This window comes from Dasypus novemcinctus, chromosome 18 (assembly GCF_030445035.2).
Source record: "Dasypus novemcinctus isolate mDasNov1 chromosome 18, mDasNov1.1.hap2, whole genome shotgun sequence".
Classification (NCBI taxonomy): domain Eukaryota; kingdom Metazoa; phylum Chordata; class Mammalia; order Cingulata; family Dasypodidae; genus Dasypus; species Dasypus novemcinctus.
The window spans coordinates 60008969-60080607 of NC_080690.1; the positions used below are offsets into that span (position 1 = coordinate 60008969).

Sequence of the window (71639 nt, forward strand, 5' to 3'; positions counted from 1 at the left end):
AAGCAAAAAGCTGCAAGGGGTGGGGGTAAAAAAAATTCTTCAGCTGAACATGTTTAAAGAAATCCTGGAAAATTTTTCTTATTAAAACATTTTGGTTTTAACTCATCAGCTACCTGATGTCTAACACAGAGCATGTCACCCTCGGGTCAATGTGAATGCACATCCAGCAGGATTGGCTTTCAAAAGTCATTCCGCAAAAGGCAACGGAAAGCTGTGAAAAGTGCAATGTCTGGCCAAGCCACGAGGCTTGTCCTGGACTGGAAGCCCTGAGCCCCAACCCCGGTTCTGCCCTGGGCTGGAGGCTGACACGGAGGCCAGCCTAGGAGGGCGGAGGGCAGAAGAGGAACGGACGTGACCTGACTGCATCACACAGACATCCAGGGGGCTGGGGTGGAGTTAGTTCCCGAGAAACTGATCTGATTCTCCTACTAAACTAAGGAAACAAGAATAACAGAATTTTCCCGTTTCTTAACTTCTCATGTATCTGGGTTTAGAGTTGGGTGGCAGTCAACTTACTTTGTTTTCTATTAGAGAAGTTGAAGGTTTACAGAAAAATCATGCATAAGTACACGGAGCTCACATTCCACCCTATTATTAACTCCTTGCTTAGAGTTGTGTGTTACAATCCGCAAGAGAGTCCACTTTTAAGTAAACACAATGCGTTTTGTGACGGTGGTATTTAAAAAAGAATGAAAGCTAAACTTGCCTGAGACATTTGTGACCAAGATTCCCTAGCAGTGACTTGTGACTCCTTTCCCCAGGAGATTCACTCCTTCTACTCGTTGTCATTTACTGGCCTGTGGCTTGAGCTCAACTCATCACTTTCACACCAGACCGTATTACAGGAGTTGCAAAGAGGCAAGCTGAACTGGACGTTTGCAGCTTTAGCCCGACAGGTCCCGTGTCCCAGCATTCCTGTGATTGGCAGGAGGCTGAGAAGGGCCCGCTCTGCAGGCAGAGGAATCAGCCTCTGAAGGCACTCCGCAGCTTTTCCAGCAAGAGTGCACCTCTCCAGGGGTCCTCGAGGGGACCCAGTACCGTGAAGGGCACGAGCAAGCCCACCCGCCTCCTAGCTGAACCCCCTAGCCTACAGTTTTGCGCTGCTGGGACGTGCGTCCGCCTGTCGATGGCCGTCTGGACATCCGTGGCGTCCTCTTCTCTGGGTTGGATACGCTGCCCGGGCTGCAGAGCGGGGCCCACCGTCGGGGCAGTCCCTGTTGCCGCCCACCTTGTGAGGGCGCTTGGACCGGGTCCTCCAGGCGGTGGAGGACAGGGAGGAGCCGCGACGGGCCCGAGCCGGAGGCAGGCGCGCAGCTGGAGACCTGCCTGGGGGCTCCGCCTCTTCCAGGCGTTTCCTTTGCCGGCGAACGTGTTCCCAGCTGGACTCACCAAGTTGGAAAACATTCTCAGGAGGCTGGAGCTGGAAATTAGCCGCAACAGAAAGATGGATTTTGCCAAGACAAACCCAAACAGCCACCACCACAAAACCCACCCGCGTGCAGACCCGCCTCGGGCCGCTGTGGGGTGCGTCCGCGTCCTTGTGGGTGAGCCGGGTGGCTCCGCCTCGCGGGAGGACGTGGGCTCCCGCCGCCGCCCGCCCCCGGCCCCCGGCCCCCCGGCCGCCCGGCCCCCCGGCCCCCCGGCCCCCCGGCCCCCCGGCCGCCCGGCCCCCCGGCCCCCCGGCCGCCCGGCCCCCCGGCCCCCCGGCCCCCCGGCCCCCCGGCCCCCGGTCCCCGGCCCCCCGGTCCCCGGCCCCCCGGCCGCCCGGCCCCCCCGGCCCCCGGCCCCCCCGGCCCCCCGGCCGCCCGGCCCCCCGGCGCGCCGGCCCCCCGGTCCCCCGGCCCCCCGGTCCCCCGGCCCCCCTGGCCCCCATGGCCCCCCGGCCCCCCCGGCCCCCCCGGACCCCCGGTCCCCCGGCCCCCCGGCCACCCGGTCCCCCGGACCCCCGGCTCCTCGGCCCCCCGGCCCCCCGGCCCCCCGGCGCGCCGCGCGGCAGCAACGAGTCTCCGAACCCGCCCCTTTTTGAAACAAAACCACACGTGTTGTTGACACAGATACGTCCTGGCTTGTCCCCCCTCAAATTATTGAAAAAGCGACAGAACAGCTGAAGAATCTAGTTCTTGGCAAATGGCAGGGAGCAGGCCGGGCGACAACTGGGCGTGGCTTAGCACTATTTTTGGATGTGAAATAAAGGGAAAGTGCAAACACCTGGACTTGTGTCTGACTCTCCACGCCCTGAAATTTCTTCCCGATGAGCAGTGAGATGAACAAAATCAGCAGAGCTGGCACAGAATCTTCCCTAATTTGGGAATGTCCTGAGAAAATTAATTATATATTTAAAATAACTTCTGCTACTGAAAACAACACCAAACAAAGCCCCCTGTAGTCACACAGCATTCGGACCTCCTGCCTCTGCTACCAGTCACTTCACTTCTCTGTGCCTTAATTTCCTCATCTGTAAATAGGAATAATAACTGAACCTGCCTCATTAAATTGCATGTATTAAATAACTGCGAAGCGTTTTTGCAACAGAGCCTGGTTTATAGTAGGTGCCAATATTAAGCTATATCATGCTATAATGGGGGGCCCCATTTCACAGAGGGGGACACTGAAGCCGGGAAAGGAATAGAGCCTTGCCCAGCATCGCATAGAAATTAAGTCTCTTTTCTGGGTTTTGAGATCCAGACCCAAGGTTTAACCCAGGAAAGGCTCTCAGAGGTTGGGGAGCACAGAGGGTCATGCCCTGTCCTGCTCAAAATCCTTCTGGGAATCCCAATAAGGTCTGCACTTGAATCATGGTATTGTAACACCATCAAATTTTGACCATAGTAAGAAGTTTTCACTCGGAAAGCTGAGCAGAAGGTACATAGGAATCCTCTGTACTGATTTTCCATCTTCTTGGAAATGTTACAAAACGTCAAAATGCTACTCTTCTACCTATTATAAATCTATTTTTTATATTGATGACATATCTTTATATATATTATTAAATCTATTATATCTATTTTATATTTTGATTTACCTTTTTGTTTTGTTTTTGATTTATCTTTATATGTAATATATCCACACATTTATATTTCCGCCCCTTAGATAACTTCCTTGTCTGTTTGCTCGTTGTTAGAGCTTGATCGTTGTTTTCTTCTTAGGAGGCATGGAATGGAACCTGGGACCTCCCATGTGGGAGGTGGGCGTTCAACTGCTTGAGCCGCACGTCCCTACACATTTATATTTAAATGAAAAGATTATGGGTGTGTGCTGGTTACAAAAACTCTTCCACGGTTTCCCATGGCCTCGGGATGGCGTTTGTGTGCCCTTGATGGCCAAGGAGGCCCTTGGTGACACGGCCACTGCGCCCTGCCCAGCTCTTGGTCTGCTGGCTCACTATGCTCCGGCTCTGCCCAACTCTTTCAGCCCCTTGAACCAGCCAGGCTTTTCCTCTGCCTCCAGCCAGCCTCCACTTTACCTAACTAATCCTTATTCTTTCACTCTCCCATTCACGCCACAAATACCTGCTGAGCACCTACGCTGTGCCAGGCCTTATTCTAGAAGCTGGAGCTACAGCACTGGACAAAACAGAAGAGTCCGGCCCTTGCCCACCGCGCCGTTTGATGGAGTCCTTCTCAGGGGAGTCAAGGCAGGACTCTGCAGCCTGAGAGTTGAGTTTGAATCCCAGCTCTGCGCGTTCCTAGCTGTGCACAAGGGGACGGTACTCAGCACTACATTGCTGTTGTTGTTACTATTATTACAATTTTTCAGATCGCTCAACTGTCCCCTCCTCTGGAAGCCCTCTCGATCGCTGCAGATTGAGTCTGGCACCTCCTCTGGGCACGCACAGCCCCGGGGCTTGGCCCCTCACATCCCCCGCTCCTCTGCCAGCGCCCGCCCCTCCAACCTGAGCCCGAGGCACCTTTTCCCATCCGTGCGCTGACCACTCCAGGCTGGCACTGGTTGGTGAAGGGTGTGTCTCTGTCACTAGACAAGGAGCTGGGTGAGGGCAGGGACCCCCGGGGATTACCTGATTTCCCCCGTCCCAGCATCACCCTGCACGCCCAGGGCGCTGGAACCCCCGCGCCGAGTGAACGCGGTGTAACAGTGCCCCCTTGTGGTCGCGTGCCCTTAGAACCCCGGTTCGCGGGACGCGCTCCCCGCCCCGGGAGAGGGTTACCTGGGTGCCCCCCTGGCCGCCCATGAACAACCAGGCGCGGGCTCCAGCCCCGTCCCAGGTCCGGACCCCAACCCAGTCCGGACCCCAACCCCGGTCCGGACCCCAACTCCGGTCCGGGCCCAGACTCCGGTCCGCACCCCGGCCCCGGCCCGCACCCCGACCCGGGTTCGGACACCGATCCCGGTCCGGGCCCCGACCCCGACCCCGGTCCGGACACCTACCCCGGTTCGCACCCCGGCCCCGGTCCGGACACCGGTCCCGGTGCGGACTCCGACCCTGGCCCCGATCGCGGCCCCGGCCAGGACTCCGGCCCCGACCCCCGCCCAGGCCCCGACCTCGACCCGGATCCCGGCCCCGACCTCGACCTCGATCCCGGCCCCGGCCCTCGCCCAGGCCCCGACCTCGACCCCGACACCGACCCCGACCCCGGTCCGGGCACCGGCCCTGACCCCTGCCCAGCCCCGGACCCCGACCCCGTCCCCGGCCCCGGCCCCGGCCCCGACCCCCGCCCAGCCCCCGACCTCGACCCGGATCCCAGCCCCGGCCCCGACCCCGACCCCGACCCCGACCCCGACCCCGACCCCGACCCCGGCCCCGACCCCGACCCCGGCCCCGGCCCCAGCCCTGCCCCCGACCCCCGCCCCGACCCCCGCCCCGACCCCGACCCCCGCCCCGCCCCGGGTCTGGACGCAGGCTCGGGTCCCGGCCCGCAGCCCAACCCCAGCCCCGGGCGCCGCCCGGATCCCCGCAGCGGAGTCCGCCCCCGAGTCCTTCCCGATCCCGGTCCCGCCTTGGGATCCGCCCCCAGAGCAGACGCCCGAGCCGCCCCGGCCGCCCGCCGAGCATCCCGTGCGGGCGCCGAGCGCGAAGCAGCTCCCGTCGGTCACCGCTGTATCTAGGACCACCCAGGGGTCCCTCTCCAACGTCACCCCGATTCAGGGGTCCACCTCTGGGACCACCGCCGGGGTGGACTCACTGACCGACTCCACTCCCGCGCCTGTCCCGGCACCCACCCTGGGCACCGGCCCACCGCCCATCTGCCTACCGAACCCTGTCGACACGCACACCTCCGCCAGCGAGAACTTCCAAACGGACGACAAAATCGTGATCCGAGTGATCTACTGGTGAGGGGCCGCCCCCACCCCGCCCGCCTCGCTCCCCACGGGGAAAGGGCTGGACGGGGCAGGTGCTGGAGCTCAGGGTACGGGAGGGAGTCCCACAGAACCCCAAAGTCCCAATTCCCAGGATGGAAACTTGGCTCTCCTTACCATTCTCTTTGCGGCCAGAGAGATCTGGTTCAAATCCCTGTCCTGCTGCAGCCAGCAAGGCGATTCCTTGCTATGAGCTTCATTAACTTTTTCTTTTTTTTTTTTTAATTTTCAACTTTTAATTTTGAAACTTTCAAACTTACAGGACAGTTTCAAAAATAATACCCTATCAGAAAACACTAACATACCCCCAGCCGCCCAGATACCCAGATCCACCATTTTTGGCATTTTGCCACATTTCTCATATATTCTATCAATCTATCCATCTATTTATCAGTCCATTTTCTGAACACTGGAGTATTTGTTGTATATAGCATACTCTGAACACTTAATATGTCCTCTTTTTTTAAATTTTTTTAAAGATTTATTTCTTGCCGCCTCTCAATGGTTTTTGCACTGGCTATCTTGCTTTCTGTGTCCATTCGCTGTGTGTTCTGTGTCTGCTTGTCTTCTCTTTAGGAGGGTCTGGGAACCGATCCTGGGACTTTCCAGAGTGGGAGAGAAGCACTCAGTCTCTTGCACCACCTCAGCTCCCTGGTCTGCCGTGTCTCTTACTGTCTCTCTTCTGTTGCATCATCTTGCTGTGTCAGCTCTCTGTGTTGGCTGGCACTCCCGTGCAGGGCCACCTTGGTGCATGGGGCCAACTTGCCTTCACCAGGAGGCCTTGGGTATGGAACCCCGGACTTCCTGTACGGTAGATGGGAGCCCATTGCTTGAGCCACATCTGCTTCCCCAAATGACATCCTTTTAAAATTCTGTTTTATTGAGATATATCCACACACCATACAATCCATCAAAAGTATACAATCAGTAACTCTCAGTATAACTGAGTTGTGCATTTATCACCACAACCAATGTGTGAACATTTTCGTTGCTCCTAAAAGAAAAACCCCATACTTCCCTTTTTAAAAAAAAGATTTATTTATTCTCCCCCTTCATTGTTTTTGTGCTAAATGTCTGCTCTCTGTGTCCATTCACTGTGTGTTCTTCTGTGTCTGCTTGTTTTCTCTTTAGGCAGCACCAGGAACCAATCCTGGGACCTTCCTGAGTGGGAGAGAGGTGCTCAATCTCTTGTGCCACCTCAGCTCCCTGGTCTACTGTGTCTCTTATTGTCTCTCCTCTGTGTCTCTTTTTTTTTTTTTTTTTTTAAAGATTTATTTATTTATTTAATTTCCCCCCCTCCCCTGGTTGTCTGTTCTTGGTGTCTATTTGCTGCGTCTTGTTTCTTTGTCCGCTTCTGTTGTCGTCAGCGGCACGGGAAGTGTGGGCAGCGCCATTCCTGGGCAGGCTGCTCTTTCTTTTCACGCCGGGCGGCTTTCCTCACGGGCGCACTCCTTGCGCGTGGGGCTCCCCCACGCGGGGGACACCCTTGCGTGGCACGGCACTCCTTGCGTGCATCAGCGCTGCGCATGGCCAGCTCCACACGGGTCAAGGAGGCCCGGGGTTTGAACCGCGGACCTCCCATATGGTAGACGGATGCCCTAACCACTAGGCCAAAGTCCGTTTCCCTCTGTGTCTCTTTTTGTTGCATCATCTTGCTGCACCAGCTCTCTGCGAGGACCAGCACTCTGGGCGGGCCAGCACTCCTGTGCAGGTCAGCACTCCACTCGGGCCAGCTTGCCTTCACCAGGAGGCCCTGGGGATCGAACCCTGGACCTCCTATATGGTGGACAGGAGCCCAATCGCTCGAGCCACATCCGCTTCCCCCCATACCCCGTACACTTCCCTACTATTGACATAGCACTGGAAAGTTACCTTTGTTACAATTGATGAAAGAATATTAAAATATTATCATTAACTATAGTCCATTGTTTGCATTAGGTATATATTTCCCCCATATACCATCCTATTATTAACACCTTGTAATTAGCTATTTTAAAAATATTTATGTTTTATATAAATGGAGTCAAACAATATGTAGTATTTTGTGTCTGATTTCTTTCACTCAGCATAATTTTTTTTTACAATTTATGGAAGAATATTAATATATTACTATTTTTTTTTAAAGATTTATTTATTTAATTTCCCCCCTCCCCTGGTTGTCTGTTCTTGGTGTCTATTTGCTGCGTCTTGTTTCTTTGTCCGCTTCTGTTGTGTCAGCGGCACGGGAAGTGTGGGCGGCGCCATTCCTGGGCAGGCTGCTCTTTCTTTTCACGCTGGGCGGCTTTTCCTCACGGGCGCACTCCTTGCGCGTGGGGCTCCCCTACGCGGGGGACACCCTTGCGTGGCACGGCACTCCTTGCGCGCATCAGCGCTGCGCATGGCCAGCTCCACACGGGTCAAGGAGGCCCGGGGTTTGAACCGCAGACCTCCCATGTGGTAGACGGACGCCCTAACCACTGGGCCAAAGTCCGTTTCCCAACATATTACTATTCACTACAGTCCATAGTTGGTGTTAGGTGTATTTTTGCCCATATACCACCCTATTATTAACACCTTATAATAGTAACGTACATTTGTTCTAATTCATGGAAGAACATTCTTATGTTTGTACTATTGACCACATTCATCGTCCTCAACAGAGTTCACTGTTTTACAGTCCCATGTTTCATCCTCTAGCTTTCCTTCTAGCGACAAACATGACCCTTGACTTTCCCTTTCAACCACAGTCACACCCACATATCAGTGCTGTTAATTACACTCTCTGTAATTTCTATCATCATCTCTATCCATTTCCAAATATTTACAGTCAGCCTTATTGCAAATTCTGCACAAATTAACTATCAGCTCTCCATTCTTTACCATCCTTTTATCTTCTGGGGCCCTATAGTCTAGATATTAACTCATTAATTTTTGTTTATATTAGTGAGATCATACAATATTTGTCCTTTTGTGTCTGACTTATTTCACTCAACATAATGTGTTCAAAGTTTATCCATGCTGTTGCATGCATCAAGAATTCATTTCTTCTTACACCTGAATAATATTCAATCATATGTATAGACCACATTTTGTTTATTCATTGGTTGATGAGTCAGCTTGGATTATTTCCATTTTTTGGAAATTGCAAATAATGCCTCTGTGAACATTGGTGTGCAAATATCTGTTTGCATCCCTGCTTTCATTTCTTCTGGGTATATTCTTAGGAGTGGGATTGCCGGATCACATGGCAGTTCTATATTTAGCTTCCCGAGGAACCGCCAAAGTCTTTCACAGTGGCTGTACCATTCTACATTCCCACCAACAGTAAATAAGTGTTCTTATTTCTCCACATCCTCTCCAACACTTTTAGTTTTCTGATTTTTAATATATAGTGGCCATTCTAGTAGGTGTAAAATGATATCTCATTGTAATTTTGATTTGCATTTCCCTAATAGCGAGGGATGTTAAACTTCTTTTCATGTGCTTTTTAGCCATTTGTATTTCTTCTTTGGAAAAATGCCTGTTGAAGTGTTTTGCCCATTCTTAAATTGGGTTGTTTGTCTTTTTATCGTTGAGTTGTAGGAGCTCTGGATATTAAATGCTTATCAGATATGTGGTTTCCAAGTGTTTTCTCCCATTGAGAAGGCTGCCTTTTCACCTTCTCAACAAAGTTCTTTGAAACACAGAAGTATTCAGTTTTGAGGAGGTCCCATTTATCTATTTTTTCTTTTGTTATTCGTGCTTTGGTAAGGTCTAAGAAACCATCTCCTACCACAAGATCTTTCTTTCTTTCTCCTTCCTTCCTTCCTTCCTTCCTTCCTTCCTTCCTTCCTTCCTTCCTTCCTTCCTTCCTTCCTTCCTTCCTTCCTTCCTTCCTTCCTTCCTTCCTTCCTTCCTTCCTTCCTTCCTTCCTTCCTTCCTTCCTTCCTTCCTTCCTTCCTTCCTTCCTTCCTTCCTTCCTTCCTTCCTTCCTTCCTTCCTTCCTTCCTTCCTTCCTTCCTTCCTTCCTTCCTTCCTTCCTTCCTTCCTTCCTTCCTTCCTTCCTTCCTTCCTCTCTCCCCATCCCCCCCCACCCCAGTTGTCTGCTCTTTTGTGTCTTTTCACTGTGTGTTCTTCCATGTCTGCTTCCATTGTTGTATTATTGTCAGTGGCACCAGAAATCTATGTTTATTCTTGTTGCGTCATCTTGCTGCATCATCTCTCCGTGTGCGGCCGCCACTCCTGGGCAGGCTGAACTTTCTTTTGCACTGGGCGGCTCTCCTTACGGGTGCACTCCTTGCTCATGAGGCTCCCCTACGAGGGGGACACCCCTGTATGGCACGGCACTCCTTGCGCAACATCAGCACTGTGTGTGGGCCAGCTCCACACGGGTCAAGGAGGCCTGGGTTTGAACCGCGGATCTCCCATGTGGTAGGACACCCTCTCTGTTGGGCCAAGTCTGCTTCCCATTATCACAAGATCTTGAAGACACTTACCGACATTTTCTTCATGAGGTTTATGGTTCTGACTCTTATATATAGGTCTTTGATCCATTTTAGTTAATTTTTGTGTACTGTGGGAGACAGGTATTCTCTTTTAATCTTTTGGATATGAATATTCAGTTCTCCCAGCACCATTTGTTGAAGAGACTTCTCTCCCAGTTGGATGGTCTTGGCAGGCTTGTCAAAAATCAATTGATCATAGATGTGAGGGTCTATTTTTTTTGTTTGTTTTTTTTCATCTTATATTCTCTTTCTTTTCTTTTTTTAAAAAAATTTTTAATTCATTTTTAAAAAATATTACATTAAAAAAATATGAGGTCCCATTCAACCCCACCCCCCCCACCCCACCACTCCCCCCACAGCAACACTCTCTCCCATCATCATGACACATCCATTGCATTTAGTAAGTATATCTCTGGGCATCGCTGCACCTCATGGTCAATGGTCCACATCATAGCCCATACTCTCCCACGTTCCATCCAGTGGGCCCTGGGAGGATCTACAATGTCCGGTAATTGTCCCTGAAGCACCACCCAGGACAACTCCAAGTCCCGAAAACACCTCCACATCTCATCTCTTCCTCCCATTCCCCGCACCCAGCAGCCACCATGGCCACTTTTCCCACACCAATGCCACATTTTCTCTGTGGACCTTGGATTGGTTGTGTCCATTGCACATCTATGTCAAGAGGAGGCCCACATTCCACATGGATACTGGATGCAATCCTCCTGCTTTCAGTTGTAGGCACTCTAGGCTCCATGGTGTGGTGGTTGACATTCTTCAACTCCATGTTAGCTGAGTGGGGTAAGTCCAATAAATCAGAGTGTAGGAGTTGAAGTCTCTTGAGGCTCAGGGCCTGGCTATGATATTGTCAGTCCAGAGATTCAAATCCCCTAGATATATCTTAAACCCCAGCACCAACTACAATTCCAGTAAAGTAGCATGAAAGCCTTGTGAAAAGAGATCCCATCTGTGTCCAGCTCCATCGCGCAGAAACACCAGCTCCAAAGAAGGGCCAACTGACATGGCAGTGAACCCCATCTGCCATGACCATAGAACCTGTGGGTCTCTTTAGCCCTCAAAGGAACCAATACCTGGGGTTGTATCTACTTTATCTGTCTCTGAGACTCTGCTCAGGTGTGCATAAGGGCAATCCTGACAACCTCCAGACTCTTTTTTAGAGACTCATAGCCATATAAACTCATTTCTCCTTTCCATTTCCCCCTTACATTAGGTCAAACAGCATTTTAAACTCCTGTTATTATATGTAGACAGGGATATTCTGCTGGTCCATGTTGAACCTTTAATTCAAGGTCATTTTCTAGTTGCATCATCAGCTGGTACTTGGTAGTGATCCCTCGGTGCCAGGGAGGCTCATCCCCAGGTGTCATGTCCCACGCTGGGGGGAATGCATTGCATTTACATGCTGAGTTTGGCTTCGAGGCTGGCCACATTTGAGTAACATGAAGGCTGTCAGGAGGAAACTCCTAGGCACAGTGCTGCTCTAAGCCTTGTTCTTATTTCAGGTGTATAGGCTCACAAGCATAGTCACTAGTATCAGGGGCTCACTGTTGGACCCTCATTCCTTCCTGGTCCTTAGTGTTGCACCTGGGGGACTGCCACTGCTCCCCTAGGGACCACGACAGAGCACCCCCAGCCAGGAACCCAGTACCCCCCCAGCTGTTGTTTTTAATTGTTTCCACTATGAGTATATCCAAACATTACTATGTACCCTGTACATATGCCCTGTATAACTCCCTGTCAACCATATATCATCTGTCAATAACATCCTATACCAGTATTCCTCTGCTGCCATTGTTGAACCACTCTGTGATCCAAAACTTCCTGAAAAGTGAAGCCCAATATAATGTCAGGATCCCTTAGTAGTAAAATGGAATATAGCGATGGGTTTAAAGGTTAAATATAGAATATGTATTGATTTGGAAAAATTCTACATCCTATCTTTTTCTTTTCTTTTTTCCTAATTATTGAGCTTCTCTTCACAAGAGCCCTAGATCACAGTAATTCATATATACAATATACAGTACTCCCACACATCCACCATAAAACCTTTTCCCTTCCACAGCGATATTCTTATAACTTATTCATATCATATTTACTTAAACTGATGTACAGACTCTGAGACAATAGCTTTCAAACAAGGTGACATCTGTGCTTACATTGTGGTCCATACTTTATGATATACAGTTTTCTAAATTTTTAGTTATCCTGTTTTACATTATGGTTTACATTATTAGCCTGTCATCCCCTATATGTTTTTGGTGTAATATTACATGTTTTATATCCATCCTTGTGTACTCTCGCGAAACTCCTCTCTTACCCCCACATTTACCTTGGTTCCATCCATTCAACATCCATTTTCCCCTCCCCTTGGGGCCCACAGCGACAGCCAATCTCCATTTCCCGAGGAGCCACGTCCAGAGATACTTGCAACAGTGTTCAGGGCTTGACTTGCTCAACTGCCCTAATGCCCTGGGAGCCATCCTTTCTCTCGAGAGATACAGTTCCCTCTTTTTTGATGGCATTAGTCCTCCCCAGGATGTGGGTCCACCCCCACTCTCACTACTTGGGTCTCTATCCAATGGTACAACCCACCCTGGCAAAATAAGCATTCAGACATTCCCCAGGAGTCCGTCCCGTGTCAGACCATCCCCTCTGAGCATCCTAAACAGGTAACCCTCTTAATTATATTTTAATATGGTTTTCTCAGCATTTTACTCTCAACCAACACCTGACACTCTCCTATGTTCGTATGTTGCCCCTCCCTCCCCCCAATTTTTTGGGCACTATTACCCATGTGAGGGTCTATTTTTAAACTCTCAATTTGATTCCATTGGTCAATATATCTATCTTTATGACATTACCATGCTGTTTTTACCACTGCAACTTTGTAATCTGCTTTAAAGTCAGGAAGTAAGAATCCTCTAACTTTGCTCTTCTTTTTTCAAGATGTATTTGACTATTTGGGACCCTCATAACTTTTCAAATAAATTTGCTAATTTACTTTTCCATTTCTTCAAAAACAGGCTGTTAGAATTTTTATTGGAATTGCATTGAATCCATAAATCATTTTGGGTAGAAATGACATCTTGATAATACTTAGTCTTCCAATCTATGAGCATGAAATGTCCTTCCATTTTTTTGGTCTTTGATTTCTTTTAGCAATGTTTTGTTGTTTTGTGAATACAGGTTCCTTGCAGCCTTGGTTAAGTTTATTCCTAGATATTTTTATTTTAGTTGCTATTATAAATGGAATTTTCCCCTCATTTCCTCATCAGATTGCTCATTACTAGTGTATAGAAACAGTATAAATTTTTGTATTTTCATCTTGTACCACACCACTTTGCTGTACTTGTTTATTAGTTTTAGCAGCTTTGTTGTAAATTTTTTGGGACTTTGTAGGTATAGGATCATGTTGTCTGCAAATAGTGAAAGTTTATGTTTTCCTTTCCAATTTGGATGCCTTCAATTTCTTTTTCTTGCCTTATTGCTCTAGCTAAGACTTCTAGCACAATGTTGAATAACAGTGGTGACAGTGAACATTCTTGTCTTAGTAGGAAGGCTTTCAGTCTTTCACCATTGAGTACAATGTTAGTTGTGGATTTTTCATGTATGCCCTTAGTGTGTTGAGAAAATTTCCATGTTCTCATATATTTTTGAAGTGTTTTTATCAAGAAAGGATGTTGGATTTTTTTCAAATGCCTTTTCTGCATCAATTGAGATGATCATGTGTTTTTTTCCTTAAGTCTGTTAATGTTGTGCATTATATTAGTTGATTTTCTTGTGTTGAACCACTCTTGCATATCTGGGCTAAAGTCCACCTGAACATGGTGTATAATTATTTTAATGTGCTGTTGGATTCAGTTTACAAGTATCTTGTTGAGAGGTTTTGCATCTATATTCATTGGAAAGATTGGTCTATAATTTTCTTCTTTTGCAGTATCTTTATCTGGCTTAGGTATTAGGATGGTTTTGGCCTCATAGAATGGTTAGCGTTCCCTCCTCTTCAATTTTTTTTGAGCAGGATTGATATTAATTCTTCTTGGAAAGATTGGTAGAATTACTTGTAGAGCTATCTGGTCTGGGGCTTTTCTTTGTTGGGAGGGTTTTAATGGCTGATTTAATTTCTTTACTTGGAATTGGTCTGTGGAGGTTTTCTGTGTTTCCTAGAGTCAGTGTAGGTTGTTTGTGTGTTTCTAGGAGTTTGTTCATTTCATCTAGGTTGTCTAATTTATTGGCATACAGTTGTTCATAGTATCCTCTTTTTTTTTTTTTAAGATTTATTTTAGTTATTTCTTCACTCCCCGCCCCCCCCCCCCCATTGTCTGCTCTCTGTGTCCATTCACTGTGTGTTCTTCTGTGTCTGCTTGTATTCTCATTAGGCAGCTCTGGGAACCGATCCTAGGATCTTCTGGAGTGGAAGAGAGGGCCATGACTCTCTTGCAGCATCTCATCTCCCTGTTTTGCCACGTCTTCTTATTTTCTCTTCTCTGTGTCCCTTGTTGCATCATCTTGCTGCACCAGCTCTCTGTGTCAGCTGGCACTCCATGTGGGCCAGCTTGCCCTCACCAGGAGTCCCTGGGCATTGAACCCTGGACCTCCTGCATGGTAGATGGGAGCCCAACTGGTTGAGTCACATTCTTTCCTCCATAGTATCCTCTTAAGATCCTTTTTATTTCTGTGGAGTCAGTAGTAATGTCCTCTCTCATTTCTGATTCTGTTTATTTGCATTTTCTCTCTTTTTTCTTTGTCAGTCTAGCTAAGGGTTTGTCAAATTTTGTTGATTTTTTCAAAAGAACCATCTTTTCATTTTGTTAATTCTATTGTTTTTTTTCCCCTCAATTTCAATAATCTATGTTCTAATCTTTGTTATTTCTTTCCTTTTACTTGCTTTGGGATTATGCTGTTATTTTTTTCCTAGTTCCTCAATGTGTGCAGTTAGGTTTTTGATTTTAGCTCTTTCTTCTTTTTTACTGTATGCATTTAGGGCTATAAATTTCCCTCTCAGCTCTGCCTTTTGAGGCAGCCCATAAGTTTTTATATGTTGTGTTCTTGTTTTCATTTGTCTCAAGATATTTATTTCCCTTGCAATTTCTTCTTTGACCCACTGATTTTTTAAATCTCTACATATGTAGCAGTTTGATATGTTTACGAATTCCAAAAATAGGTATTGAATTATGTTTGTAATCTGGGTGTGTCTGGGCATGATTGAGTTATGATCGGGGCTTTGATTGTGATTGGGCCACGTCACTAGGGCGTTGAGTCACCACCCTTTGGAGGTAAAAGGCATGGCAAAGGGCAGAGTTGAGGGCTTTTAATGTTGGCGTTTTGATGTTGGAGTTTGATGCAAGATTTAAGCTGGAGCCCCGGGAAGTAAGCTCCCAGAGGAAAGAGAAGCCAGCCCCAGGAAGAAAGGAACCTTGAACCCAGAGAAAAGCAAGCCCCAGGAACGTAGGAACCCAGGACGCCTGAACCTTCACAGACATCGGCAGCCATCTTGCTCCAGATAGACTTTGGTGAAGGAAGTAACTTATGCTTTCTGGCCTGGCATCTGTAAGTTCCTAACCCATATAAATACCCTTTATAAAAACCAACCAACTTCTGGTATTTTGCATGAGCACCCTTTTGGCTGACTAATACAGTATATTTGTGTATTTTCCAGCTCTCCACCTGTTATTGATTTCCAGCTTCATTCCATTATGGTCAGATAAAATGATTTGTATAATTTAAATCTTTTAAAATTTATTGGGACTTGTTTTGTGTCCCAACATGCGGTTTATCCTAGAGAATGATCCATGGGCACTTGAGAATAATGTATAACCTGCTGGGTTTGGATGCAATATTCTGTATATGTCTGTTAGGTCTAATTCCTTAGTCATGTTATTCAAGCTCTGTTTCCTTATTGATCAGAACTTGATGTTCCATTTATTGGTGAGTGTGGTATATTGCAGTCTCCACCTATTATCGTAGAGGTGTCTATTTCTCCCTTTAGTTTTGCCAGAGTGTGCCTTATGTGTTGTGGGGAACCTTAGTTGAGTGCATGTGACACAAAAAGATTATATTCTTAAATTAATCTATTCCTATGGGTTTGATACCATTTGACTGCATTAGGTTCACTTTAGATCACTTGATTTGATTGCTTTTGATTGGACTATGCCAGTGAGGCATGACTCAGGTTGAGTCTCCACCCTCTTACTGAGTCTTACATAAACGGAGAAAAAGAGAGTCACAGACACAGAGAAAAAGGAAGCTGACATATTTGACCCTGCTATGTGAGAGAGGACTCGAGGATCACTAGCAGCCAAAGCTTAAGCATTAAGCCTCCAAGAGACTGGGCTCATGGAGCAGCTCAACGTTGAGGAGATGAGCCCAGGCAGAGGAGACAAGCCCTGCCGTATGCCTGATAGCTCAGAGCTGACCTCAGGAAGAAAGTGGAGCAGCTGAGACTGAGAGAGGACGCCTGGTAAGGGACAAGCCCTCTGCCTGGTTCCCACAGCTGAGCTCCAGGAGACGGTAGATTCTAAGCATCTCTGTTGATGCCTTGATATGAACATTTCAGAGCCTCGAAACTGTAAGCTTTTTCCCTAATAAATATCCCATTATAAAAGCCAATTCATTTCTGGTACTTTGCATAGGCAGCCCTTTGGTAAACTAAGTGCATAAATATTTGTTATTTCTTCTTGATGCACTGACCCTTTTATTAATGACCATTTTATTAATATATAGTGTCCTTCTTTGTCTCTTTAACAGCTTTTGACTTAAAGTCTATATTTAGTCTGATAGTAATATATGATATTAGTACGTAGTATGGCTACCCCAGGTCTTTTTTTTTTTCCAAGGAGATACTAGGACCCTTGTACATGTGAAGCATGTGCTCACCATGAACCACATGTTCTAAACCACTGAGCTACACCTGCTCCCCTGATCTTTTTTGGTTACTATTTTCATTGAATATCTTCTTCTAACCTTTCACTTTCAGTTTATTTGTGTCTAAGGTGAATCTCTGATAAACAACATACAGTTGGATCATGCTTTTTTATCCATTCTGCCACTATATGTCTTTTGATTGGGGCATTTAATCCACTAAAATTCAATGTTATTACTGTACAGGCTGTACTTATTTCAGCCATTTTGTCCCATGGTTTGTCTTTTTTCCCCCTTGACTGCAACCTCCTTTTCTGTATAGTTGATCTTTTGGGATATATCTGACACCTTTTTCATTTCTGTTTCCATGTATTTTTAAAATACTGTCTTTGTGGTTAGTCTGAGATTTATATTACACAACCTACCTACATTTATAACCTACTAATTTGAAAAGATATCAACTTAGCTTCAATAGCTTACACATTCTCTACTCCTATATTACTCTATTTTCCTTCTTTGTGTTGTTTTTGTTCCACTTTATCACTTTATATTTTGCATGTCCATTATCAAGAAATATGCCTATTCCTTGTTCAATTATTTTCTGACTCTTATAAAAATTAAAGAATGGAGATGTGTATTGAGGATTCTATACTGTTGGGTTTTGCATTTACCCCTTTAGTTTACCTTTACTGATAATCTTCATTTCTTCACAGTACTCCAAGCCATTCTCTCTTATCTTTTCCTTTCAACCTGCAGAACTCCCTTTAGTAATTCTTGTAGGGCAGTTATTTTGTTGATGAACTCTCTCAGTTTTTGTTTCTCTTTCCTTTTTTTTTAAGATTTTTTTTTTTTAAAATTTTCCCCCTTCCCCTCCTCCTGCCCTGCTGTTTTTGCTGTTTGTATTGTCTTCTCTTCTCATTTTCTCTCCTCTAAGATTCACCAGGATTTGATCCTGGAGACTTCTGATTGGGAGAGTGGTTCCCTGTCAATTGTACCACCTCAGTTCCTGGTTTCTGCAGTGCTTCACCTTGACTCATCTCTCTTTTGATGTGTCATCATCTTGCTGCGTGACTCACTTGTGCGGGGCACTGGTTCACCACGTGGGGATTTGTGCAGGCACTGACGTGGGCACTGGTTTGCCACTGCACAAGCATGCTTTCTCTTCTTCTTTTTCACCAGGAGGTCCCAGGGATCGAACCCAGGTCCTCCCATATGGTAGGTGGAAGAGCTATTACTTGAGCCACATCTGCTTACCTCTCTTTCATTTTTAAAGGACAGTTTTGCCAGATAAAGAATTTTTGGCTGGCGGTTTTTCTCTTTCATACCACTGCTTTCTCAACTTCATGGTTTCAGATGCAAAATCTGCACTTAGTCTTACTGAGGATTACTTGTATGTGATGAATTGCTTTTCTCTTGATCCTTTGAGAATTCTCTGTTTATCTTTGGCATTTGACATTCTGATTAGTATATGTCTCAGAGTAGGTCTATTAGGATTTATTCTGTTATTACACATCTTGGACATATATATTTATATCTTTCATAAAAGCTAGGAAATTTTCAGCTATTATTTCCTAAGTTTTCTTTCTGCCCCTTTTCCCTTCGCTTCTTCTTCTGGGATACCCATGACACATGTTTGTGCATTTCAATCTATCACTCAAATCCTTGAGACACTGCTCAATTTTTTCTATTCTGTTCTCTATCTGTTCTTCTGGCTATAGGATTTTGATTGTCTTGTCATTTAGTTCACTGAGTCTTACTTCTGCTTGTTCAAATCTGCTTTTGGTAGCCTCTAGTGTATTTTTAAAAAAGATTTATTTATTTATTTATTTGTTTATTTATTTCTCCCCCCTCCTTCCATTGTCTGCTCTCTGTGTCCATTCACTGTGTGTTCTTCTGTATCTGCTTGTGTTCTCATTAGGTGGTTCCAGGAACCAATCCTGGGACCCTCTGGAGTGGGAGAGAGGTGATCATTCTCTTGCACCACCTCAGGTCCCTTGTCTGCTGTGTCTCTTATTGTCTCTCCTCTGTGTCTCTTTTTGTTGTGTAATCTTGCTCTGCCAGCTCTCACATGGGCCAGCACTCCTCTGCGGGGCAGAACTCTGCACAGGTCAGCACTCTATTTGGGCCAGTTCGCCACATAGGCCAGCTTGCCTTCATCAGGAGGCCCTGGGTATCAAACCCTGGACCTCCTATATGATAGATGGGAGCCCAATTGCTTGAGCCACATTTGCTTCCCACTAGTGTATTTTTTTAAATTTATTTTTTATTGTGTTTTTTAAAAAAGATAAATAGATCACACAAAACCACTAGTGTATTTTTTTAAAAGATTTATTTCCCCCCCGCCCCCACAGTTGTCTGCTCTCTGTGTCCATTTGCTGTGTGTTCCTCTGTGACCACTTCTATCCTTATCAGCGGCACGGGAATCTGTGTTTCTTTTTGTTGCATTTCTTTTTGTTGCATTTCTTTTTGTTCCATCATCTTGTTGTATTAGCTCTCCATGTGTGCGGCGCCATTCTTGGGCAGGCTGCACTTTCTTTCACACTGGGTGGCTCTCCGTATGGGGCGTACTCCTTGTGCATGGGGCTCCCCTATGCAGGGGACACCCCTGCGCGCATGGCACTCCTTGTGCGCATCAGCACTGCTCATGGGCCAGCTCCACATGGGTCAAGGAGGCCCGGGGTTTGAACCGTGGACCTCCCATGTGGTAGGTGAACGCCCTATCCATTGGGCCAAGTCCGCTTCCCACACTAGTGTATTTTTAATCTCTACTATTGTGCTTTTCATCCGCATAATTTCTATGTTTCTTTATTTTTAAATATTTATTTATTTATTTATTTCTGCCCCCCCCCCCCGTTGTCTGTTCTCTGTGTCCATTCACTGTGTGTTCTTCTGTGACTGCTTCTATCCTTATCAGTGGCACTGGGAATCAGTGTTTCTTTTTGTTGCATCATCTTGCTGTGTCAGCTCTCCATGTGTGCAGCACCATTCTTGGGCAGGCTGCACTTCCTTTTGCGCTGGGCAGCTCTCCTTACGGGACGCACTCCTTGCACGTGGGGCTCCCCTATGCAGGGGACACACCTGCGAGGCAGGGCACTCCTTGCGCGTATCAGCACTGTGCATGGGCCAACTCCACACGGGTCAAGGAGGCCCGGGGGTTTGAAGCGCGGACCTCCCATGTGGTAGGCGGATACCCTATCCATTGGGCCAAGTCCACTTCCCTTATGTTTCTTTTTATACTTTCAAATTCTTCTCTATGCTCACATATTGTCTTCTTAATACCTTTTATCTCTTTATGCATATTTCCCTTCATCTCCTTGAACTGATTCAGAAGATTTGTTTGAACTTCTTTGATGAGTTCCAAATTCTAATGGGTGTCCTCTGAAGTTTTACTTAGTTCCTTGACTGAGCCATATCTTTCTGTTTCTTGGTCTGGCTTGTGAATTTTTGCTGATGTCTAGGCATCTGATTATCTTGATGTGTGAACTCTGAAGGTCAGTTTCTCCCTCTTATCTAGGGTTTTATAGTTGATTTGCTTTGTGTTAAGGCTCTTCTTTGATGCTCAGTCCAATTTATTCTAGACCTTTAGAATAGCCCCGTGTTTAACTGATCAGATTTTCTCGCCTCTTCATCTGGTGCTTGCCCTAGATATATGGTTCAGTTTTTTTTTTTTTTTAGATTTATTTATTTATTTAATTCCCCCTTCCTCCCCGGTTGTCTGTTCTCTGTGTCTATTTGCTGCATCTTGTTTCTTTGTCCGCTTCTGTTGTTGTCAGCTGCATGGGAAGTGTGGGTGGCGCCATTCCTGGGCAGGCTGCACTTTCTTTCACGCTGGGCGGCTCTCCTTACGGGGTACACTCCTTGCGCGTGGGGCTCCCTTATGCGGGGGACACCCCTGCGTGGCAGGGCACTCCTTGCGCGCATCAGCACTGCGCATGGCCAGCTCCACACGGGTCAAGGAGGCCCGGGGTTTGAACCACGGACCTCCCATGTGGTAGATGGACGCCCTAACCACTGGGCCAAGTCCGTTTCCCTGTGGTTCAGTTTTTAAGATTGCCCTTCTTGCATATAATTGTTTCACCTCCAGGGGGAAGCTCCCCTTCCTTTTTTACTTCTCTGGAAATCTTTATCCATTCTGTTTGTTTTTGTGCAGAATTTTCTTCCCAACTCTTATGATTTGTTTCAATTCTCCCCCGTACCCCGCTTTCCTTACTCTTTTCAGCTCTGGGAGCCTCCCGTCTTACAGTAGCTCCATTTAACCTCCTTGCCCCTCTCTTTCTCTGTGAGGCTTTTTCTGTCTCTGATTTCTTCCCCATTAGGGCATCCCATTCCAGGGAGCCGCATGGGGTCACTCCAGAAAGGTATTTTGTGTTTAGATGGTCCAGCCGGCAGAAACTGGAGTGAGGGAGCACGGCACCTGCCAGGCGCAGTTCCACCCCAGTGTCTCCCCCTCCCACCCCCAGAAGCCCTTTCGTAGGAAGAGTCCTCGGCAGCTTGTGTCCTGCCCCGGGTCTCCACAGACTTGCGTCCCAGGCCTGGACGTGCACGGGCTCCTTGCTGCTGTGGGTCGTTCTACAGTCTCTGTCCCTGGTGGGAGGTGGGAGGTGGGAGGGATCCGGCTGCTGCCGCTGAGCAGCTCCCAGGGTGCAGGGGACGGAGCGAGGACTGGTGGCCTGGGACAAAGTTTCCTACCTGATAGCTTTCTTTTTCTCCAATTCAGCATTTGTGAAGTCCTCCAGTCTCCACCGTCCTTCAAATTCTAAGACAGTTGGATTTGTCCTTCTCTTCGCTGAATCTCCTGGGAGGTTTTTTTTCAGACCTCATCTTACATTGCCATGTCGATGATGTCACTCCCTGCGTGGAGTCTTTCTCCTGTCAGCTCCAGTCTGCTGTCGAGCCCCTTGGGAATTTTTAATTTCTGTTACTGAGGTCTTTAACTCTGTTGGGTTCCTTTTCACAATCTCCTTCTCTCTATTGATATTCTGTTTGTGTTCATCTGTCATTTTCTTGATTTCCTTTAGTTCTTTGCCCGTGCTTTCCTTTAGCTCTTTGAGCATATTTAGCACAATTAAATATGCTTAAAATCTTAGTCTGGAATGTTCCAGATTTGGGTCTCCTTACTAATGGTTTCGAATGTTTTAGTCTTCTTTGCCTGGATCATTGCTTCCTGTTCTTTGTATGTTTCGTAATCTTCTGTTTAAACTTGGACATTTTGATAACACATTTGATTTGTTATCTCTGGAAATTAGACTCTGAAGCATATGTTTCTTAAGCTTGTGTGTGGCTAGTGTTATGACAGACCTTTCTTTGAATGCCAGGAGCTAACAAAAAAAAAAAATGAAGAAAAGAAAACACCTTCCCAGCCTTTGCAGAGTGACCTGTGCCAGTGCTCTTCTCCAGGACTTATCCATGCAAGGAGTTTATTTTAATTTAATTTAATTTAATTTTTTTAAAAGATTTTATTTATTTATTTATTTGTTTATTTAATGCCCCCCCCCCCCGCCGTCTGTTCTCTGTGTCTGTTTTTGCTGCGTCTTGTTGTCTTGTTTCTTTGTCCGCTTCTGTTGTCGTCAAGGAAAGTGTGGGCGGCACCATTCCTGGGCAGGCTGCGCTTTCTTTCCCGCTGGGCGGCTCTCCTTACGGGCGCACTCCTTGCGCATGGGGCTCCCCTACGCGGGGACACCGCTGCATGGCACGGCACTCCTTCATGCAAGGAGTTTAGAGAACAGCTTGAGGCCAAAACATAGGGGCTCCCCTGATCTTTTCTGAACACGCCTCTTGTTTTGGGCATATGCATGTGGCCCTGGGAATTCCCCTGTTTATATGGATTCAAATGTCCCCTCTTCCCTAGGAAATAGTTTCCCCTTGGTCCTCCTGATGCTCCACTGGATGTCCTATAGCCAGCAATCCGCCGCTCCCAGCAGCCACTTGACTGCTTTCCCATAGCATTGTGTAGGAGAGCGCTCTGCAAACTGCTTTCTTCATGCAGGGCAAGTTCTGGGATCATGAGTGACTCAGGCCACCTCCAAAGAGACTGGCCAGACATACATGCTCCCAGTATGTGCACGAGGGGTTACTCTGCTCCCTCTGGAACTGGGACCTGGGATTCCCATTGGGAAAATGGGCTGTCTCTGCCCTGAGCTGGTGAGAGGTGGGGGAGGAGATCCTACCACACTTTTTTTTTTCCAAACTGTATCCAGCTTTTATTAAAGATACCTTTCATAAACAATCATGGCATTTCAGGCAGTTCATGGGCAGACAATCATTAATAGTATACAACAACTTTCAAATTCCCTTCTTCAATGGACTACCAAAATCAGGAAGCCACTATAAAGCCCAATGAAGGGAAGCAGATATGGCTCAATGGATAGAGCTTCTGCCTACCATATGGGAGGTCCAGGGTTCGATACCCAGGGCCTCCTGGCTCATGTGGTAAGCTAGCCTACAAGCAGTGCTGCCATGTGCAAGGAGTGTCACCCTGCACAGGGGTACCCCCTGTGCAAGGAATGGCCCCCACGCAAGGAGTCCAGCCCTGCACAGAAAAGCAGACCACCCAGGAGTGGTGCCGGCAACATGGAGAAGCTGATGCAGCAAGATGACGCAACGAAAGAGAGATGCAGAGAAGAGACAATATGAGATGCAGTGAACTAGGGAGCTGAGGTGGAGCAAGAGAATGATCGCCTCTCTCCCACTCTGTAAGGTCCCAGGATGGGTTCCCAGAGCTGCCTAATGAGAATACAACAGACACAGGACAACACACAGCAAATGGACACAGACCGCAGACCATGGCGGGGAGGAGGGAGAAATAAGAAAAAACATGCTAAAAAACCCCAAAAACAAACAATGAAGTCTTCATCTGATGCTCTGAACAAGGGAAGTTTAGAGTGAGGGTTGACTTTTCACATTTAGCATGTGGTTTCGCAACTTTTCACGCGCTGACCCTGACTTTCGGGAAATGAAATGAAAACAGCAGAAATATCCACAATCTATAAAAGGAACCACTACTTTTTTTTTTTTTTTTTTTGTGATTTCACATGTGTTTTTATTTAATTTTTTTAATTTTTTTATTTTTTATTGACTTTGTAATAATATTACATTAAAAATATATATATGTGAGGTCCCATTCAACCCCATCCCCCCACCCCCCCTCTCCCTCCCCCAACAACACTCGTTCCCATCATCATGACACATCCATTGGATTTTGTAAGTACATCTTTGGGCACCTCTGCACCTCATATACATTGGAAACCACTACTTTTTTGAGGGACCCAATATCCATGGCATCACTGGAGAGTCAGATGGCTGGACAGCCTGGTAACCAATTTTTTTTTGGGCCAGGCCCCAACAGGGCTCTGGGTTTAAGGAAGTCAAGTATATGCTGAAGGCAGAGAGAGAGAAGAGGTCATGAGGACATGAAACGAATTTTAGTTTTTCCACACCGCAAGGCATCTGTGCCAAGGTGAATAAAGTTTATCAACGTCAGGGGTTCCCTTCTCCTGGGAGTGAAGAGGCACTCTCTCAAACACTAGAGGGGAAAGGTGTTTTCTCCCATTTTAATCCAGAATATTCAGAGATATTCTGTTAGTGACATCTGCCCCTTTCCCCCAAAGTAATGAAGTGTTCTGTGTGCTAACAACACAGTTTAAAAAAAAAGTAAAACCAAATTCTGCACTTTTATAAAACTTGATAAAAAATAGTATTTCAGACTGTACAGTCACCAGAAGGACACGGTTATCAAAAAGGCACACACTTCACGTGGCGTCTCCGGCACTTCAGCGCTCTGTGCCCCGTCTGTTTGGGCATCTCCGTCTTCCGCGGGGTTATTCCCATCCTTGCCAGCATCAGCTGTCCCTTTTTCCCCTTTGAGTAACCTCCCTCCTTTCTCTGCAGGGGCCGTTTTACGCCTGGGTTCTGGCTTTGGAGGAGCAGGTTTAGCAGATCACCTTGCAGCTCTCGTCTGCGGTTCTTCCTTTACGGTGGCTTTATCTCCTTGAACGTCCCCTTCAGCCCCTCTCTCGGGCGTGGCGGCGGGTGGTGGGCGCAGGCTGCGGGGCTGCAGCGGCGGCACAGGCTTGGGTCGTCCCGGGGTCGTCCTCGCCTCTTCACACTGCTCCCTGCCACACTTTTTAAAGATAAAATTTTATTGAAGTGTATCATCCATCCATGAACACACATAAACAATAAGCGTATAGTCAAAGTTGTGAACTTACGAAACAAAGATATCATCATTCAGGGCTCCCCGACATCACCCCGTCACCACCACGTGCATCGTTGTGAGACATTTGTTACGAACTATGAGAGAGCATCGTCAAACTATTATTAACTGTAGCCCGTATCTTACATTTGGTGTATTTCCCCCCCAACCCACCCAATTATTAACACCCTGTATTAGTATTATACATTTATTATAGTGAATGAGAAAATATTCTCGTATTTGTCCTGTTCATCACAGTTGATCCTATCACTTTTAGGTGGCCTTTTTCTTAATTCAGTGTTCACCCTGCTACTGTCGTCCTTTATCTGTTTTTCTCTTCTTCTTTTTTTGGGGCTTTAAGAAAGATGTTTCTGCCAATTCTTACTGGTTATTCAAAGCTTCTGTGGGGTGGAGGCTTCTCACTCTGCCATTGTGATTGGGGTGAGGCCTCTCATTCATTCATTGTTTTAAGGTTTATCTTATTTCTTTATTTCTCTCCATCCCCTTGTTGTGTGCACTTGCCGTGCCTCTTTGTCTTCCTTGTTTCTTTAGGAGGCACCAGGAACCAAACCCAGGACCTCCAATGTGGGAGGGAGGTGCCTAATCGTTTGAGCCACCTCCTTTCCCTGCTTTTATTGTGTTTCTTGTTACACTTTTTCTTCTTGTATCTCTTGTTGCATCATCTTGTTGTGTCAGCTTGCCATGCCTGCCTGTCACACCAGTCCCCTGTCTTGTTCAATCCTTTTTTTTTTTTTAAGATTTATTTATTTATTTCTCTCCCCTCGCCCCCCCCCCCCGACCCCGGCTGTCTGTTCTCTGTGTCCATTTGCTGCGTCTTCTTTTGTCCGCTTCTGTTGTTGTCAGTGGCACGGGAATCCGTGTTTCTTTTTGTTGCGTCATCTTGTTGTGTCAGCTCTCCGTGTGGGCGGCACCAGTCTTGGGCAGGCTGCACTTTCTTTCACGCTGGGCGGCTCTCCTGATGGGGCGCACTCCTTGTGCGTGGGGCTCCCCTACGCGGGGGACACCCCTGCATGGCAGGGCACTCCTTGCGCGCATTAGCACTGCGCATGGGCCAGCTCCACACAGGTCAAGGAGGCCCAGGGGTTTGAACCGCAGACCTCCCATGTGGTAGACGGACGCCCTATCCACTGGGCCAAGTCCGCCTCCCTTGTTCAATCTTTTTAGGAGGCACCAGGAACCTCTGCTCCTTGCTTTCTTGTGTTCTCATGTTTTTCTTATTGTGTATATTAGCCAACTTGCCACACCTGACTGTCATGCCAGCTCACTGTCTTCTTCAGGAGGCACCGGGAACCGAACCAGGGACCTCCTATGTGGTAGGCAGGAGCTCAATTACTTGAGCCACATCTGCTTCCCCATTCACTCATTTTTGAGTGTCCTGCCCACCATGTGCCAGCCCTGTGCTTTGGATGGGGCACTGAGCATACATTTTGGCCAGGGTGGCTAGGAAGGGCCTCACTGAGAAGGTGATAGATGAGCAAATGCCTGAAGGAGGGAAGAGAGGGCACCATGCAGATGCTGGGAGAAAGCTTTCTGCAAAAAGAACCACCAGTGCAAAGGCCCTGCAGCAGGGCTGTGCCTGGAGTATTGGAGAAGATTGAGGACGTCCCTGTGGCTGGAGCAGAGCGAGTCAGGCTGAGTAGTGGGAGATGAGGGCAGCGAGGCGAGGGGGGTAGTTTGTGAGTGGGAGGCCTGGTTTTGAGCCTGAGTGACGCGGAGCCAGGGAAGGCTGTGGGAGGGGGAGGGGCGAGGCCAGACTCAGCCGCTCACAGGATGGCTCTGGGGTTGGGGATCTACTGATTCCGCGTCTTCCCTTCCTCCCTCTCTCTGCCTCTTCCTCTCGCTGTCTGCCTTCAGTGGCCTCTGAAGCTATGCCCTTCGGGTGAGTAGTTTTGGCTTTGGGGGTGGAGGGAATGTAGGGAGGATTCCAGCTGCCCCTCCCCTGGGCCCCAGTGACCTCTGGCCTGTGACCCCCCTTTCTCCCTGCAGTACATTCTACTGAAAAAGAGTTTGGAGATGCAATTTCCAAATCGTCTCATCTTTGTACGGTGCTGGTAGCCTGGGGCAGCAGGGCGGCTGGGGTGGGGTCAGGGCCCTGAGACCCCCGAGGGGCTCCCCAGTGCTCTCAGCCGACCCGCCCTAACTTCCCTCCCCAGGAGGAGGCCAGGTCTTCCCAGGCTGTAGGCGAGTTCGAAGTGTTTGTGGACGGAGCCCTGGTCCATTCCAAGAAGGTGATTCGGAGCCAGCGTCCCGGATGAGGCGGGAGGGTGGTGCTGGGGTCCTGGGGGGTGGGAGACGTGTCTGTGCGCTCTTCTCCCCGTGCGCAGAGAGGTGATGGCTTTGTGGACGACAGCAAGATGGAGAAAATTGTGAGCAGCATCGAGGAGGCCGTCAAGAAAACGTAGCAGGCAGCCGGCGAGCTGGAGGCGAGGCGGGAGGGCAGGGGCAGGGGGCGGGGGTGGATGGAGGTGGGCGCGGGGGCAGGGGGCAGGGGCAGGGGGCAGGGCGCCGCTGGGAGTCACAGCCTCAGTACTCGCTCAGCCGGTCCTCACTGTTAAAACCAGAGACAGGTCCCTCACACCCTTTTCTGAGCCTCAATTTCCTCATCTGTGAAATGGGATTGTTGAGATGATTACGTGAGATGGCTGACATAAGGTAAACAAAACCAACAAAAAGCACGGTATGGAAGGGGAGCAGAGGTAGTTCAAGTGGGTGAGTGCCTGATTCCCATGTACTAGGTCCTGGGCTGGATAGCCTGTACCGCCCAAAAAACCAAACCAAAACCACAAAAAATATGAATGGGGAGTGTTGCTTGCTGGTTATAGTTTTGTAAATAATTTTTTTAAAAGGCAAAAGTAAAAGTGGCACAGAGTAGGGCTCAGTGTATGTTGACCAATTTTTTTTTTTTTCCAAAAGAGTATTTTATTTTAGCTTGCAGTTGGGAAGGTGGGCTGGCCAACAACAGCATAAGGAGCATGTGGCTATTTAAACTGAAATTTAATTTAATTAGAATTAAATACAATTTTAAAAATCAACTCATTGGTCACAGTAGCCACATTTCAAGTCTTCAGTAGCCACAGATGGCGACTGCCTAAGGTAACGATGGTGTGGATTGATGGAATCCATCATCACAGAAAGTTCTCCTACTATTATTGTTCAAAGGTACTAAAGTATATGCACAATCATTTAGTTGTCACTGATAGATTTTTAAAGGCACTTATCAGGTAATACATTTGCAAGTGCTACTGGATTAGTCCCTTGTTGCATATATATGTTTTTACATTTATCTTCAGCTTTCCTGAGGTACAACTGATGTATAAGGAACAGTACATGCTGAAAGTATACAAGCTGATGAGTTCTTTTTTTTTTTTTAAGATTTATTTATTTATTTCTCCTCATTGTCTGCTCTCTGTGTCCATTTGCTGTGCAGTCTTCTGTGTCTGCTTGTCTTCTCTTTATGCGGCTCTAGGAACTGATCCTGGGACCTTCTGGAGTGGGAGAGAGGCGATCATTCTCTTGTGCCACCTGCTCCCTGGTCTGCTGTGTCTCTATTACCTCTCCTCTGTGTCTCCTTTTTTTTAAAAATTTCTATCTCCCCCTCCCCCAGTTGTCTGTTCTCTGTGTCCATTTGCTGCATGTTCTTCTTTGTCCTCTTTTGTTGTTGTCAGCAGCACGGGAATCTGTGTTTCTTTTTGTTACTTCATCTTGTGTGTCAGCTCTCTGTGTGTGCGGTGCCATTTCTGGGCAGGCTGAACTTTCTTTCATGCTGGGCGGCTCTCCTTGTGGGGTGCAGCTCTTGCGTTTGGGGCTCCCCTATGTGGGGGACACCCCTGCGTAGCAGGGCACTCCTTGCGCGCATCAGCACTGCACATGGGCCAGCTCCACACGGGTCAAGGAGGCCTGGGGTTTGAACCACGGACCTCCCATGTGGTAGGCGCACGCCCTATCCATTGGGCCAAGTCTGCTTCCCCTGTGTCTCTTTTTGTTGCATCATCTTGCTGCGCCAGCTCTCTGCAGTGGGCCAGCGCTCCTGCACAGGGCAGCACTCCTATGCTGGGCAGGACTCTACCTGGGCCAGCTCACCATACAGGCCAGCTTGCCTTCACCGGGAGGCCCTGGGCATCAAACCCTGGACCTCCTATATGGTAGATGGGAGCCCAATTGCCTGAGCCACATCTGCTTCCCAAAGTTGATGAGTTTTGTTCACACCTGTGAAATCACCACTACAATCAAGATAATGAGCCATGCTCATCCTTCACCCCCAAAATTCCCTCATGAGTTTTTCTTAAAGATTTATTTTTTTTTCTCTCTCCTCCCCCCCACAGTTGTCTGCTCTGTGTCCATTTGCTGTGTGTTCTTCTGTGTCTGCTCTGTATTCTTGTCAGTGGCACCAGGAATCTGTTTCTCTTTTTTTTGTGTCGTCTTGCTGCGTCAGCTCTCCATGTATGTGGTGCCACTCCTGGGCTGGCTGCACTTTTTTCACGCGGGACAGCTCCCTTACAGGGCACACTCCTTGTGCATGGGACTCCCCTACGTGGGGGACACCCCTGTATGGTATGGCGCTCCTTGCACGCATCTGCACTGCGCGTGGGCAAGCTTTACCACACGGGTCAAGGAGGCCCGGGGTTTGAACCCTGGACCTCCCATGTGGTAGGCGGATGCTCTATCCATTGAGCCAAATCCGCCCCCCCCCCTCATGAGTTTTTGTAATCTCTCTCTCCCTCTACCCAGTCCCGTGCAACCCAGCATTTCCTTTCTTTTGCAGTAGGTAAGTTTATTTTCTTTAGAATTTTATATAAATGGAGGCTGTAATTTTTAAAGCCTTTTTTTGTTGTGGAAGATTTCTAGACCTCTGTAATAACTGAGAAGGAGGGAAAGGGACTTTGGCCCAGTGGTTAGGGCGTCCGTCTACCATATGGGAGGTCCGCGGTTCAAACCCCGGGCCTCCTTGACCCGTGTGGAGCTGGCCATGCGCAGCGCTGATGCGCGCAAGGAGTGCCGTGCCACGCAAGGGTGTCCCCCGCGTGGGGGAGCCCCACGCGCAAGGAGTGCGCCCGTGAGGAAAGCCGCCCAGCGTGAAAAGAAAGAGCAGCCTGCCCAGGAATGGCGCCGCCCACACTTCCCGTGCCGCTGACGACAACAGAAGCGGACAAAGAAACAAGACGCAGCAAATAGACACCAAGAACAGACAACCAGGGGAGGGGGGGAAATTAAATAAATAAATAAATCTTTAAAAAAAATAATAATAACTGAGAAGGAGTAGTATGATGAACTCCATGTACCCATGACCCAGGTCGGCTTCATCAACTTTCCCTTCTCTTGTTTTATTTATTCTCTTCCCCCTTTTTTTTTTCTTTTGTACTGTAGGATTTTAAAGTAGATTCCAGATCTCGGGTCAGATCACCTGTAAATAAATACCTCAATATGCATCTCAAATAGATACGTTTTTGACATAAATCTGAGACCATTATCACATGGAACAAAATTTTAAAAATGTTTTAATATCATCTGATACCTACCCATTTGTCTGAAAAATATCTTTTTCTAGTTAGTCTGTGGAGTTAGGATCTAGACAAGGTCCACATAATTTATTTATTTTTGGGGGGTTTATTTTATTTTTTTATTGACTTTGTAATAATATTACATTAAAAAAAAATATATATATGAGGTCCCATTCAACCCCACCACCCCCCACATAATTTATTATTAGCTGTTTTTAAAGAGCTATGAACAGGTTTTTTTGGATCCCTACTCTGTGCCAGACTCTTAGGTCTATCTTTAGCCACCAAGCTGGGGTGTGGGGTTCACAGTCTGTTTCTCACACCGGCCAATATGCAGACTAGGTTGGTGGGTAGGTCTGCAGCTTCCAGGGGCACGGAGACCTGGGTTCAAAGCCTGGGTCCGCCAACCGTGCCAGGCTGAAGTGAGGCGAGGTTAGATGTGCTAAATGCTTCCCAAAGCCCTTCCTCAATAATTGATAGCAGTTCTTACAGCGATTGCTGTACAGTCAAGTCTCTTCTGTTTGCAACAGAAAATGCAGCCCAAACCGGCTTAAGGGAAAGAAAATGGCTCATAAGAAATAAGTCAGGGGTGTCTATTGCCACAGGCATGGCTGGATGCAGGCACCTGAAGCCTACCACTGGGACTCCAACTGTCTTTCCTTCTGGGTTGTTTTTTTTCTTCCTGTTCAGTCTTTATTCTCCCCTCCTGAGGTGGGGAGATATAAGTCCTGCAGAAGGTTCTCATTGGCCTAGATAAGGTCACATGTCCATCCCCGAACCAATCACAAAGGCCAAGGATGTGTGTGCTCTCATTGGCCAGTCCTGAGTCATGTGCCCACTTCTGGGGGACAAGTGGGTGAAGTTGGTCTGCTTGCACCACCTGCGGGAAGACTAGGGGTGGGTGCTAGTGGATAATACCACATTACATTATAGATCAGAGGCTATATATATATAGATCAATGGCTGGCTAGAATCCCTGCTTTCCCATTTATTGGCTGTGCGACCTGGGGCAAATGCCATCACCGCTCTGTGCCTCAGTTTCCTCCTCTGCAAAGCAGAGATTCTGATAGCCCTTACCTCATTGGATTGTTTAAAAGTATATATTTTACAGAAGTTGTGCACTTACAAAAAAAATGTGGAATGTGCCACAGATTTGCATGGCATCCTGGTGCAGGGGCCATGCTAATCTTCTCTGTATCGTTCTTCTTTTTTTTTTTTTTTTGAAGATTTATTTATTTATTTATTTCTCTCCACCTCCCCCTGCCCCCCCGCCCCCCCCCCCCCCGCCAGTTGTCTGTTTTCCTTGTCCATTCGCAGCGTGTTTTTCTGTGATGGCTTCTATCCTTATCAGCGGCACTGGAAATCTGTGTTTCTTTTTGGTGTGTCATCTTGTTGTATCAGCTCTCCGTGTGTGAGGCACCACTCCTGGGCAGGCTGCACTTTCTTTGGCGCTGGGATGCTCTCCCTACGGGGTGCAGTCCCTGCGCATGGGGCTCCCTTATGCGGGGACAGCCCTGCGTGGCAGGGCACTCCTTGCGCGCATCAGCACTGCTTGTGGGCCAGCTCCACACGGGTCAAGGAGGCCCGGGGTTTGAACCGCAGACCTCCATGTGGTAGACAGATGCCCTATCCACTGGGCCAAGTCCGCTTCCCTGTATTGTTCTAATTTTAGTATATGTGCTGCCAAAGCGAGCACAGCTCTTTGGTAAAAAAAAAAAAAATTCAACACATATTTGCTGAGGACCTACTATGTGCTTGATACCATTCTAGGCCCTGGGGGTACATCAGTGAACAAAGCCTTGTCCTTCTGGAATGCACATTGTAGTGGGGAAGACAGACAATAAGATGCATAGGTAAATTATGAGGTCCTTTAGAAGGTGCCATGTGCTAGGGAGCGAAATAAAGCAGGGAAGGGAGTGTTTTTGCAGTTTTTAGTTGGGTGGTCAGGGAAGGCCTGACCTGCCTCTGTTGAGGGGGTGGGAGTTGAACACTTGCAGGGTGGGAAGGACTGAATCATGTTGGCATCTGAGCAAGAAAGCATTCCGGGCAGCAGGAGCAGTAAGTGCAAAGGCCCTGGGGTAGGGTCTGCCTGGTGTGTTGGAGTAACAGCAAGGAGACCTGGGTGGGTGCTGGAATCCACGTGAAGCTCTAGAACGGTGGCAGGCACATAGTAAGCCCTGCAGAAATGCTACTATTTTTATGGAGTTGTTGTACTATTGTTATTATCGCCATTTCTAAACTTATTATTATTTTCTCTCTCCTTTCCCCATCTCAGGAGCCTCAGCAGGATGGCGAGAAGGGCTGAAATGTTGCAGTCAGGTCCTTTTCTGATGGTGGCTGGGGCTAGGGTGGGGCCAGGGAGGGGTGAAGAGGGAAATACATACCGAGACTGTCGCCCTGTGTCCCGGTCTGGCTGAGTCTGCTGTTGCCGCGCTCACTTCTGGGATCTGCAGAGGCTCCCGACATCTCCCAGGTTCTGGACTGGGCAGAAGGTTCACCGAATATAAGACTAGTCCTATTCCTTCTCAGGTTTACTTCTGCTAGTCTAGCCTCCACTCTTCCTGCTGCCAAGGCCAATTTGTTTCTTTTGTACTTTTTCGTTTTCCATGCCTTGGTTAAGGAGTAAATTTTGAAACTTTCCATCTTGTTGGCATTTTTAGGGGTTGGAGAGGAGACAGGGATTTTGGTGATTCCCAAACCCTTGACATCCAAAACTCCACTATGCTCCAGAGCCCACTTTCTGAGCCCACAGGTCGTAGAATCCCAGTGTTGGGAGGGGTCTCTGTGACCCAGAGGAGGAGCATGTGTGCATTCAGTGGACATCTGTGGGTTCCCCTACTCTGTGCCTGGCACTGGTGGAGGTCAACTGCACAGGTGTGGGAGTCAGGTTTTGGCTTTACCACTTAGTTGCTCTGTGACCTCCAACGAGGGATGCCACCTCTCTGGGCCTCAATTTCCTCATTTGTAAAATGGGGGTTCTAACCCTACTTCATGGAATTTTTGTGATTATTGTATATTACATTATGCCTGGGCAGAAATTAGCACATGATCTGGACCTGGGTAGGCGCTTGACATGCGGGCTTCAGTGACGGGTGCTTTTGCCTGCAAGTCACAGCGAGCTCGACTGCCAGTAGCTCCCACTACAGCAAAACCACATTGTTCTCAGGAAACAAGTTTGCTGGTGGGCCTGCCATTGGGGACCTGGGCTTTTTCTGTAGTTCTTTTCTGCTTTGGTTGATGTGTTGGCCTTGGGGCTCTTGCAGATTGTTTCCTGATTGCACTTCTACACATTGTCTGGATTCCGAATGGAAGAGGGGTGAAAGAAGCAGACATTACCTGCTGGGTCTTCTTGTTAGAAAGCAAAACTTTCCTGGAAGCCCCACTTTGCCTTCTGCTGGGACTTCTCCCTGCCCATCCCCAGTCCAGCCTCCACCTTCCCAGCACCACCTCTTCAAACAAAAAAATGGGGGGGGGGGGAGCAGATGTGGTTCAAACAGTTGAGTGCCCACCTCACAAACGGGAGTTCCCGGGTTTGGTTTCTGGTGCCTCCTAAAGAAAACAAAACAAAAACAGATGAGCAGAGAATGAGCAAAAAACAACGAGCAGATAGTCCAAACAATGAGCAAAAACAAAGAGCAGATGAGGGAATCATCTCAGGTAGGGGAAATGTTTTAAAAAAAACAAATAGGGGAGTGGATGTAGCTCAAGTGGCTGAGTATCTGCTTCTCATGTATGAGGTCCTGGATTTAATTCCTGGTACCTCCTTAAAAAATTATATATATTTATATGTAAAATTTAACTTCATAATAAGAGAAAGGCAAATTAAAACTACCCCAATACCATTTTTCTACTACAAGATCAGCAAAATCAAGACATGTGATGGCTTGCTGTGTTGACTGGGCTATAAGGAAACATTCATGTTCATCAATTGCTGGTGGAAGGTGAATTAGTACATATATGGAAAGCAAATTAGTATTATGTATAAAATTTCAAATACATACTGTTGGCCCAGAGTTCTCACTGTTATTTTATATAACAAAGAATCTAAGAAGCTACTGATTATAAGATGCACCATTATTTTTATAAAAAATTAAGAAAAATGCTGTATTACACCATCAAAGGTAAGATACGGAAGATATGGTCCAACTTCAGAGATGTTAGCATATACAAGAAGTACATTTAGAATTGATGCAATACTGTACTTGTGCACATGCCATGTCATATGTGTACGAGACGAACTATTATAGCAATGGTGTTTTTTAAAAATGGTGTTTTATTTATTTTTGTAATAGAAGAAGATGGAAAACAATTCAAATGTCTGTCAATAGGTTTCTGGTTAAATTAATTATGACATAGTCACAGAATGGAATAAAATGCAGTCCTAAAAATGAATGAAGAAACGTACTGGTTTGGAAGGATCTTCAAGGTATGTTCTTAATGAAAAAGCAATGTATAAACCAGCAAACATAATATGCCAATTTTTGTGCAGAAAGGGAAAAATAAACCTAGATGCATATTTGCTTGTGTACACATGAAAAAGTAGAAGGGCGGATGAGGAGCTGTGGGTGGTACTGGGTGGAGGGGACAGGGATGGCAGCCTTTTTGCTTCATATTTCAGACTTATGGGGGCTTGCGACTAGATTACTTAACCAAAAACTTCAATAGAAAATTAAAAACTGAGGAAAGAAAAAAAATGAGGTATTTCAGATCCTCTTGAAAACATGGTTTATTATATGATATATACAATATGTACTTTGTCATTTGAAATGTCTTGGAAAACACAAAACCAATCTTGCACTAAAAACTTCTGCTGACTGACATGAAGAGGGCACATAGTCTTAAAATTTCAAGTTCTTTCCATAGCCATGGTCTTCCAATCCTAATAATTCAGTGACAATGCCTTATTCTGTAGGCTGTTTGATAATTTCGGCATCATGGGGTCTAGTATTGGCAAAGCTTTTTCAAGTCTTGCAGTTAGCTGTGTCTGTTGTGTGCTGGTTTTTCTAGGAGGGCTGGAACGGAGCCCAGGACCTCTGATGTGGGGGGAGGTGCCTACTTGCTGGAGCCAGCTCTGCTCCCTGCTTTGTTATGTCGCTCCTGTTTTTCCTCCTGTCTCACTGCATCAGCTTGCTGCCTTGCTTACCTTCTTTAAGACGCACACAAATCAAGCCTGGGAGCTCCCATGTCTTAGGCGGGAGTTCAATTGCTTGAGCCACATCCTCTTCCCTCCTTTATTTTTGGTGAAGCAATTTTGAAAGATATTTCCCATAATGCAGGGAAAATAACCTGGACCTATCACAAATTCAAAGAATGATAGAGAAATCTTACAATGCATTTGGCATTTTTTCCTATTTTCTGATCTTTTTTAAGATAAGCTTTCCCGAAGTTTCTGGTGCTTTAGCCCTCAAGTGAGCACTGGCGTATTCTTACCTATTTTGATTTTCTTACCATCACGTTATTGGATTGCTATGAGACTCTCCTGAATGCAGATTCCCCTCACGGTCTCATGGAACTATGCTCTACCGATAACATATCACAACCAAGTTCTCTCAGAGGATTGATAACTTCAGCTGCAGTCAGCGATAGAGTAAATGTTAAAGTATCAAAATCCATCCTCAGAAAAAAACACAAAAAATAACAAAAAAAAATCCATCCTCTGAGGATTCCGCGGGCTGGGCATGCGGCCACAAATCGCCCGAGGCATCCTTCAAGCTCCTGTATTCTGCCCGGGGCAACAGGATTATTTCCAGATGGCCGCGTAGGAACTTTTGGGAATTAATTCCTAAACCGGCAAGTGGATGCGGAGGCGGAGATCAGGCGGTGCAGCCAGGCCTGGGCCGCTCGGGGGCCTGGCCGGGAGCCGGTCCTCAGCACGCTCTTCCGCCCCGGCTCCGCCGGCCCGCGCCCCCGGCTTTCCCCCGGAACCGCCCCCCCCGGCCCCTCCCCCGGCGGCACCCCCGAGACCCCCCCCCGGCCCCTCCCCCCGCGCCCCCCCCCCCGGCCCCTCCCCGCCCCCCCCCCGGCCCCTCCCTCGGGCCCCCCCTGGCGGCGGGAAGTCGCCGACGCGGTTCACCGCGCGCGCCCGCCGGCGGGGCCTGCTCTCCGCGGCTGCGCGGACGTCTGGGTCCGAGGGGTCAGCGAGCCGCTCCCAGAAAAATCTGAATAAGGGGACAGTCGATTGTGAGTGTGCACGTGAACGCGTGAGCGTGCCTGTCCTTGAGCGCCCGCGCGAGCAAAACTTCCTGTGCGTAACCGTGCGGGCGGGTTTCGAGGTCCCGAGCTTGTCTGGCCTCTACGGAACCCCACCTCCTGCGCGCCTCCGGGCGCCGCCTAGCGGGTGCCACTTGGCGGCGGGAGCACCAACGCCGCCGAAACCGTCTTCTGTTACCCTGAACACTGAAGGGCGGCGCCGTATACTACATATCTTTTATTTTATTATCATTATTATTTTTTATTTTTTAATAGATTACATAAATGTTACATAAAAATGTATAGGATTTCCATATGCCCCACTCCCCACCCTCCCACACTTTTCCACACCAACAACCTCCCTTGTTAGTGTGGCGCACCTGTTAAAGTTAGTGAACACATGCTGGAGCATCGCCTCTAAGTGTGCATTATAGTTTACGCTCTCTCCCACGCACTTTTGTAAGTTATGACAAATATAATGCATATATTACATTTTGACCAGTTTAACGTTTATAAGGAGAGTCTGCAAAGGTGGTTTCTTGTTGGCATTCTGAGGTGGGTTGAATCTGTGTGTACCCTAACAATATGTTCTCAAACTTAAACCTTTCCTGTGGGTGTGAACCCGTGGTAAACTGGACCTTTTGATGAGGTTACTTCGGTTGAGGTGTGGCCGGATTCAGTCAAGATGGATCTTAACCCTTTTGTGGAGTCTTTTATAAGCCGAATGAAATTCAGACAGAGAGAGAGAGCCAGAGGGAGAGCCAGAGGGAGAGCCAGAGCTTGTAGCTTGCCATGCGGCAAGCTAAGGGCCAAGGATCGCCAGCAGCGGCCCCAGAATGCCACAGTCTTTGGGAAGAAAGCATTGCCTTGATGATGTCTTGATTTGGGCTTTTCCTAATGTTGCACCCCAGCTTCTGAAGGGCACTGGTGGGGGCGGCGGCAAGACCAAAGGACACTCCCAGTTACAGGGCTAGACATGAGCTTTATTTATTGGGACAGGAGAGATTTTTCTCTGGTGATGGCAGAACAGAGAATGAAGATAGAGCTCTGCAAAGAGGCTGGGAAAATGAGGGGCAATATATAGGGTCTCAGAACAAAGACATTTCATTACAGAGCTTTTGCTAGGGTCCCATGAAGCACATAAATAGGGTCTGGTCTAAGAATTCTTTTCCTAACCCCAGATCACAAAGATTTTTTCCTATGTTTCTTCTAAAAGTTTCATCATTTTATATTTTACCTTTGGATCTGTGAATTTTTGAGTGAATTTTTGTATAGGTGTGAAGTTTAGTGTAAGGTTTATTTGTCAAATTTTGTATATGGATATCTTATTGTTCTAATATGGTTTAGCAAAAACATGGTCTCTTCATTAATTTCCTTTGACTGTCAAAAATCAATTGGCCAGGAAGCGGACTTGGCCCAATGGATAGGGCATCGGCCTACCACATGGGAGGTCCGCGGTTCAAACCCTGGGCCTCCTTGACCCGTGTGGAGCTGGCCCATGTGCAGTGCTGATGCGTGCAAGGAGTGCTGTGCCATGTGGAAGTGTCCCCCACATAGGGGAGCTCCATACGCAAGGAGTTCCTCCCTGTAAGGAGAGCCACCTAGAGTGAAAGAAAGTGCAGCCTGCCCAAGATTCGCACTGCACACACGGAGAGCTGACACAACAAGATGATGCAACAAAAAGAAACACAGATTCCTGGTGCTGCTGGTAAGGATAGAAGCGGTTACAGAAGAACACACAGCGAATGGACAACTGGGGCGGGGGTGGGTGAGTGGGGTGGGAAGTGGAGATAAATAAAAAAAAAATCAGTTGGCCATATTTGTGAACTGTTCTGTTCAGTATTCTAATTATATCATACCACTGTCTACTTACCTCCATGGTTTTTGATGAGAAATCCATACTAGGTCTTCCAGGGGATCCCTTGTGTATGATGATTTACTTTTCCCTTACTGCACTCAGAATTTTCTCTTTATCTTTGATGTTTGACATTATGAGTAGTATGTATTTTGGAATAGGTTTATTCAGATTTATTCTGATTGGGATATGCTGTGCTTCTTGAACATGTAAATTAATTTCTTTCATGAAGTTGGGAGATTTTCAGTCATTATTTCCTCAAATATTCTTTCTGCTCCTTTTCCCTTCTCTTCTCCTTCTGGAACTCCCATGGTAAGTATGTTATTGTGCTTTGTATTCAACTCCCTGAGTCCTGCTCAATTTTTCCCATTCTTTCTTTGTGCTTTTGTGTCTTCAATTTCATCTGTTCTGTCTTCGGTATCACTTACTCTTTCTTCTTTCATTTCAAGTCTGTGGTTGTATGCCTCTAATGGCTTTTTGTTTTTGTTTTTTGTTTGTTTTTATGGAGGTACCAGGGATCTTGTTGTCTCAGATCCTGTGTCTCATCTGGGACTTGGATATATTCCTTTGCTTGGGCCATTTCTTCCATTGTCTTAGTATGGCTTGTAATTTTTTGCCGCTGTCTAGGCATCTGGTTAGGGTGGTGAGCTTACTCAGAGCTCTGTTTCTCTCTTGTAGGGATTTAATGGCAGGAGGCATGTTTCTGCTGTCCTTCGATTCCTTGGTCAACCTGTCCTAGGCCTTCAGGATTGTCCCTGTTACTTACTCTAATCTGGACCCTGAACTCAGTGTGGGTTGCAGCCTGCTTCCGAGGGCCTTGGGGAGGGAGGCTATAAAGACCAGAAAAAGTCTCTCATTTCCTTTAATTTCTTCACATGCAGTTCCTTGCTCAGTCACTCTTTGGCAGCCCTCTCGGCTCAAAGCCTGGTTGAAGTGTGTCTGCCGCGACAGCGAACCAGATCAGTGTGATAGAGGATCCTGCCTGGAGACTAAGAGGCTCACAATTCAAACTTTCTCAGAGGCAGGCCCCTCCCTTTTCCTGTGTAGGAAATTATTCCACTTCCCTCTGGGTTCTCAACAAGCAATCCTGGGTCAGTAGAGAGGGAGACTGAGAGGGTGGAATCTCTATAATTCTGGATCTCTTTAGTCCCTTGCTGGCTCCCAGGGCAAACCGTGGTGTGGCCCCACACCCAGCTAGGAAGGGACTGTGGGACACAGCGGACCAAATTTATTGGCCAAAAGCTGAATCAGCCTTAAGCGTCACCCTCTCTCTCTCCTGTTTCCTGGGGAGGTGGATCCCTGTGGCTCCCTTTGTCTGTAGACGCTGTAGATGCTGGTCTTGGTAGAATTCAAAACTGTCTGCCTGTAGGGTGGGGAAAGGGCACCAGCAGCTGCAGCTGCAGCTTCTACTCACAGTCTTTCCATAGAAATTCTTTTCCTGTGTCCCTCTCTCTCCTGGACAGTGTGCAGCCTTCACCGGGCTGTTCCAGGCCATTTCTGCCTGACCTCTAGCTATTTTTCTGGGAGAGGAGAGAGTCCCATGTCTTTCTAATCTGCCATCTTCCTGGAAGTCTCCCTAGAAACTTAACTCTAAGAATCTTTTGGACTTGGGACCCCACATTCCATTGATTACGTATTACCTTTTTTTTTCAAACAATTTTTAAAATCCCCCCGCAACCCCCCCCCCCCCCCCCGATAACTCCCTTGTCTGTGGGCTTGTCTTCCTCAGGAGACACCAAAAACTCAACCTGGGACCTCCCATGTGGGAGGCCAGTGCTCAACTGCTTGAGCCACTTCCATTTGTGGCTGGTTGTGGCTGGTTGCAGCTTGACTTCTTTAGGAGGCACCAGGAACTGAACCCAGGACCTCCCATGTGGGAGGCGGGTGCCCAAATGCTTGAGCCACATCTGCACCCCCCATGCATTACCTTTTAAAGACCCTTTATCCTTTTAGGCCCTCCCTTTTCTGCTTAATCAGCTTAAATTCCATGATCCAGCATTAAAATCCACTCCCCCCTCCTCCCCCAGAAGCTCCCTCAACTTAACCTCTTTATGACACTCTCCTGCCAAACCCTCAAACCTGGTTAAATTCAACTTGCTATCTACTCGGTGCCTGTGCCTGTGCAGCTGAACATAGCAGGAGAAAACCACACAACCATGCTGACTGCTGCACTCCAAACTCACACTCTGTGATGTCAAGTGGGCCCTTCATGTTTCTTTTTTTTTTTTTTTTAAAGATTTATTTTTATTTATTTAATTCCCCTCCCCTCCCCTGGTTGTCTGTTTTCTGTGTCCATTTGCTGCGTCTTGTTTCTTTGTCCGCTTCTGTTGTCGTCAGCGGCACGGGAAGTGTGGGGGCGCCATTCCTGGGCAGGCTGCTCCCTCCTTCGCGCTGGGCGGCTCGCCTTATGGGTGCACTCCTTGCGCGTGGGGCTCCCCTACGTGGGGGCTCGGCACTCCTTGCGTGCATCGGCACTGTGCATGGGCCAGCTCCACATGGGTCAAGGAGGCCTGGGGTTTGAACCGCGGACCTCCCATGTGGTAGACGGACGCCCTAACCACTGGGCCAAAGTCCGTTTCCCCCTTCATGTTTCTTGACACTCGTGCTATCTTTCATCAGCTCACCCTCCCAGTCTTCCAGATGCTCCTTTCGTATGTCCCACTTTCTCTAACTTCTAACACTTTATCCCCTTTTCCCAAACTCAGCTAAGAACTGTCCTTCCTGTTTCACAGAGAAAATCAACAGAGTGAGGAGAGTGTCCACTCACCCACCAATGCAACTACCAGGCTCCCTCCACCTGTGTGAGCACACTCGCCCTCTTGTTACCAGATAAACCATGAGTACAGCAGCTTTCCTGAGTTCTGTGAGAACTGCTTTGGTCTCCTTTGCTATTTACTTATCTCCCTGGCTTCCAAAAGTTGCAGTGCCCTAGAGCTCAACCTTGGACCTTTGAGGATCTCATCTAGACTCCAGCAGTAAATTCCACCTTTATGTGGTCAACTCCAAATTCTGTATGTCCCCGCTGGTTCTCTCTGCAGACCTCTGGGTTCACGTTTCCAGCCACCCCTGGGTAGTTCCACTGGATGTTCCACAGGCACCTCAAACTTACCATGCCAAGTCAAGACTCCTGGTTTTCCCTCACAAGCTGCTTCTTCCTTTACTTCCTTTATTCTCCCTACGCTGTGTGCTTGGAAACTCCTGCTTGCAATTGCTCAGGCCCAAAGCCTTGCAGTAACCATTCAACCCTCTCTTTACTCACACCTCACATCTAATCTTCAACCTGTCTTGTCAGCTTTACCTTCAGAATAACCCAGCACCTTCCTGCTCCTCATTAGTTCCCCTGCTCCCTCCCTGGTCTAAGCCAGTCACCTCTCAACCAGGTATTGCCATCCTCCTTGTAGCTGCCATTTCCCACCCAAGTTTGTTTTCAACGTGGCAGCCAGAACAGCTCTTTTCTAACATAAGGCAGATCAGGCTCAGTCTGCTGCTCAAAATGTTTGATTGACTTCTCATCTGCTCTGCATACATATTGTCATGTAAACAAATGGTCCCAAACCTTAGCCGCTTAAAACCATTTTATTTCGTCCACAGTTTTGAGGACCAGAAACTTGGGAAGAGCTTAGTGTGAGACCAAGGGCCCGCCTTCCTCCGGTGGTTACAACTGAGTCACCAAGGCCATTACGATTGCATTTCCTGTTTGTCTCCCCTCCCCTCACTCCAGGCTAGCCGCCGTGGTTATCTTGTTGACCCTGAAATATTTCAGGCAGGCGCCTGCCTCCGCGCCTCTGTGATTGCTGTTTTCTCTGCCTTGACTGCTCTTCCTCCAGAATCTGCTCTTGGCTATTTTTTTTTTTTCTCTCTCAGTGAGGACTTCCTCACCAATAAGATTTCAGTACTCCTGGATGATTGGATTAATTTTTCCCTGAATTATTTTTGTCCATAGTATTTATCACCATTTGACCAGCTGATGTTTTGCTCATTTATTTTTTCTTTTGTCTCTCCACCTGTCAGTTGTAATCTCAATGAGGCTGGGGATTTTTGTCTTGCTCAATACCTCCCAGTCCAGTATCTCAAGTGCTTAGTAGTGTTTCTGGTGTGTAGTAAATGCTCAATAAAAAGTATTTGTTGAATGAATGAATGCACAAATTCAATTCTGTGGTTCCTAAAACCTGGCTGATTACCAGAATTAACATGTGAAGTAAAAACAAAACATGGAAGCAGATGTGGCTCAAGCAATTGGGCTCCTGTCTACCATGTGGGAGGTCCAGGGTTCGATTCCCGGGGCCTCCTGGTGAAGGCAAAGCTGGCCCATGCTGACTGCTGGCCTGTGTGGAGAGCTGGCAGAGCAAGATGATGCAAAACAAAACAAAACAAAAAACAACCCACAGATACCCAGATGCTGCCAACAGAGACTGGGACAATACTCTCTATAGGCTCCAGGAGTGCATAGTCTTATAATAATCTACAGGTGATTCTTTCAAACAGCCCAGATCAAGAACCAGAGCTAGGGAAGTGGACTTGACCCAGTGGTTAGGGCGTCCGTCTACCACATGGGAGGTCCCCGGTTCAAACCCTAGGCCTCCTTGACCCGTGTGGAGCTGGCCCATGTGCAGTGCTGATGCGTGCAAGGAGTGCCGTGCCACGCAGGGGTGTCCCCTGCGTAGGGCAGCCCCACCCGCAAGGAGTGCGCCCCGTAAGGAGAGCCGCCCAGCGCGAAAGAAAGTGCAGCCTGCCCAGGAATGGCGCTGCACACATGGAGCACTGACACAACAAGATGACGCAACAAAAAGAAACACAGATTCCCATGCCGCTGACAACAACAAAAGCGGACAAAAACAAGAACACGCAGCAAATGGACACAGAGAACAGACAACTGGGGGCAGGGGGAGGGGAGAGAAATAAATCTTTAAAAATAAAAAGAACCAGAGCTATAGTGAGTGTGGACATGGGCTTTGGAGTCTAAGCTGGGCCAAGCCACAGTTCTGAGATCTTACCGCTCTGAGCTTCTATTATCTCTAATGGTACTATAGTATTTATCTATTGTTGCCTAAAAAGCTACCTCAAAATTTAGCACTTAAAACAATAAACACTTACTGTCTGCATTAGTTTCCTATGACTGCTGTAACAAAGTACCACAAACTAGGCGGCTTAAAAATGTTTCCCTCAGTTCTGGAGGCTAGTGGCCTGAAATCAAGGTGTCAGCAGGGCCCTGTCCCCGGAGCCTGTAGAGGAGCATCCTTCCTTGCCTCTTCTGGCTTCTGGTGTTTTGCCGGCAATCCTTGCTGTTCCTTGGCCTGTGGAAGCCTCACTCCAATCTCTACCTCCGTCTTCGCATGGTCTGCTTGTAAGGACACCAGTTGTGTTGGAATAAGGGCCCGCCTCGGTCCACTATGGTCTCATCTTAACTAATTCTATCCACAGTTTGACAATAAGGTAACGTTTTGAGGTTTTAGGAGTTAGGACTTCCACATATCTTTTTAGGGGACATAATTCTACCAGTAACACTAACTTACAGTTTCTACGGTCAGGATCTGGGGGCAGTGTACCTGGCTGATTCTGGCGTAGGGTCTCTCCTGAGGCTGTTTTCAGGATGTCAGCTAGGGGTGAAGGCTGGAGACTGGAGGACCCACTTCCACGATGGCTTGCTCACGGCCTCAATTCCTCGCCACGTGGATCCTCCATAGGGCCACTGGAGTGTCCTCACAACGTGGCTGCAGGCTTCCCTCAGGGTGAGCGAGCCAAGAGAGGGCAAAGTAGAAGCCATGATTTCTTTCAAGACCTATTCTTGGAAGCCAGATACTGCCATTTCCACAATATTCTACTGGTAATACGGGTCAGCCGTGTGCACTGTGGGAGAGGACTATAGAGGGGCATTGTAGCAGTTTAATATCATTGATGAATTCCAAAAAGAAATATTGGATTATGCTTGTAATCTGACCTGTACCTGGGCATGACTGAGCTTTGATTAGGGCGTTGAGTCCCCACCCACCAAGGGGTGATGCAAAGGCATGGCAAAGATCAGAGCTGAGGGCTTTCAATGTTGGAGTTTTGATGTTGGAGTTTGATGCTGAAGCTGGAGCCCCAGGAAAAGAGACAGAGCCATTCTCCTGATAGTCTACAGCTGACCTTGTGGAGGAAACAGAGGTGCTGAGCTCAGAGGAACCCAGGAAGCCTGAACCCTCACAGACGTCAGCAGCCATCTTGCTCCAACACGTGGAAATAGACTTTGGTGAGGGAAGTAACTTAAGCTTTATGGCCTGGTATCTGTAAGCTCCTACCCCAAATAAATGCCCTTTATAGAAACCAACCAATTTCTGTTATTTTGCATCAGCACCCCTGCGGCTGACATATACAGGCATGAAAATCAGGAACTGAGGATCATGGGGACTGTGTTGGAGGCTGCCCACCACAGGTACCTCCGTCACAAGACAGGAGAATTCAGAGATGATACATCTAAAGCATGTCTCAGGCGAAGGAATGACATCCACGTTTGGCTTGTCTGGAAACTTCACAGCCCTTATTCATGGAGAGCAACCTCATGTAGGTTCTTTGTGCATGAGTCTTTCCTTTATTCCCTATGGGCAAACTGGGAACTTCCAAAGAAATATGCAAGTCAGATCAAAGATATGAGAAGTTTTGTTGGCTGACCTGTTGCACTGAGACCCAGTATTCCCACAGGAAACAGTACACAGTGTGCAGCATAATGAAAAATCTGGCTGGTCTTTGTCCTCAGTTCCTGGGGAAGCAACCTCTAAACCTTTGGAATTTCCTGGGATAGGAGTGGAAGCAAATTCTGAATCTTTGGAATTTCCTGGGATAGGTGGGCCCAGGATTATACCGGATATTTACATGCTAATGAGGAGGCAGGGAGTGGTCACCAACACCTGCAGTCTTGGGGTGGGGACTTGACCCACCAGGAAGACCAACCATGTGATTAAGGGGTTGGGGCTTTGAGCCACATCAGTATATGCCCACCCCCTCGACCTCTGGGAGGGAAGGGGGCTGCCGATTGAGTTCAACCACTTGGACAGTGGGTCTATCAATATGTCTATATAATGAGATGTCATGTAAACTTGAAGCGCTTGAAGCTCCAGTGAGCTTCCATGATTGAGAAAATACATTGCTGCTGTGTCAGGAGATGACGCATTCTGACTCCCTGTGGAGAGGACATGGGTGGAAGCTTGTGTCTGAGACCCTCTCAGACCTCGCCCGTGTGTCTCTTCTTTTTGCTTCTTATTATATGTATCCTTTTACCATAATACAGCTATAATCATAAGTATAGTGCTTTCAGTGAGTTTGAGTCATTCTAGTGAATGACCGAACACAGTGGGCTCGTGGAACCCCCGAATTTGTAGCTAAGTGCAGGTGGCCTGGGCCCCTGAACTTGCAACTGGTGCCTGAAGGACAGTCTTGTAGAGGATTGCCCTTAATCTGTGGAGTCTGGCCTAACTCCAGATAGTTAAGAGTCAGAACGGGCAGCATGTTCCCAGACTCTCTGGTTGCTTGTGGCCAAGGGATCTCCAACTGCATACGAGAGCAACCTGGAGAGACTTTGACAGCCCAGGTCAGCAGAGCACCTGCAGCTGCCACTCGACTTTCCTGTAATGTCTCAGGACCTGGGCGTGGAGAGACCCGAGGCCAGGTGTTTCTATTTCACCTGGTTCAGCATGTTCCCATTTGTTCTGCAGGTTACCCCTGAGTTTCCAAACAGTGTTAACAAGTGTGATGGTGTTCTCTTGTTGCTGGAGCAGGTCTGTGGTACCTAGAAAGCCATCCTCATCTGATTACGGACCTAGAGTTGGGAGAAGCACTCAGAAGAGGCAGGCTAAAAGGGGCGGAAATTGTGAACTCTGCAAGGAGAGTCCTTTGCTTTTTCTTGAGTGCTTCTATCCCTTGTGTCTGACATGTTGGTCATCAGTAAAATATTTACTCTATGGAAAAAAAGAGTCAGAACTGAATTAACCAAGTGACTCAGCAGCCTTTGCTTGCTGCTGAACGAAGTTTCTGATACCTATACTGCTGTGCCAGAAGCTGTGGTGGACGATGCAGAGGTTTTTGGTAGCCTACACACAGTGAAACATGGAGAAACAGATTCTGATAATGAACTTGTGTCAGTGTTCTCTAGCTTATAAATGCTACACAAAGACGAAGATCCTACCAGCAACTCAGGCTTAGGGCAGAGCCTTCAAAACCTCTGTGTCTCCAGGTTGACCAAGCATTTGATAACATTCTCCTGGTGTCTGGGCTTCATTTCTCATTCTTGCTTTCTCCTGTGTGATAGTTGGGGAAGTTTGAGATGTGGAGAGTTGGGAACTAAATGTGATTCCAGCCTTTTTTATGCTGTTTGCTTCCAGGGAATCAGTATGGAAATTCCAAGGATGACGATGGCAACCATGTCACTTTTTTTACTGGATGGTTCTGGGTTCTGGGCTTCTAGATTCTTGGCTTATGTTGCATAAAAGAATTTAAGGACATGCCATAAAGTAGGCAAACGAGTAATGGTTTATTAAGAAAGAAGAAAATGAGAAAAGTACATGGTCCAAGGCATGGGCTGCGGGTATGCTGCAGAATGAGACACATGCGCGGGGCACCGGGTCAGGGCTTTTTCAAGTCTTTCCCCTTCCCCCTTTGTGGCAGTTTGAGATTATTTATGAATGTCCAAACAAGAGCTTATGTTTGTAAACTGGCCTGTTTCTCTGGGTGTGATACCCTTTGATGTATTAGATTCAGCTGAGGTGTCTTTGATTAAATTATATTAATATTAGGGCTTTGATCTGACCACATCGGTAGGGTGTGACTCAGGGTTGAGTCCCTGCCCCTTTGGTGGACTGAAATAAACAGGTACTCACTCAAGAAGACACACAGAAGAAAACAAAGGAAGAGAGAGAGCTCCATAGACACGGAAGAGGAGAGAACTTGGTCATATGACAGAAAGGAAAAGGTTCAAATAGCTAAATCCCTGGGAAGAGAGTTGAGCCATTTGCCTGACAGCCTATAGCTGAGATTGGGAAGAAGCTGGGCCCACAGAGCCTTAAGAGGAACCAGGAAGGAGAGACCAGGCAGAGACTGCCCACCATCTTTGGTGAGAAAGCAGCCTTGAGGTGGACTCTTTAGGGCCTTGTAACTGTAAGATTTTACCCCAGATAAATACCCTGTATAAAAGCCAACATATTTGTGGTTTTTTGCATCAGTACCCCTTCAGCTGACTAATACGTTCTTCATAATGTGAGAAGGGCTCCAGCTGTTTGCTGTTCTGAATGGTTGCCTCACCTGTGCTTTTTGAGCATATCCGGGGTTTTCCCTTGACCCCAAATGGTATTCTCATTCCAAAGGAGAGTCTCATGGCTGGGATCTCATGGGATACATCAGGAGGTTTCCGGATGGGGCCTGTCGGCCATGTTGCCTGTCGGCCATGTTGCCTGTCGGCTTCAGCTGTGACCCAAGCCATCCCTTCCCTATACTAACCTGCCTCCACTCTGTCATATTCTATTGGATAAAGCAAGACACAGGGCTGCCCAGGGGGAGAGGGGAACTGGATTACACCTATTGATGGGAGAAGTTGTATCCTCATGGGGGGAATTGATAAAAGTTATAGTTGGAGACAATCTACTAAATAAGGACAAGAAACAAAAAGAGTTTTCTATGGAAAGTGATAACTAGAATACAGAAATAAAATTTCTTCATTTAAGCAGCTCTGAAAATACTTATACACTAATTGAGCTGGTTTTCAATTTATCTGATTTTAGAAGTTTACTCTTTGCACTTAGTTCCCTGAAGGATATTAACCACAACTTCTCAGTTCTGCTTACGGGAATAAGATAACATCTCAAAGCAAATCCAGACAGAATGGCTTCAGGAGCACCTTGGCACCCAATCTAACTTTTCTCAGAGACAAAAAAGCTTGATATCCCTCAATGGTTGGCTGAGAAGGGAGCCATGAAGACCTGGCACCTGCACAATATCTAAACTGAGGCTAATAAGCCACTGAAACCAAGGACAAGTTTAATGTGCTTGAGACAGCGCAGGACTGCACATACCCCCCTCACAGGACCCCTGGAAGATCTAATATCATTACTTTTTTGTTTGTTTTTTACTTGTTTTTCTTCTCCCCTATCCTTCTCCTTTCCTCCTAAAAACCCTAACTCCCATTCTCACTTTGAATTGGTTTTGGAAAGATTCCCTCAGTTCCTTGCTTGTGCACTCACAATAAATCACCTTCTCACTGAGAGACTTGTTTCTCCTTTTGTAACCAGGTTTTGTCTAGGTTCTTGACTGTGCTATAGAAAATGAATTTCAAGAGCATGTCAGGTTAGTTAGTCCAGTAATTTATTAAGGTAGGGAGGGAAGAGAAATGGGAGAATGTAACAGATCATGGGTCCCAGGTAGAGAGGAAGGGGCTGAAGAGTGCTAAAGTGGGCTGATTTACAGATGACAATTTCCCAGTATAGATTATAATTGCCCAGGTTTTACTTGCGTGACCATGATGGGAGGGGAAAATGGTGAGAGCAGGACACAGAGGGCAGGAACTGGCACACAGACCGGCACCGAACAGGCCCTAGGACACGGCGAAGGCAAGAGAGAGCAAGAGAGCCTTTGTGCTTGCCTTTTAAACCATTAATTATTCCGCCCCTTTGCTAATGGCATGGGAGGAGTCCCAGCTATTTGCTGTTTTGATTGATTACCCCACCCATCAATCCCCCAGGAAGGCCCAATGATAAAGTCCTTGGGGAATATCCGGGGCTTCTGGCTTCTGGAGGAAGTCTCATTCCGGGTGGGAGAATCTAGTGAGGGTCTTCAGCAGCCGTCTTGGGGTTGGCTCTGAAGAGGACTCTCTGCCAGGGTCCAGATCCGTCTATTGATTTCCCATCTAGCCTGCTTCACTTTGTGGTGCTAGATTGGGGGTAGAGTGGGGAGTGGGGTTTCTACTGGAAATAGTTGTGCTTATGGTAACAGAAGTACTTTTTTTTTTCTGTCAGTTTAAAAAAAATTTTTTTATGGTATTTTTTGAAGATACATAGATCCCAAAAATGTTACATTGAAAAATGTAGGAGGGAAGTGGATTTGGCTCAACTGATAGAGTGTCTGCCTACCACATGGGAGGTCCAGGGTTCAAACCCAGGGCCTCCTGACCTGTGTGGAGCTGGCCCATGCGCAGTGCCGATGTACGTGAGGAGTGCCCTGCCATGCAGGGGTGTCCCCTGCATAGGGGAGCCCCACGTGCAAGGATTGTACCCCATAAGGAGAGCCGCCCCACGTGAAAAAAGTGCAGCCTGCCCAGGAGTGGTGCCACACACACAGAGAGCTGATGCAGCAAGATGACACAACAAAAAGAGATACAGATTCCTGGTGCCACTAATAAGAATCCAAGCAGACACAGAAGAACACACAGTGAATGGACACAAAGTGCAGACAATGGGGGGAGCAGGGGAGGAAGGGGAGAGAAATAAATAAAAAATAAATCTAAAAAAAAAGAGGTTCCCATATACCTCACACCCTTCCTCCCCCAACTCCTCCAACATCAACAACCTCTTTCATCATTGTGACACATTCATTGCATTTGGTGAATACATTTTGGAGCACTGCTGCACTGCATGGATTATAGTTCACATTGTAGTTTACATTCTTCTCCCAGTATATTCAGTGGGTTATGGCAGGATATATAAAGTCCAAAATCTGACTCTGCAATATCGTTTAGGACAACTCGAAGTCCCAAAATTGCTCCCACATCACATCTCTTCTTCCCTCTCCCTGCCCTTAGCAACTACCGTGGCCATTTTCTCCACATCAATTCTACAATTTCTTCCATTACTAGTCACAAAAGTTCTATAGTAGAATACCAGTAAGTCCACTCTAATCCATATTTTATTCCTCCATTCTGTGGACCCTGGGATGGTGATGTCTACTCCACCTCTATATTGAGAGTGAGCTTAGATCCCACATGACTGCTGGAAGTGATTCTACTGCTTGCAGTTGTAGGCACTCTCAGCTCCCTCGTGTGATGGTTGACCATCTTCACCTCCCTGGGTTAGCTCACCTGGGTAAGTCCAATGAACTGGAGAGTAGGAGTTGCAACTCTGCTGAGACTCAGGGCCCAGCTGGCACATGGCCAGTCCAGAGATTCAAGTCTCCTTAGTACACACCAACCCCAGCGCCAACCACAGGTTCAGCAAAAGTGACAGAAGAGGTATGTGTAGAAAAGTCATATCTGAGTCCAACTCCATCACATTCAGGAACACAAATTCCAAAGTAGGACCCACTGACAAGGCACTGAACTCCAGAGCCACCTGCCATGACCATAGAACCTGTGGGTCTCTGTAGCCCTCAGGAGCACCAGTATCTGGGGTTGCATCTACTTGGCTGTCTCTGGGATCCTGCTGAGTTGTGTGTAAGTGTGACCCCTCTGATGATCTCCCGACTTTTTTTTTAAAGACTCTTAGCCAAATAAACTAATTTGTCTTTACCATTTCCCCCTTTTATTCAAGGATTTTTTTTCTAGTTGCATCTCCAGTTAGTGATTGGTAGTAGTCCCTTGGTGCACAGGGAGGCTCATCCCCGGGAGTCATGTCCCACACTAGAGGGAATGCATTGCATTTACCTGCTGAGTTTGGCTTAGAGACTGGCCACATTTGAGCAACATGGAGCCTTTCAGGAGGCAACTCTTAGGCACCCTGCAGCTCTAGGCCTAGTTCAAATTTTAGGCACAAAGGCTCAGTTTTGAGTACCTACCTGGCACCAGGTACTTACCATACACGTTGAGCCTATTGTATTAGTCAGCCAAAGGGGTGCTGATGCAAAATACCAGAAACTGGTTGGATTTATAAAGGATATTTATTTGGGGTAGGAACTTACAGATACCAGGCCATAAAGCATAAGTTACTTCCCTCACCAAAGTCTATTTTCACGTGTTGGAGCAAGATGGCCGCAGACGGCTGTGAGGGTTCAGGCTTCCTGGGTTCCTTCCTTCCAGGGTCTTGTTTCTCTGTGGGTTCAGGGTTCCTCTCTTCCTAGGGTTTGCTTTTTCCTGGGCTCTGGGTTCCTCTCTTCCTGGGGCTTGCTTCTCTTTCCTCTGTGAGCTTACTTCCTGGGGCTCAAGCTTAAGGCTTCAGCATCAAACTCCAACATCAAAACTCCAACATAAAATACCCTCCACTCTGTCTTTTGCCAAGCCTTTTATCTGTGAGTCCTCACCCAACAAGGGGTGGGGACTCAACGCCCTAATGACATGACCCAATCAGAGTCCTAAACATAACTAATCATGCCCAGGTACAGACCAGATTAAAAACATAATCCAACATCTATTTTTGGGTGAATTAATAACCATATCAAACTGCTACACTGACCCATTTCTCTTCTAATGGCCTTCCCACCCCCTCAGCTCCTTGGCCATGTGGTAATTGGTCTCAGGAAGAACTGCTCGCCCATTCCACACCTACCTGCCTACTCGTGGACTCCTGGCAGGGTCTAGGGAGCCATGTGAGAAACTTGGCAGGGGGAAGAGAAATGGCAAAGAGGACTCTGAACGTGCCACTTAACCAGCCCTGAAAATCTTCTCTTCCCAACTCTTACCTTGCAGCTGCAAAGTGCAGCCCTTCTTGCTGTGGTATATTTCATCCTTTCCACAGTGAATATTCTGGGGAGTTGGGGGTATAGTTTATTTATGCAACCTTCTACAAGTGACTGAAATGACTGTGACTCAGTTTCCTCCTCAATAAAATTAGCATAATAGCATCTACCTATTGGGTGGCTGTGAGAAATAAAGAAGGTAATATATGTGATGTGTTGATAACAGTGGTTGGAACATGTCAAGCTTTGTGGAAATGTTGAGTATCTTTCATTATCGATTTTGCCCATCTGTTGGGCACCAGCTCTCCACCGTCAAGTTCCCCTCAGGTTGTGTAGGTGCAGCTGGTGCTGGAGCTGAGAACAAGGCTACTTACTTTACTCCTGAAGGTGGGAACGTTCCCCAGAAGCTTAGGGAGAAAGACAGCTGGTTTGGAGCAGATGGTGGTGGGGGGGAGCAGGAGAGGCCACAGGCACCTTCATTCCCACCCACCCCACCACATGAGGCAGAGGGAATGACCAGCCATCCCACACCCTGGTCTGTCACAAGACCCCGTCAGCGGCACAAAAGGGGCCGAGCTCATTCCTTCTCTTCGTGGCAGGTGGGGATTAAAGGTACCAAGAGGTGGGGGAGGGCACTCGGTCCAGACCTGTCTTAGCAGGTTGGCACGCCTTGGTCTCAGCAAAATCCCTTTTCCCTGGGGACCTGGAGTCTGGGGAGAGGCCTTTTAAAGGGGGGCTCTGGAAGTCTTCAATCTCACCCTCACACTGTCCTGTCCCCAGAGCCTTTCCTCTCTGTGGTTGAAGGTGTTCTCAGGAATCTCACTCCAGTGGTGACGGTGACACTGCAAATGCTGTTTCCTTCATCCTCGGTTTAAGGAAGATTTGGCTCCCAAAGATCTGAAGCTGCAGGTGCTGGCTGTGCTGGAACCCAAGGGCTTAGACTCCTCTTGTTCTTGGGAACCAGAAGCTTCACGGGTTTTACCTTACTTGTCCATCTTCATCCTCCACGAGAGAATCTGTGTACAAGCACCTCAAAGATGGGGGGAGGGGACAGACTGCAAAGGCCCTGAGGTGGGACTGAGCTGGCAGGTTTAAAGAAATTCAAGGCCACTGGGACTGGAGCAGAGTGAGGGTAGAGGAGACCGAAGGTGGGCGCAGAGCAGAGCTGTGTTCCCTGTCTATGGCTGTCCAACAAAACCGTCTAACAGGGAAGCGGATGTGGCTCAACCAATTGGGCTCCCGTCTATCATATAGGAGGTCCAGGGTTTGCAACCCAGGGCCTCCTGGTGAGGGAAAGCTGGCCCACGCAGCAAGCTGGCCCATGTGGAATGCCAGCCCATGTGGGAATGCCGCCCCGTGCAGGAGTCCCAGCTGATGCGGAAAGCTGGCACAGCAAGATGATGCAACAAGAGACACAGAGGAGAGAAAATAAGAAGACGTAGCAGAACACAGGGAGTTGAGGTGGCACGAGAGTAATCTCCTTTCTTCCACTCTGGAAGTTTCCAGGATTGGTTCCTGGAGCTGCCTATTGAGAATACAGCAGACACACAACACACAGTAAATGAACACAGAGAGGATGCAATGGGGGTAATGGGGGGCGGGGAGGGGCGGGGAGGGAGAAATAAAAAAATCTTTAAAATATTTTTTTCATTAAAAAAACAAAAAGAAAACTGTCTAACAGCGGGGCCTGGGTAGAGAAGTTATGATTCATCTAAACAATGGGCTTTTTGCAGCAATTAAAAATCATGTCTTAGAAAAACACCAAAGAACACAAGACAATGCTGTTAAATTATATGTGAAACACTTCTGGGAAGATGGTGGACTAGAAAGACGCGGGACTTGCTTCTCTTCCAGGAAAATAGCTAGAGGACTGGCTAAAACGGCCTAGAAAAAGATCTTCCACGGTTTTGGACACCAGGCAAAGGCTGGACACTGTCCAGAGGAGAGAGGGACAAAGGAGGGAAATCACAACTACAGAACTGTGAATTGAAACCAGTGGCTGCTGCTGCCGGCATCTCCCCACACTAAAGACACTCAAATTCTCAGGCCTCTGGGTCTGCTGCTATAGACAATGGGGGCTCCAGGGATCCACCACCCCAGGAAAGGGGAGAGAAGGGACACAGCCTAAGGCTGGCTCAGCTTTTGACTCACATATTTGGTCTGCTGTTCCCAGGAGCCCTTCCAGGCCAGGCCAGGCTGTGCCTTTGTTTGCCCTGGAGCCAGCAAGGGCTAAAGATACACGACCCTCCCAACCTCCTCCCCTACTAACAGGGACTGACGGTTGAGGACTCAGAGGGGAGTGGAAATATTTCCTACCCAGGAAAAGGGAGGGGGCTGCCAGAAAAGGCTGGAGAGCTGTTTCTGAGAAAGTTTGAATTACAACGCTCTTAGCCTCCAGGCAGGAAGCTCCATCACCTTGATCCAGTCTCTATTGCAGCAAACACTCTCAGACCAGGCATTGAACTGAGAGGGCCACCGAAGATGGCCATCTGCTGGCAGACCAAAGAAGTGCACATGAAAAAACAAAATAAGAGAGGCTTTTCCTGTCCTTATATCCTCCCTCCCCAAGGCCCTAGGACGTGGGTCTGAAACAAATTACTGGGTCCAGAGCCCAGTTTTGAGCAACTAGCAGGGACAATCCTAATGATCCATGTCGAGCCAAGTCTCAAAGAGCAGCGGTAACACACAGCTTCCTGCCACTAAATCCCTACAAAAAAGAAAGAAATTGAACATATGAGTAAACTACATCTTAATCAAGTGCTTAGATATCAGCAAAAAATTATGAGCCATACTAAGAAAATGGAAGACATGGCCCAAGAAAAGGAATATATCAAAACTCTAGAAGAGATGCAGGATTTGGGAGAAATAATTAATGAGTTGTGCACAAGTTTCCAAAATCAAATTAATAGTTGAAAGGCAATAGAGGGAAGCGGACTTGGCCCAGTGGTTAGGGCATCCATCTACCACATGGGAGGTCCGCGGTTCAAACCCCAGGCCTCTTTGACCCCTGTGGAGCTGGCCCATGCACAGTGCTGATGCGTGCAAGGAGTGCCGTGCCATGCAGGGGTGTCCTCTGCATATGGGAGCCCCACATGCAAAGAGTGCGTCCTGTAAGGACAGCTGCCCAGCATGAAAGAAAGTGCAGCCTGCCCAGGAATGGTGCCGCACACACAGAGAGCTGACAGAATATGACGCAACAAAAAGAAACACAGATTCCCATGCTGCTGACAACAACAGAAGCAGACAAAGAGGAACACTCAGCCAACAGACACAGAGAACAGACAACTGGGGCGGGGGCGGAAGGGGAGAGAAATAAATAAATAAATCTTTAAAAAAAAGGAAAGGCAATAGAGATAAGTGACATCAAGAAGATACTGAGGGAAGCGGATGTGGCTCAACTGATATAGCGTTCATCTACCATATGGAGGGTCCAGGGTTCAATCCCCAGAGCCTCCTGACTTGTGTGGTAAGCTGGCCCCTTGCAGTGCTGCCACACAAAAGGAGTGCTGTGTCATGCAGGGGCACCCCATGTAGGGGTGTCCCACACACAAGGAGTGTGCCCCACAAGGAGAGCTGCCCCCCATGAAAAAAGCACAGCCCACCCAGTAGTGGCGCTGCACACACAGAAAGCTGATGCAGCAAGATGATGGAACAAAAAAAGAGATGAAGTTTCTTGGTGCCACCTAACAAATGAAAGCAGACACAGAAGAACATACAGTGAAGGGACATAGAGAGCAGACAACGGAGGGGAAAGGGGAGAAAAATAAATAAAACAAATCTTAAAAAAACAAAAAGATATTGAGTGAACACAGAGAAGAATTTGAAATCCTGAACAGATAAGTAACAGAGCTCATGAAAATGAAAGATACAATAGGAACAATAAAAAACACATTAGAGGCATACAGCAGCAGACTTGAAATGATAGAATAAAGAATTAGTGATATCAAAGACAGAACAGATGAAATTGAAGAAGGAAAAGAACAGAGAGAGAAAAGAATGGAAAAAATTGAGCAGAGGCTCAGAGTTGAACGACAACATAAACGCAACAAATAATAGCAGAAAATTTCCCAACTCTCATGAAAGAAATGAACTTACATGTTCAAGAAGCTCACTGTACCCCAGTCAGAATAAATCTGAATAGACCTACTCCAAGACACATACTACTCAAATGTCAAAAATAAAGAGAAAATTCTTGGAGCAGCAAGGGAGAAGCAATCCATCACATACAAGGGATGCCCAGTAAGACTTAGCACTCATTTATCAGAAACCATGGAGGCAAGAAGACAGTGATATGATACAATTAGGATAATGAAAGAGTAAAATTGCCAGCCAAGAATTCTTTATCCAGCAAAATGGTCCTTCAAATTAGAAGATGAGTATAAAATATTCACAAACAAACAGAAACTAAGAGAGTTTATAAAAAAGAATTCATTTTTGCAGGAAATATTAAAGGAAGCCTTAGAACCTGAAAGAAAAAGACAGGAGAGACAGGCATGGAGGAGAGTATAGAAGAAAGAATAGCAGAAAGGATACCAAAAGAGCAAAAAGACAGACAAAAATATGATATGACATATGAGAACCAAAGAATAAAATGGTGGAAGTAAATAATGCATTGCAGGAAAATCTTTGAATGTGAATGGATTAAACTCCCCAGTCAAAAGATACAGGCTGACAGAATGGATTAAAAAAACACATGAGGGAAGTGGATTTGGCTCAATGGTTAGGGTGTCTGCCTACCCAATGGGAGGTCCAAGGTTCAAACCCAGAGTCTCCTGACCCATGTGATGAGCTGGGCCCACATGCGTGCAAGGAGTGCTGTGCCATGTGGCGTGCGTAGGGGAGCCCCACGCACAAGGAGTGTGCCCTGTAAGGAGAGCTGCCCAGTGCGAAATTTGTGCAGCCTGCCCAGGAATGGCACCGCACACATGGAGAACTGACGCAGCAAGATGATGCAACAAAAAAGAGACATGGATTCCAGGTGCCGCTGACAAGAATACAGAGCAGACACAGAAGAACACATAGTGAATGGACACAGAGAGCAGACAACTGGGGTGGGGGCAGGCAAGGGGAAAGAAATGAATAAAAAATAAATCCTTAAAAAAAAGCACATGAGCCATCCATATGCTGCTTACAAGAAACTCACCTTAGCTGGTTTCACATACAAACCAGCGGAAAATGAAAGATTGGAAAAAGAGACTCCATGCAAATAGTAACCCAAAAAAAAGCAGGGGTAGCTATACTAACATTGTACAAAACAGACTTTAAATGTAAAAAAGTTCTAAGAGATACAGAAGGCCATTATATATTAATAAAAGGGACAATCCATCAGGAAGATATAACAGTCATAAATATCCGTGCACCTATCCAGTGTGCCCTAAAATACATGAGACAAACTCTGGCCAAATTGAAGGGAGAAGTAGACATCTCTACAATAATTGTTGGAGACTTCAATATCCTGCTCACATCATTAGATAGAACAACAAGACCAAAGATCAGCAAAGAAACAGAGAACCTGAACAACATGATACATGAGTTAGACCTAACAGGTATATGCAGAATGCTGCATCCAAACTCAGTCAGTTACACATTTTTCTTAAGTGCTCATGGATCTTTCCCCAGGACAGACAACATGTTAGGCACAAAGCAGCTCTCAATAAATATAAAAAGATTGAAATTATACTAAGAACCTTCTCAGATCATAATGGAATGAAACTGGAAATCAATAATAGACAGGAAAGAGGTAAATTCATAAATGGATGGAGGTAAACAACACACTTCTAAGTAACTGGTGAGTCAAAGAAGAAATTGCAAGTGAATCAGTAACTATATTGAGGCAAATGAAAATGAGGACACAACTTATCAAAACTTATGGGATACAGTGAAGGCAGTCTTGAGAGGGAAATTTATAGCCCTAAATGCCTATATTAAAAAAGAAAGAGCTAAACTCAATGATTTAACTAAACTACTAGAGAAACTAGAAAAAGAACAGCAAACCAATCCCAAAGCAAGCAGAAAGAAAGAAATAATAAAGATTAGGGCAGAAATAAATGAAATTGAGAACAAAAAAACAATTGAGAAAATCAACCAAATAAAAAACTGGTTCTTTGAGAATATCAGTAAAATTGACAATGCCCTAGCTAGACTAACAAAGAAAAAAAGAGAGAAGATGCAATTAAATATAATCAGAAATTAAAGGGGGGGAAGCAGACTTGGCCCAGTGGTTAGGGCGTCCGTCTACCACATGGGAGGTCCGCGGTTCAAACCCTGGGCCTCCTTGACCCGTGTGCAGCTGGCCCATGCGCAGTGCTGATGCGCGCAAGGAGCGCCGTGCCACGCAGGGGTGTCCCCCACGTAGGGGAGCCCCACGCACAAGGAGTGCGCCCTGCAAGGAGAGCTGCCCAGCACGAAAGAAAGTGCCGCCTGCCCAGGAATGGCATCGCACACACGGAGAGCTGACACAACAAGATGATGCACCAAAAAGAAACACAGATTCCTGGTGCCACTGATGAGGATAGAAGTGATCACAGAAGAACACACAGCGAATGGACACAGAGAGCAGACAACTGGGGGGTGGGGGGAAGGGGAGAGAAATAAATAAAAAATAAATCTTGAAAAAAAAAAAAGAAATTAAAGGGGGAAGTCACAACTGACCCTGCAGGAAATAAAAAAGGATCATAGAGGATATTATGAGAAACTGTATGCCAACAAACTAGACAACCTAGATGAAATGGACAAAGTCCTAGAAATGCACAAACAACCTACACTGATGCAACAAGAAATACAAGAACTTAACAAAGCAATCACATTTAAAGAGATTGAAACAGTTATAAAAAATCTCCCAATGAAAGTCCGCGGTTCAAACTCCGGGCCTCCTTGACCCGTGTGCAGCTGGCCCATGTGCAAGTGCCGATGCGCGCAAGGAGTGCCGTGCCATGCAGGGGTGTCCCCCACGTAGGGGAGCCCCACGCGCAAGGAGTGCTCCCTGTAAGGAGATCCACCCAGCATGAAAGAAAGTGCAGCCTGTCCAGGAATGGCGCCGCACACACGGAGAGCTGACACAGCAAGATGACGCAAGGAAAAGAAAAACATATTTCTGGCTGCTGACAACAACAGAAGCGGACAAAGAAGACGCAGCAAATAGACACAGAGAACAGACAACTGGGGTGGAGGGGGGAAGGGGAGAGAAATAAATAAATAAAATAAATCTTAAAAAAAAAAAATTCTCCCAATGAAAAAAAGTCCAGAACCAGATGGCGTCACAGGGGAATTCTACGAAGCATCCTGAAAAGAACTAACACCAATACTATTTAAGCTCTTGCAAAAAATTGAAGAGGATAGTAAATTCCCCAACATATTTTATGAAGCCAACATCACCTAATACCAAAGCCAGATAAAGATACTACAAGAAAATTATAGACCAAGCTCTTTAATGAGCATAGCTGCAAAAATTCTCAACAAAATACTTGCAAACAGAATTCAATAGCTTATCAAAAGACTTATACATCACGATCAAGTGGGATTTATTCCTGGGATGCAAGACTGGTTCAATGCAAGAAAATAAATCAACATAATTCACCACATTAACAAACTGAAGGAAAAAAAACCACACGATCATCTCAATCAATGTATACAAGGCATTCAACAAAATCCAGCATCCTTTTTTGATAAAAACACTTCAAAAGATAGGAATAGAAGGAAATCTCCTCAATCTGATAAAAGGCATACATGAAAAATGCACATCCTACTCAATGGGGAAAAGTTGGAAGCTTTCCCTCTAAGATCTGGAACAAGACAAGGATGTCCACTGTCACCACTGTTATTCAATACTGTGCTAGAAGTTCTAGCTAGGGCTATCAGACAAGAAAAAAAATTAAAGGCATCCAAATAGGAAAAGAGGAAGTAAAACTCACTATTTGCAGATGACATGATCTTGTATTTAGAAAATTCTGAAATATCCACTACAAAGCCACTTGAGTTAATAAATGAGTTTAGCAAAGTGGCAGGATACAAGATCAACATGCAAAAATCAAATCTGAGGAGGAAATCAGGGGGAAATTCCATTTACAATAGCAACAAAAAGACTCAAATACCTAGGAATTAATTTAACCAAAGAAGTACAGGACCTATATGCAGAAAACTACAAAACAATGCTAAAAGAAATCAATGAAGACTTTAAATGGAAAACCATTCTATGTTCATGGAAGACTAAATATCATGAAGATGTCAACCTTATCTAAACTGATTTATAGATTCAATGCAATACCAATCAAAATTCCAACAGCCTACTTTACACAATTAGAAAAGGAAATTACCAAATTCATTTGGAATGGAAAATGTACCCAAATAGCCAAAAGCATTCTAAAAAAGAAGAGCTGCATGGGAGGAATTTCACTCCCTGACCTTGAAACATATTACAAAGCTACAGTGGTCAAAACAACATGGTACTGGCATAAAGATAGACACATCGATCAGTGGAATAGAACTGAGAATCCAGAAATCCAGATGACTCTAGAGTCAACTGGTTTTTGACAAACCTACCAAGTTAATGTTAATGGGACAAAACAGTCTCTTGGTGCTGGGAGAACTGAATATCTATAACCAAAAGAATGAAAGAGGACCCCTATCTCACTTATTGTACAAGAATCAACTCAAAATGGATCAAAGACCTAAATATAAAAGCCAAAACCATAAAACTTCTAGAAGAAAATGTAGTGAAATATCTTCACGACCTTGTAGTAGGCGGTGGTTTCTTGGACCTTACACCCAAAGCATGCAAAACAAAAGAAAAAAATATAGAGCTAAATGGGGCCTCCTCAAAATTAAACACTTTTGCACTTCACAGGACTTTGTCAAAAGGGTGAAAAGGCAGCCAACTCAATGGGAGAAAATATTTGGAGATCATGTCTGATAAGGGTTTACTATCTAGGATATATAAAGAGAAGTTACAATTCAACAATAGATAAATGACCCAAGTGAAAAATGGGCTAAAGACTTGAATAGACATTTGTCCAAAGAAGAAATACAAATGGCAAAAACAAACAAACAAACAAACAAACAACACATGAAGAAATGCTCAAGACCACTAATGATTAGGGAAAGGCAAATCTAAACTACAGTGAGATATCATTTCACACCTACCAGAATGGCCACTATTAAAAAGACAGATGGGAAATGGATTTGGCCCAATGGATAGGGCGTCCGCCTACCACATGGGAGGTCCGCGGTTCAAGCCCCGGGCCTCTTTGACCCATGTGGAGCTGGCCCATGCGCAGTGCTGATGCACGCAAGGAGTGCCGTGCTGCACAGGGGTGTCCCCTGCGTAGGGGAGCCCCATGCGCAAGGCGTGCGCCCTGTAAGGAGGGCTGCCCAGCGCGAAAAAAGTGCAGCCTGCCCAGAAATGGCGCTGCACACATGGAGAGCTGATGCAGCAAGATGACACAACAAAAATTAGACACAGATTCCGGGTGCTGCTGACAAGAATACAAGTGGACACAGAAGAACACACAGCAAATGGACACAGAGAGCAGACAACGTGGGGGGGGGGTGGTGTGAGGCAGGGAAGGAGAGAGAAATAAATAAAAAATAAATATTAAAAAAAAAAAGACAACTACAAGTGTTGGAGAGAATGTGGAGAGATAGGAACACTTATTCCCTGTTGGTGGGAATGCAGAATGGTACAGACACTGTGGAGGACTGTTTGGCACTTCCTAAAAGTTGAACATAGACTTGCCAAGTGACCTGGCAATACCACTACTGGGTATATAACCAGAAGAACTGAGAGCAGTGACATGAACAGACATCTGCACACTGGTGTTCGTAGCAGCATTATTCATGATTACCAAAAGTTGGAAACAACCCAGGTGTCTGTCAACGGATGACTGGATAAACAAACTATGGTGTATTCATACAATGGAATATTATGCAGCTGTAAGAAGAAATGAAGTCATAAAGCATATGACAACATGATGTACCTGGAGGATATTGTGTTGAGTGAAGCAAGCCAGACACAAAAGGACAAATACTGTATGACTGCATTACTATGAACCAAATATATTGTGTAACATATTGTATGATTCAAAAGAAATTTTTATATGTATCCAGTACATTTAATTGAGAAATGTGTGTTTTTATTCACCTGTATTTTATTATTTTTAATTGTTTTTATTTTCAATTACTAAATGTACAAAATAAAGTTTAAAAATTATATGTGAAACATTCAGACTATAAGACAGTAATACAGTATGCTGCCAAATTTACTGAAAAAAATCTGCTTTAAAAAATGAAATGAAGGGTAGAGAGCAAAAGATGGGCAGTGATGTTGAGTGGGATGTTTGTGAGTGATTTATATTATTTTTGTTGATCTTTACTTTTCAAATATTTTTACCTCGTCTTATCAGTATTATAAAAATATTCAATATATTTTTAAAAATCGGGACATCCTTATTTCGACATCGATGTTTCCCCTTTTCACCTAGTCAGTGCCTGAGACCTACATGTTCTAGGAGAGAGGGGAGCTTGCTTCCCACGCCCTCCACCCCCTTGCAGGAGACTGTGGTGGGACTGAATCAGCAACAATTAATTGTTTTCATTGGCCATTTATTAGGGTATGAAAGAACTGCCCCTTTTCCCTTTTCTGCCCACCCCATTCCGTCCCTGGAAGTGCCACCTCTGCTCTATGTCATCTGAAGCTGGCTGGCTGCTGCCTTCCTAGGAGCCCTCCCCACGCACGTACCTCTAACATTCGGGTGGGGATGGGAGTGGGCATTTCTCCAGAACCAGCTGAGCCTGGAGGTCAGAGGTGAGCGGCCACCATCACCAGGAGAACTGCCAGGCGCTGACCTGGCAGCGTGCGCCCCCCTGGCCCAGCGTTGGTCCAGGAAAGCCAGGTTTTTTTGCTCCCCTCCCAGATGTCAACGGCCTGCCTGTCCCGCCCCCTCCAACACTGTACTGCCGAGAAGGATGGGAGTGGAAAAACGGAGGGAGAATTTAGGATAAACTTGTGAGGCACAGAAGGGTTTGGAAATACGGCCAGCTCACACTTTGCCACTGTCCACCCTGGAATTTCAGGGGCCTGGGCGTCTGACCCCGGAGGCCCTGCTCTTGACCCCTCTGCCCCACGGTGCCCCCCAACCCGCAGTGCTGCTCGGGCCGCCCTCCCGAGGGGCCAGCTCCACCGTGAGGACAGCGCGCTGCCTGGGAAGAGCTCAGGAGCCGTAGTGGGAGGGACCCTGCTTGGAAAATCGCTTCCCCCCGACCCCGGCCTCTGTGTTCTCACCTGAACAAGCAAGTTCACGTAAATAAGCTGTTGACCAACTATAGGAGCTGGAGTTCTCAAAACTCCTGCTGTTGAGCAGCAAATACCTCCTCGTAGGTCCAGCCTTAACTCCTGTCAGGTGGCTGAAGCGCCTGCCCAGGGCCTGAGCCTCCCTGGGGTCCCGAGTGACCCGGTGAAGACAGGCTCCAGCTGGTTTCTGAAACCCAAGGTTAAGCCTGTTAGCCTTTGGATTCCCTCCAGCCTGTCAGAGCAGGAAAGGGGGAAGCTCAAGTTGAACTCCAGGAGAAACATTACGACAGGGGTTTTTATTAATAGCAAGGGGTCAGTGAGCTTGAATTGAAATTTAAAAAGCACATTATTCTTGTGGGGATGTGTTGGTGCGGGTGCGATGTATTTATTAAATAATACACAGTATAGAGTGGACTTAGTAAGGGGTTCATGGGACAAAGAAGGTTCAGAGCGCCTGCATTAGAACGTGTTTAATGTTAAAGGGAGCTACCCGTGACCTGATAATTCCACTAGTTGAACAAAGCCTTCTCCTCCACTCCGCTGTGAGGACAGGCGTGTCATGAATAAATACGGGATTAACAATCAAGCAAATGCTATGTGTTACGTCAGTGAGAAAATGTTTTTCCTCAAGCAAAGAGCTCTTCTCCCAAAAGAATTATTCTAAATGGTTTTTTGTTTTTTTGGGTTTCTAAATCCACATTTTATTTTACATTATCTAAAATACAGATACATAAAAAAAATCATAATTCTATGTTATTGCCCACACAAAGTATAAGAAGTAATCTGTGACAAAGCCAACATAAACCGGAGGGAATGGTAGGGTATAGGAGTAGAGATTGTGTATGCTATTGAAGTTAAGTTAGTATCAATTCAAACTAGATTGATATAGATTTATAATGTTAAATACAAACCATATGAAAACCACAAAGAAAATAACTTAAAATATGCAGCAAGCGAAAAAAGAAGGGAATAAGACTGTTTGGCTAAAAAATATCAACTGTACACAAAAGAAACCTGAAACGGAGGACATGAGAGACAAAAATGGTGTATACAGTTTACAAAAACAAACTGCAAAGTGGCTGAAGTAAATCCTGCCTTATCAGAACTTAATTTTTTTTTGGTCTTTATTCATTTTTTTAATATTACATTCAACAAATATGAGGTCCCCATGTGCCCCCCACCCCCCTCACCCCACTACTCCCCCCATAGCAACATTCTCCTAAATGGTTTTAAAGGGAAATCCTATTAAGTCCCCAAAGGATAGTTCCAACTGTATCAACCAGTTTCTGCTATGGTATCAAATATCACCAAAATCTCAAAAGCTCATGACAACAAAGTTTGCCTTTTACTACATTACAATCCGCTCTCGTCGGCTGTGTTCTCCTCCACGGCTTCCTCACCCCAGGATTCGGGCTGAAGCAGCCTTGCCCTGCTCGGACCTTTCCCTCTTTCACAAGGATGTCCTTCTCGTGACAAAGAGAAAACACAAGTGATGGATCCATGCAGTGTTCTTCAAAAGTGATAGTCATCACCACTTTATATTTCGTTGGCCAAATTAAACGAAATGGCTATACCTGATGTCATAGGGTGGGAAGTACAGTCTTCTTTGGGGACTAATATAATATAATGTACCTCACCAATACATTTTAAACAGTTTCAAAGCATGGAAAAGAAGTTTAACAGAACTTCCAAGTTTTTTTTTGCATAAAGCTGACAGAGTGCACAGTAACAGAACATCACAATCTCACTCATGAATATAGGCTCAAACCCCCCTGAATAACTAGTCATGAACAACACGAGCAGCACATTAAAAAAATTATACCTTCTACCCAGGTTGGTTCATTTCCTGCATTGCATCATGTTTTCGTTTTCTCAGCTGCTAAAACAAATGCCATGCAATGGGTTGGCTTGACAAGAGGAATTTATGGGCTTGTGGTGTCAGAGGCTAGGAGGCTTACTTTCTCCCAGGGTTGGTATCTTCTGGCTGGCTGGCAAACTTTGGGGTTCCTTAGCTTTCCCATCACATAGCAATGTACATGGTAGTACATCTCCTTTCTCTTCCAAGTCCGGTTGAATTCCAGCTTCTTCCTTCTGGTAGCTTTCTTCCTCTGTTTGAATTTCATTTGTTTATAAAGGACTCCACAAATCCTGATTCAGTTGGGCCCCACATTAACTGAGTAACATCTTCAAGAGATCCTATTTATAATGGGTCCCCACCCACAAGACCGTGGGCCAAGAACATGTCCAAATTTGGGTACACAATGCAATCCCCCACACATAATATTAGGAATTTCTTTGAATTCATTATAGTAATGACTAACAAAAATCATATAATCATCCATGGTGAAAAGATCTTTTAAGCACTGAAAAAATAGGAATAGATGGAAAATTACTTTACATAGTGAAATACATTTAATCCAGCCAAAAAGCAAACAAACAACACAGTATCATACTTGATGGGGAAATGCTAAAAGCATTTTCTTTAAATGTGGGAAAATGATGATGATGCCCACAGTTATTGCTATCATTTGACATTGTACAGAATCACTATCCAAAGCAATTGTTCAAAAAGATTTAATGAAAGATATGGTCTCATTTAAAATAGCCACAGAATATAAGAAAACTAGGAATAACTTTATTAATAAATGTGTGAGTTCTCTTTGAAGAAAAACCTAAATACTACTGAAGGATACAAAGGAATTCATGAAGAAATCAATGGGAAGACAACTAACAAAATGACAACGGACAATGCCCATCCCAAAAAACAAAGTGCATCTACAGCTGCAAGCAAGACAATTCCAACCATCTGCCCCATGGGATCTGCGATGGTTAGGCTATTGCATCAACTCGCCCAGGAAATTGTGCCCAGTTGTTTGGTCAAGCAAGCACTGGGCTAAGTGTAATACAAGGGCGTTTATGGACTGTAGTCACCATTGACTTTCCTGCAGCGGTAAATCATAGATACCTGGTTATAATCACATCAATCAGGGAGATTGCCATCAGCAATGAGGGACGCTTAACCCAATCGATTGAGTGCCTTCAAAGAGGAAGTGATTCCAGCATTGGGAGTGAATTTCCCAGCTCGTCTTTGGACAGCCAACCGTTTGGACTTTCACTGGAGCTCCTGTTTGCAGCCTGCCCGCGGAACCTGGACTTGTGCATCTTCACGGCTGTGTGAGAGACCTGATAAATCTCTTACTATTGACAGATATCCCTTGTTGATTCTGTTTCCCTAGAGATCCCTGACTAATACAGGATCTAAGCCCCCTCTCAATCAGAAACAGAGTGGGTATCATCATCCTAAAATCCTCAAGACGGAGGAATGAACAAACGTAAGGGGGGAATGCAAATATGGACTCAAGTAGACTTATTATTATTCTAGCAATGGAAGAACTTGTAACATCGATCTAAAGGCAGTGGTTACCAGAGGCTGTGAGTGAAGGGAGAGGGAAGAATACGTGTAACATGGGGCATTTTGGGGACACTGAAATTGTTCTGAATGACACTGCAATGATGGATACAGGCCATTGTACATTTTGTCAAAATCTATATTTTTATAGATTTTTGTGCAGTGCAAAGTATAAACTATTGTAAACTACTGACCATGGTTAATAGCAATGCTTCAATATGTGTTCATCAGTTGTAACAAATGCAGCATGCTAATGAAAGCTGTTGTTAATGGGGAAAAATGTGGGAGAGGGTAGGATATGTGGGAATCTTATACTTTCTATTTATCATTTATGTAATCTAAAGCTTCCTTAAAAATAAAAAAAGTTTAAAAATTCAGATGTTATGGTGAAAAAAATCAGTGGGGCCTCCATGTTCTTGAATAGTAATCTTCAACATTACAAAGAAGTAACTCTTAATTTATATTTGTAAATTAATATGATCTTAACAGAAATAAAAACAATTACGTATTTTTGAACCTGATAAGTTGATTCCAAAGTTCACCTGGAAAGTGACTGGGCTCCTGTCTGCCATATGGGAGGCTCTGGGTTCGATTCCCGGGGCCTCCTAGTGAAGGCAAGCTGCGCGCACCACAGAGAGCTGGCCCAGCAAGATGACGCAACAAAGGGAGATGCAGCAGACCAGGGAGCTGAGGCGGCTCAAGCGATTGAGGGCCTCTCTCCAACACCCGGAGATTCTGGGATCAGTTCACAGTGCCTCCTAAAGAGAAAGACAGGAAGACAAGCGACATGGGAAGAACATACAGTGAATGGACACACAGAGCAGACAGCAAGAGCAAAACACAACAAGGGGGGAGGGAGACTCTAAAAAGCAAATAAATAAACAATGTTCATGTGGAAATAGATTCCAGCAAGAACACCCCAAATAGATTCCAGCAGGAAAACCCTAAAAAAGAAAACGCTGGAGGGGGACTAGCATTACCAGATACTAAAACTGTCTGCTAAAGCCCTGACATTCAAACAATGTTGCTAGCACACCACAGCTCAGGCATGGAAGAGAACAGTCCAGAAAAAGACCCAAATACAATATAAACATGATTAAAAAAAAAAAAAGAGGGACTATTTGGTAAATGGTGTTGGGACAACTGGGTACTCATCTTACAACACTCACTTTGAATTTTTACTTCACACTGCACATCGGAATAAATTCAAAGATTTAAATGGGGGAAAAAATGAAACTAAAAATACACTAAAAGAAAATATGGCCTTGGAATAGGGAAGGACTTTCTAAATATGACTAAATAGCCAGAAGGCATGGAAGATAAAAACTGACTATGTAAAAATAACTTCTGCATTACAAAAAAGACCTTTCAGAATAGTCAAAAGCAAATAACTCTGGGAGCAGATGTAGCTCAGTGGTTGAGCACCTGCTTCCCATGCACGAGATCCTGGGTTTAATCCCCAGTATCTCCTAAAAAAAATTAAATAACAAAGTGGGGGAAAAAAATCTCTGCACTCATATTGCAGACAAATGGTTAATCTACTACATAACGAGTTCCTGGATATCAGTAAGAAAAAGACTAACAATTCAGTAGGAAAAAAGGAGGTAAGCTCTGAGCAGATAATTCACAGGGAAGGTACACAATATAGCTACCAGACACATCGAAGGATATTCAACTTCACTCATTAATAAGAGAAATTAAAACTAGACTGAGATATTTTTACCTGTCAGATTGGCAACTTTCCAGAAATTGGAGAATATAGTACTTTGTCTGGGCTGTGAGGCAATAGACAACTCTTCTGTGGATGAAGGTGCAAATCAATAAAAAATAATGGCAGGCAATTTGGTAGTATCTATCAAAATTACAAATGCATATACTCTCTGATCCACTGGAATTCATCCTGTGGATTTTCTTGCACAAGTTTCCTATGTACAAAGTCAGTCATCCACTGTAATATTGTTTGTAAGAGGAAAGAAAAGGAAAACCCAAATGTCCAAAATAAGTAACAGGTTAAATATATTATGGTGCATCTATGTAATAGAAAACCACACCTTGGTAAAAGATAATTATGAAGATTTTTTTTTTTTTTTAATTTCTCTCCTCCCAGTTGTCTGTTCTCTGTGTCCAAGGCATGAAATCTGTGTTTCCTCTTGTTGTGTCATCGGCGCCATTCTTGAGCAGGCTGAACCCTGTTTTGCACTGGGTGGCTCCCTTTACGGGGCACGCACCCACGTGAACACAGGTCAAGGAGGCCCGGGGTTTGAACCTCAGACCTCCCATGTGGTAGACAGATGCTCTAACCACTGGGCCAAGTCTGCTTCCCAATTATGAAGCTTTTAATGTATGGGTTTAGAAAGGTCTCTAAGTTATGCTAAGTGAAAAAGCAAGGTATGAAGTACTATGTACATCTTTTGTGTTAAATCGTGGCAAATAATATTTATATTTGTCTTCTTATCAATGAAGAAACCTCTGGAAGGAAACATAAAGAACTAATAACTGTGATTACCTGTGGGGTTGTAGTGGGAAATGGGTATATGGGCAAGGAAGACTTTTCACTGTTTTTTTCTACCTTTTCTCTTTTGAGCCTTGTGATGGTATTCCCTATTAAAAAAATAAAAAGTTAAACAAAAGAAAACACACCTTTGGATATTTTAGATGTTTTTGAAAGTATCTTTAAAAAATTTATCCCCCCTCCCTCAGATGATTCTGGTCTGTCTGCTTACCTTCTCTGGGAGAAGTGAGGAACTAAACCCAGGACCTCCCACATGGGAAGCAAGTGCCCAATGGCCTGAGCCACATCTGCTCTCCACAAGCTATGGCATCTGCTGGTGTGGTGTCTGCTCATCTTGAGGAGGCACCAGGACCTGAACCTTGGAACTCCCACGTGGTAGGCAGGTGCCCAACTTGTTGAGCCACATCCACTTCCCCTTGAAAATATTTTAAAGTGTACTATATGCAAGATATGCTTTCTTCAGTTTTGATTCTACCTCTTACTTTAAGTACCTTGGAAAACACAAAATTAATCTTCCACTAATTAATTAACCTTTGTTGACCTTGACATGAAGGGAACGAAAATTGTGAAATTTCAAAGTTCCTTGATGGTCTCCTAGCCTTCATTTTTCAGATATAAATTTATAAATTTGGGTCTTGTAGTTATTTCTTTCCTCATCTTGGTTAATAACCGTGGGCTCTATTATTGGCAAGTTGTTCGGTCAAAACCAACCTTTCTAGTGAGGTGAACGTTAAAAATGTTTTCCACTATCCAAAGAAAATAATGTGTTATCACTCAGGACTTTTCTGAAAACAGGCTTCAAAGGATCCAAGACTCATTCTACTTCTTTTCTTTTGTTTCCTGATGATACTCTTCCTTTTATCTCCCCAATTGTGCAAGAATTGTTCTATTTTTCCTTAATTAAAAAAAATTAAGCATTTTAGTTACAAGATTGGCAAATGACTCTAAAACGAACCCAAAAGAGTATGGCACGCGGGGATCCGCTGGAAAAGTTTCCTCCTCTTTGGATGTAAAAGCTCTTAACCACTCTCTGTCTTTCAGCCTATCGCAGCCGAGTCCTGCAGCCAGACAGCCGAGAGCCACAGGGGCAAAGAGATCCTCAATAAACGTGAAATAATCCAGATAGACGTTGGGAGGACGCACTGGCCAGCTGGCCCCGCGGACTACTTCCCTTGCTCGTCACACGGCCGTAAACACCCAGCTGGGTTCGCCAAGCCCTCTCCCCCGGCGGCGGCGGGCGTTCAGCGCCCCTTCCCGCAACACGGCTGCGCCGGGCGGGCGGCCTTGGGGTGCGCGCGGGGGCCGCGGAGCCGCAGCCCGGCCGGGCCGTTCCCGAGCTGGGCGCGCCCCCGGGGCCCTCCTGCCCGCCCGGCCCCCGCGGGCTGCTGCGGGGCCGGCTCCCACCTCCCGCCGGCTCCCGCCTCCCGCCGCCTCCCTCGGCCCGCGCGGGACTTCGCCACGGCGCATCGCCGCGCCCGCCCGGGGGCGCCTGCTCTCTGCCGGCCCAGCTCTGCGGCTCCCGGGGCGGGGAGGGTGGAGGTGGGGGCGGTTTCCAGGAAAATCAGTAAAACGGCGCCGCGCGACTGTGCGCGTGAACTCTAAGCGCGTGCGTGTCCCTGTGCGCGCAGTGGAGTGCACACGTGCGCGCGTGTGTTCACCCCGTGCGCCTGTGCGGAGGCCAGGCCTGCGAGAAGATTCCGTACCGGAAGTCTGCCCCAGGCGGAAGGCGGCCCTCGGCATCTGCATCGAGGAATGGGGGCCGCGGTGTGTTTTCAGTTAGCCCAGGCCCAGCCATCACGGCTCACTCCCCACCCTTCTCTACCTCCCTCGCCCTCTCCTCTGCGCCCAGTTCTCTTTGGAGGATCTCCACGCACTGACCCTGCTGTTGTGTCCCCCAAAGTGCCACCCCACACTGCTTCTGTAGGACTTCTGTGTTCCAAACTCATTTGGAATGCCACCTCTATGCTTGCGTCTGTTTGTGGGCCCTCTCCTAAGTTATTTATCTACACTAATGCAAATTGTTTTACCATAATTATATAATAAACATTATGATCTATTGATATATGGTGAGGGTGAGTGTCCCATCGCGGTTCTTTAAGATTGTTTTAGCTATTCTTGGACTTTGACCTGGTATGTGGATTTTTAAATCAATTTGAAGATTTCCATAAAAATCCTATAGGGATTTTTTTTTTTTAAAAACGTATGAAATTGTAGATTTACAGAAAAACCATGCAGAAAGTACAGAGTTCCCACGTACCACCCTGTTACCCAGCAAAACGGCGGCGGTGGTGGGGTGTGTGTGTGTGTGTTCTCTGCCAGATGGGCTCAAATGACCAATTCCTGAGACACCCGGGTTTCAAAGAGAGAGTTTATGGCCAAGCGCAAAGCTGGAGGTCAGACGGCCTGTTGGACTAAAATCTGTCTCCCTGAGCTGCAGTCTAGTTCTGGTAGTTTTA

At 46.4% G+C, this 71639-nt stretch overlaps 1 protein-coding gene, 1 long non-coding RNA gene and 2 other non-coding genes across 4 annotated transcripts; 2 read left to right on the plus strand and 2 right to left on the minus strand.

Moving 5' to 3' along the window:
• The first annotated feature begins 1871 nt into the window (after window positions 1–1871).
• On the plus strand, window positions 1872–33011 carry SELENOV (selenoprotein V). The gene is made up of 7 exons (XM_071208995.1): window positions 1872–2039; window positions 4121–5289; window positions 26728–26752; window positions 26860–26913; window positions 27027–27101; window positions 27198–27296; window positions 32647–33011. The coding sequence occupies exons 1-6, from the start codon at window positions 1872–1874 to the stop codon at window positions 27273–27275; spliced, it is 1569 nt and encodes a 522-aa protein (XP_071065096.1). The 3' UTR covers window positions 27276–27296; window positions 32647–33011.
• On the minus strand, window positions 31501–31602 carry LOC111761379 (U6 spliceosomal RNA). Its single transcript, XR_002794763.1, has one exon. It is a non-coding gene; the product is annotated as a U6 spliceosomal RNA (small nuclear RNA).
• A 12880-nt stretch (window positions 33012–45891) lies between the features above and the next one.
• Window positions 45892–46022, plus strand: LOC111761380 (small nucleolar RNA SNORA44). The gene has a single exon (XR_002794764.1). It is a non-coding gene; the product is annotated as a small nucleolar RNA SNORA44 (small nucleolar RNA).
• Window positions 46023–65879: 19857 nt separating this feature from the next.
• LOC111761374 (uncharacterized) lies at window positions 65880–70420 on the minus strand. The gene is made up of 5 exons (XR_011646352.1): window positions 69666–70420; window positions 69178–69272; window positions 68395–68469; window positions 67214–67429; window positions 65880–66432 (listed from the first exon to the last, which is right to left on the minus strand). It is a non-coding gene; the product is annotated as an uncharacterized lncRNA (long non-coding RNA).
• Window positions 70421–71639: the final 1219 nt, after the last annotated feature.